The following is a 68401-nucleotide window of genomic DNA, read 5'->3' on the forward strand; positions in this document are numbered from 1 at the left end:
TGGGTGGGGCACCCTCCTGGTGCAGCCTTCCAGCAGTGCCATGTGCCAGGGACAGGTTCCTGTGTGCCAGGGACAGGTTCCTGTGTGCCAGGGACAGGTTCCTGTGTGTCCCTGTGTTCCAGGGACAGGTTCCTGAGTGTCCCTGTGTGCCAGGGACAGGTTCCTGTGTGTCCCTGCATTCCAGGGACAGGTTCCTGAGTGTCCCTGTGTGCCAGGGACAGGTTCCTGTGTGTCCCTGTGTGTCCCTGTGTGTCCCTGTGTGCCAGGGACAGGTTCCTGTGTGTCCCTGTGTTCCAGGGACAGGTTCCTGAGTGTCCCTGTGTGCCAGGGACAGGTTCCTGTGTGTCCCTGCATTCCAGGGACAGGTTCCTGAGTGTCCCTGTGTGCCAGGGACAGGTTCCTGTGTGTCCCTGTGTGTCCCTGTGTGTCCCTGTGTGCCAGGGACAGGTTCCTGTGTGTCCCTGTGTTCCAGGGACAGGTTCCTGTGTGTCCCTGTGTTCCAGGGACAGGTTCCTGAGTGTCCCGGTGTGTCCCTGTGTTCCAGGGACAGGTTCCTGAGTGTCCCTGCATTCCAGGGACAGGTTCCTGTGTGTCCCTGTGTTCCAGGGACAGGTTCCTGTGTGTCCCTGAGTGCTCTGGTGTGACACCTCCCCTCTGCTGCTGTGCTGGCAGTGTCCCTTTTCACCACCTGGGTTTCTCTGCTCTGTCACTGCTCCAGTTCTGGGGGTGTCTCTGGGGGTTCAGGGAGGTGGTGTGGTCCTGTCTGGCCTTGCAGAAAACGGGGCAGGGTAATCCTGCTGTGGGGACCAGCCTGGAGGTGGGAAGGGACCTTCACACGAGCTTTAGAGCCATGGGGGTGGCTGGGCAGGCAGAGCTGCTCTCCAGGCCTGAGCTCTCCGTGGGGTGATCCCAAGGCTCAGAGCTCCAAAGAGATGGTGGGAAATGGGCTCTCAGAGAGAGGGGCAGCCTCTGAGGGGGGCTCTCAGTGATGTGACACATGGGCATGTGTCCCTGCCCCTGTTCCCAGCCCTGCCTGATGCTCTGTTGCCTTTTTCCCAAGCTGGAAATGAAACTCGAGATCATTTTAGTAAGGAGGTGATATAACAGCAGATCTTTATTTTCTCTATTCCATCATAAAGGCCTTTCAGAGGCAGTTCTGAAAAGTTGTCCACAAAAGCCCGACCCCACAGGGATGAGTACATATTTATAGGTTTTAGGAAATTAGCATAATTGATAAAAAGCACCAATTAGGAAGACAAGTGGTGATTCAACTTCCCCCCAGGTCAAACCCCTCCTCTGGAGCCCCCTGCCTTGGAACTAGCTGTGCTTTGTCCATGAAAATGTATCTCAAAGAGCTGGTTTTGGCCTTGGTTCCCAGGAAGAGCCAAGATAGCACAGGGGGCTTGGAACTCTGGAGTTTGTCTTTCTGCTTAGGGAAAGGCCATGGAAAAGTACTGGGAAAATGAGTTAGTAATACAATAGGCTACAGAGTTACAGATATGTGTGTGACAATACAGATAACACAGAAAAGAAATACAGATAACAGAAAATAAAAAAAAAAAAAAAGAGGAAAAACCACAGGGCATCAGCTCTACCCCCTCCCCAGGCCCAGGAGAAGCAGCAGCTGCAGGAGCAGCTCTGGGGGCCGAGGAGCTGCAGGGATGAGATGTGGGATGAGATGCAGCAAGGGCAGGAGGACACGGCCCGTGATGCCCAGGCCCAGCAGCTGGCACAGCTGGCACAGCTGGAGGGCACAGCTGCCTGGGCCAGGAGGAGCTTGGGCAGGATGCTGGGGGATGCTCCTGCTCTCGTGGGGCTCCACAGAGCTCTCCTGGGCTCGTGTGGAGGTCCCTGGGGGAGCCCTCGGGCAGGGCTCAGGCTGTGCCTCCCTTCGGCCTCCCCGCAGCGCTTGGGGGGCTGGGGCTGGAGAGGGAGGCAGCTGGGGAGGAGAGCCCTGGTCCAGCACACCTTTGGGCAGTCCCGGGGAAGGTAAAAGGGGGCTCTGACCCCTTCATCCCCCGGGGTGTGGGCAGGTCCTGCAACCTCCATGTGTCTCTGCCATCCCCTCTCTGAGGGGTCACGGTGTCCCCACAGAGCCATGGCTGTCCCACAGAGCTGTGTGTGTCCCCACAGAGCCATGGCTGTCCCACAGAGCTGTCTGTGTCCCCACAGAGCCATGGCTGTCCCACAGAGCTGTGTGTGTCCCCACAGAGCCATGGCTGTCCCACAGAGCTGTGTGTGTCCCCACAGAGCCATGGCTGCCCCACAGAGCTGTGTGTGTCCCCACAGAGCCATGGCTGTCCCCTCAGAGCTGTGGCTGTCCCCATGTGTGCTGTGGCTGTCCCCACAGAGCCATGGCTGTCCCCACAGAACTGTGGCTGTCCCAACAGAGCTGTGGCTGTCCCCACAGAGCTGCTCCAGCAGCAGAGACAGAGGATGCTTCTGGAGCCTTGTGCAGAAATATCCCCGCCTGGAGCAGGACTAGGAGGACCTGCAGGGTGAGGTGCCCTTCCACAGGGTGAGGGTCTGGCAGGGGAGCTGGAGCCTCCAGGCAGCCCCTTCCTGGGTGCCCTGTGCCCAGACACGGCAGGATGTGCCCAGCCCGTCCCTGTCCCTGTCCCTGTCCCTGTCCCTGTCCCTGTCCCTGTCCCTGTCCCTGTCCCCAGGCTCTCCTCCAGGCTGTGAAGGTGCCCCGGGTGTGCCCCCCGGCCCTGGGGCTGCAGTAGCACATCCTCAGCAGTGAGTGGGACCGGGGTGCCCTGCATGGACACCCCACCCTGGAGCAGTCCCCATCTGACCATTGTCCCCTCAAGGCGGCTGCAGGCCCCACAGGGAGGGAGCTGACCAGCTCGGGGGACACCAGCCACACCTTCCCTGTGCTGCTGCCCCTCCCTGCCCCCTGTGCCTGGGCAGCTCCACACCCCTGAGACCCCCACCCTGCCCTTCCCTCTGAGCCTGGCTGCCCCTGGGTCCCGTTCCGAGGGGTCTGAACCCTCTGAAGTTTGGGAAGGCTGGGAGGGTGGGGGTTCAGCACCTTTTGAGTTTTCTCTGGGTTTTTTGGCTGCCTTTTAACCCTTTGAAGCTAATAGAAGTCTTTGCATGTAACGCTGGCCTTGAGGCTATTTGCAGGGTGCTGGGAGGGAGTTCAAGGAGGGAGGGAGGTCTGAGGGGGCTCTTTAGCCCCCAGGGAAGGGGTGGTCAGCAGGCCTGGGACAGACTCATCTGCTTCCTGTCAAGAAAGGGAGGATTTATTTGAATGACCTGGCCTAGCTGGTGACATGCAGACTCCAGCTCCTCAGCCTGTTAGGGCTGGGAGTGTTGGCAGGAGTAATGTCAGCAGCTGGAACAGCAGCATTTCTAGAAAGGTTTGGTGCAGTTAATCACAGCTGGGCTTCTCTTGAGCAGGAGTAGAGAATTGTACACCCCTCCCTGAACCACCTGTGCAGTTCCAGTTAGACACTGTGCCCCAGCATCCTCTCTCAAGGCATTCCTCTGAGGAATTGCAATATCTCCCGGAGCCAAGCCTCTCCCTTTCCTCACAAACAGGAGGTATTTCAGGAGCAGATGAAATAATCCCATGAAAATGCTGTGTCCTGGTCTGGAGTTCTAATGGCTTTGGGAACCTTAGGACTGGGAGCTACATGAAGGTGGCAGGATGAAGTGTCATGAGAGTCAGGGCTCAGAGGGACTTGAATTTAAACTCAAGAACCCAGCTGTTTTCCACTCTGTGACTGAGGTGAGATTTGATGGTGGGAAGATGGACCAGCAATAGCCAATCCTGCCCTCTGGGAAGCCATTTCACCTTGTCCAGTCCCTGCAGGCCCTGGTCCAAAGTCCCTCTCCAGCTCTCCTGGAGCCCCTATAGACCCTGAGAGGGGCTCTGAGCTCTCCCTGGAGCCTTTCTCCTCCAGGCCTAAAGGAGTTTGCTTACACCAGGTCGTGGTGGCTGGGAGGGATTCCATTTTCCCACTCAAGGTGGGTTTGGGTTTTCCAGTGCCCAGCATTGCATCCCAGAGCCCACAGACCAAGAGACCACCAGGCTCACTCAGAGCTTGGCTTGGATTTACTGAGCAGGGTTTGAGGGCAGCTCTCTCATGGACTGTATTTATGGTCCTGCTTGCAGTGGGCAGCTGGTGCATAAATTATGATACTGTTTAAATTGCTGTTAATCCACCCCTCTGAGGATCATGGGAAATAAATCACAAAACATCTTCCCCCCGCCTCTCCCTTCTCCACAGGCTCAACTTCTGTCCCAAATTCTCCACCTCCTCCCCCACAGCTGTGCATGGGTTGTGCTCAGTCCATCACCCCTTGTCCCTGCTGCACCTTCCTCCTCCTCCTCCTCCTCTTCCCCTGCTCTAGCCCGGGGTCCCTCCCATGGCCCAGCCTCCAGGCACCTCCATCAGCACCTCCTGAGGTTCTGCCAGAGCTGCTCCAGCCCCAGGGCCTGCCCTGCACAGCCTCTGCACAGGCTCAGGGCTCCCCCAGGGCACATCCCCTGCTCTGCTCAGGCTCCTCCAGGGCTGCAGCTCCACCTCTGCTCCCCATGCAGCTCCCTGGGCTGCAGGGGCACAGCCTGTCTTGCCATGGCCTCCCAGGGAACCTCTGCTCTCTTTTCACACAGGCACAGGAGCCTCATGGGAAACTATGGTGATTAAAGGTAATTAATGTAGAAAACCTTAAGAAAGGGTGTATCCATCAAGGATCACTGGAAAAAAGCCCAAGAACAAGGATGGGGTTGGACTTGAGCTTTAAGGTCCTTTTCAGCCTAAGCCATTCCATGATTCTGGCAAAGCCTGGTGCTGCCCCACAATTCTCAAGGGTGAAGCAGGACTCTGCCAGAGCCCAGGAACAGCCCCAGCTCTCTGTAGGTCATCGGGGCCCTGCGTTCATCAAATCCACATCAATCCAATTTACTGGGGAAAGTGTTTTGATGAACTGTGTCAAAAGCCTCACAGAAGTCGGGCAGGTGCCATCAACAGCTCACCCTTTATCTGCTGATGGAGTCACCCCACCAGGGAAGGCCACGAGACCAGCAAGGGATGGCTTTGCCCTCCATGAGGCTGTGCTGGCTGTCCCTGATCACTCCCATGCCTGGGAATTATCAGCACTGTAAAACCTCCCAGGACACATCTGTGCCAGCTCTGCAGCTCCTGCCCAGGGGAGGCAGAGGGACAGGGGCTGAGCTCTGCTCTGGGACAGGGCCAGGAGCCCACCAAGGGCTGGAGCTGTGGCAGGGCTTGGCATGGAGCTCAGGGCAAGGTTCTTGGCCCGAGGGTGCTGGCACTGCCCAGGCTGCCCAGGGAATGGTCCCGGCCCCAAGGCTGCCAGAGCTCCAGGAGCGTTTGGACAGCGCTGCCAGGGCTGCTCAGGGTGGGGCTGTTGGGGTGGCTGTGCAGGGACAGGGGCTGCCCTGAGCATCCCTGGGGGTCCCTCCCAGCTCAGGATATTTCAGGATTCTGTGTTCCTGAGATTCCATTTAACACCTCTCCTTGGTTTTGCAAAGGTGCCCTCAGGGAGGCTGAGTGGCAACAGGGATCATCCCTGGGCTATTGGTCCTTGAAGCTGGATATCCTTGGAGCTGGTTATCCTTGAGGCTGGATATCCCTGGTTTTCCCTTTAAGGGTGGACGTGCTGCACTGAGGTGGGAATGCCCCCAGATACCCATCCCCTCCCAACTCCCCACAGGAGCCACAGTGAAGGGTGTGCTTTTTAATGTCAGTTATAATAAAATATTTTTACAGAGCCCAAAAAATTCAAAATAGTGCAAAACATCTCACTGTCATGCATCCATGGGAGCCGCCGCAGGGGGCGGGACAGACACACAGGCATCGGTGACACTGTGCTACAGGAGCAGAATTGGTCAGTTCAATCACATGCCAAACAGGACGCTCTGGGGAGGGGCACAGGGCCAGGGCACCACGGTCGGGCTGCAGGGCCGAGCCCCAGCCTGGCCGTGCAGGAGCAGCCGGTAGAAAAGGGTGTAAACATTGAACAGAAACGAGAGAGCAAAGTGAAACCCTCTGGTCCCAGGCAAACCCTCTAGACAAAGAGCATGGGGGCCATTTGGGGTACCCTGTTTTGGGATGGGAGGGGCTGAGAGAGCTGTATTGATTTGTGGGGTCATGAGGCCTCTGTCTGCCCCAGACTCGGGGCAAACTGGCCAGCTGGGGTGGCCACCCCAGCACCGCACACCCAGGCCTCCCAGGCACTCGCACGAGACATGCACACCACTTAGCACACAGAAATGGTGCTCACTGGGGAACTGGGGGCACAGAACTGGTGCTTACTGGGGGACTGGAGGGAGGGAGGGCTTCTCTGGGCCGGGGTGGGAAGGGTTTTCTTGCGCCAAGGAGATCCCATGGGCTGCATTGCTCAGGGATGCTGGTCCCCACCGGCCAGAGCAAAGAGGAACAAGTACCTCTACTCAGGCACCCTCAGCCCTGGCACCTTGTGGGGGGCAGTGGGGTAGCCCACGGTGGCAGCAAGGCAGGGAAGACAGGATATGGGCCGGGGGCTGCTCCCTGCTGCTCCCGACCCTGGTGATGCTGCTGCCAGCCAGGGAGGGGACCCTGTGCAGGGCCCGTGGGGGCTGCACCTGCCCACCCAACAGCCCCAATAGCCCTTCCGGGTACAGGACACAGCCTGTCCAGCTGCCCTGTATGTACAGCTATTTACATATGTACACGTATGTGCTCAGGGCTGGCAGCTGCCCTGCCCTCGGGACACACCGCCACGCTCAGGGATGGGGACAAGGGGCCATCACGCTGTGCCAGCCACTCAGCAACACCCGCACATGGCACCAGACACACACACACCCCGCAGCCCTTTCCTCGTGTCACTCGCTGAGGTGTGGGGCTGGGTGGGACGGTGGAGGTTCAGGGATGAACCACTGGGGCTCCTCCATCTCAGACAGGCTGGGGAAGGGCAGACTGCTCCCCTAAGCCAGGCTCAGCTCCAGCCCCTCCCTGCAGCCCCCCCAACACCAGCACCTTCCTGCGGGGTGTGACGGGGGCCTGGCTGTGCCCGGCATCGCTGGCAGCCAGCCATGGTGGCCGGGGAGGGAGGGGAGGGTCTGTCACTGCAGCCACAGCACCCCCTCCCCAGCGCCGGGCAGCGACTCCTCTGTGGCCACTCCTATGGCTTATACACGGCTGGAGGATTCTGTCAGGGGCCGGGCGCGGGGGGCGAGGGCGGGGGGCCACAGGACCCTAACTGCTGCCCTCCTCGGCTGAGCGCGTGTCCGACTTGAGCTTGACGAACTCCTTGGCCACCTCGTCGTTGTTGCGCTGCGAGAGGATGCGGAGCACGGTGAGGCCGGTGTCGTCCATGTGGATGCGGCGGCCCAGGGGCAGCCAGCAGGCGCCGCCGGGGCGCTGCAGGATGTCCCGCAGCTGCAGCACGGCGATGCCCACGGTGCGGTCCTCCCGGGCGAAGCAGTAATCCTTCACACACACCTGCAGCTCGTAGCACTCGGGGCCCGTCTCCGTCCCCAGAGTGCTGAGGGGGGACAAGGGACGGGCAGTGTTGGCAAAAGGGGTCACTCTTCACCCCTAGCCCGGCCACTAACAGCCCCTACGTGGCTGCTGTCCCCACCCCCACCCCTAGGAAAGCCTTTTCCTTTTTACTCCTGCTCCTCTCTCCCTGCTTTCACCAATGAGAAAATACCTAAAACACCTCATTGGGCATGAACAAACTCCCTGGCAGCCCCCTGGAGGTCCCCAGGTGCTGGGGACACTTCCCCCAGCCTGTCCCTACATCCCCAGCCCGTGGTGCCACTCACAACTGGAAGCTCTCGTTGTACTTGGGGGCCCAGCTGTTGTTCTTGGATTTAGTGGCAAATTTCCTCTTCTTGTCACTGAGGTGGGGCCCGATGATGTTGACCTCGATGAAGGGCCGGAAGATGCCCGAGGTCTGCCACTTGAGGTCATTGGCAGCCACCACTGCAAGGAGGGGACAGCTGAGGCTCAGGGAGCACTGTCACCTGCCAGACCCAGCACCCCGGGCAGCAGGACCCACCTTTGACGGTGACTTTGTGCTCGCCACTGCTGGGGTGGGTCAGCAGCTCCACATGGATGGACACCTCCCCCACGGGGTCATCCACGCCAGAGCCTGTGGCAGACAGAGGGACAAGATGAAGTGCCTGTTTTCCCAATGTTCCTGACATGCCCTGCCCAACACTAACCCCACTGAGGAGGCAGGTCACCCACCATGGGTGGGAAGGGGCATTAGGGTGTGTCCCAAACGGTTGTAGGCACAGCAGTGTGGGAGCAGCAGCTGTGATGGACATGGCAGGACACCCCCAGCAGCACGCTGCCTTTGCCATCCCACCCCTGTGGGCCTCCCCTTGCTAAAGCAGGGCTGAGGGGCCTGTCCAGGATGGGGCAGAGGACAGTGGCCCAGCTCCCCATGCTCACAGAGGGGTGACAGTGTCATGGTCTCTCCCTGGGCAGGAGGCACCCAGCCAGGGCAGCCACAGCCCTACCAGTGTCTCGAGGCTGACCCACCCCCTCGTACCCCTCCATCCCAGGGACCACACCAAGCCCAGGGGTCCCCGAGCCTGGGGACCAACAGGTCAGCCCACCCCACGCCTCCCGAGCTGTGCATGCACCCGTGGGTGAAGGACGGGGTGCAAGGCAGAGGGACAGGCTCTGTGGGTCTGATGGGGCGACAGAGATCCAGCAGGGCTCAGGGGGCAGCTCTCGGGCTGGGAAGAGCAGTGGAAGGAGGACATGTCCCCACGGGTCAGTGAGGGTGCCAGGCCGGGCCGGGGCTGGTGAAGGCACATCCCCCTCCATCCCCCTCCATCCCCCGGGCCCCGCCCCGCATGCTGAGCCGGGATGGAGGCGATGGCGGGTGGGGACGGGGGCTGGGCATGGAAGGCCAAGCGGGGGTGCAGCCCCCGCCCCAGCAGGGTGTGATGGAGGCCAAGCAGGGCCCGCGGGGGGCTCATTCCCTGCGCCCCAGGACAGGCAGACGGAGCGCGCCGGAGCAGGGCTAGTAATGGTCCTTAGGGCAGCAGGATGGGCAGGAGGGGCACAGGAGGTGGCATGGCCTCCCCTAGGGCCACGTGTCCCAGGGGGAGGTCACGGTGGGTGCAGCAGTGCTGGGGACAATGTGGGGTGCCCAGAGCGTGTGGGCAGACACCCCTGTTCCCACAGGGACAGCCCCCGACCCGCTCTGGGGGTGGTCAGTATGGCTGAGCACAGCTCCTTCAAACTCCCCCCAGAGCAGCCCTGGAGTGGCAGTTTGCCCATCCTGGGGGTCCCCAAGGCCGGCGATGCTGGGGGTCCCCAGGCCACCCCAGTGCTGGGACTGTTACTAGCCCAGGCCGGCGGCAGGCAGGTGCAGGGGCGGGCGAGTAGCACACGTACCCTTCTCAGGATAAACCTCTTCACTAAGGGTAAACCTAATCCCTTTCCCACCATGAACTAGTGGGAAGGAGAGAGAAAGAGACAGAGACACGGCACAGAGTACACAAAGAGAGGAGGAAGGAGATGAAGGAGGAAGGAGATGACAACGAAGAGAGGAGGGAGGAGATGCAAAAGAAGGGAGGAGGAAAGAGATGAAGAAGAGAAGGAGATGAGAAAGAGAGAAGGAAGGAGATGACGTGCATGGGGAACAGGAACAGTGAGGGAGGGGGGGAAACAAAGAGAAAGAGAGATCAGATCTCGCAGACAGACTGACGGCCAAGCACCCGGACAACACTGCAGCGACACAGGAGTGCCAGGCACCCCCAGCTCCCAGTGTGGGCTCCTGGGGACAGGGTACACCCAGGGGTGCTGGCACCCACCAGACCCAACCCCACGCCCCCGACATGGCTGGCACAGGAGGCACAGACAGGACAGACGTCCCTTGAAGGAGACTCACGGACAGCAAACGCACGTCCCACTCCCCCAGGACGCAGACAAGCCTGGCTGGGGCACCCTGCGGTGGCCCGTGACCACCACCGAGCAGCTCAGGGCCCTCCTCCAGCAGCCAAGGGACAGAATAAAGGGCAGCATTTAGAGCTGAGGGCTGATCCTGCCCTGGAAAGTGCCCAGCATCCTGCACTGCACCCCAGATCAGGGGCTTGGGCATCCAGCATGCCCAGGACAGGCCCTGGCACAGCATCCGGACCCTGTCAGTGCTGGGTGCCTGGGGCCATCCAGAGGGGACAAACACTGTGACACCTGGCCAGAGGTGACCTTCCCCCCTCCCACAGGCCCCATTTCCATGCCAGTCCAGCAATGCCCTGGCACTGGGGACCCACTGCTCTTGCTGGTGGGGAACTGGGGAGTGCCAGGCTGCTGCTGCTGGGCACCATGGCCCCTCTTCACCTGCAAAGCACGGGAAGAAAAAGCCCTTTCCTTCCCCACCCTTCTCTTCCCCACCGTGAGCCTGGCTGGGACCCCCAGCCCCCTGGGACAGAGCCAAGGTGGGTCCTGGCCGCGGGGCAGCCTGGGGAGGAGGGGGCACAGCAGGGCCAGGGCAGCGTGTCCTACCCTGCGACGACTGGGTCTGCACGAAGGTTTTGATGAGGAGATCTGTGGCCTGGGTGTACAGGGACAGGGCGTAGCGCAGCGACTGCAGGTCAGGGCTCTTCTCCAGGAACGTTTTCTTCAGCCCCACGCCGCCAGCGTGGAAGTATTGCTGGAGGGGGAAAGGCCTCAGGATGCTCAGCAGGTCTGAGAGGGTCCCCCTAGTGCTCCCTGTGCCTGGGCCTCAGGGTCAGAGCCCTGCGGGCACCCCAAATGCCCCAGAGTGCCCTCACCTTGATGGTGTCCAGTGCCAGCTCCACCACAGCACACTGCTTCGGGGTCAGACTCTTGGCTTCCTCACGCACCATGTGGTCCTGGGGGACACAGATCCTGCTCTCAGCACAGCACCAGGACCTGCTGCCCCCAGCCCAGCCCAGCCAGCAAGGGGGCAGTGGTGGGGTCCTGGCAGCAGTGGCACTGGCACTCACCCTGGAACAGAGAGCAACCCAGCCCCCCAGCCCTCACCTTCAGTTCGGTGACCCCCAGCCCAGCCCCCCAGCCCTCACCTTCAGCTTGGAAAGCTGCCCCAGCTCCTTGGCCGCGTTGAAAATCATCTGTGTGCCCTGCAGAGAGCAAAGAAACAGGGACAGCCCCAGTGAGCAGCCAGGCTGGGGTGGCATGGCCAGGCTGGGCACGTCATGCCAGAAGCTTGCTGCAGTTCCAGGGGCTCCTCCAGGCTCCAGGGGACAGCAGGAAGGTGACACAGGTACCAGGCTGGCAGCCCCAAGCTCTCAGCACAGCTGGGGAGGCTGCAGGCTTGGGGACCCCAGGGCAGGACGCCACCCTGGCGTCATCCTTGGCTCTGCTCAGCACAAGCAGCTCGGCCCAAGAGTCCCATGCTGCTTCCTGTGCTCCAAGCACCTGCTCCTGCACCCAGCAGGGCCTGGCACAGCAGGGCACTGACCACTCGGACGTCGGACACGGTGGGAGCAGAGAGCGAGGGACAGCGGGCACGGGAGGACGTGGCTGTACCCCACAGCCACACGGAGCCCTGCCCAGCCCCAGCAGCCCCAGGGGCGTTCCCAGCCCCTTCCTCCAGGTGGGAGGCCCGGGCTGCCTCTGCCTGACCCCACCACGGCAGGCTCCTGGGGCCCATGGGCACAGCAGCCCCCTGCACGGGCAGATCCTGCTCACGGCCCTGGGCTGGCACCTCTGACTGGGCTGAGCACAAACTCTCCTCCTCAGCTCCTCCAGTGCAAGTGCAACTGGATAAACTGGGGCCCAGAGACTCCACTACCTTCCCTCTCCCAGCACCAGCAATTCCAGCCCCTCCCAACACAGGAACCTCAGCATCTCTCCCATTAACCAGCAGGAGTCTGGCCCCTCTGTGCCCACATTTGGTATGCCCCCATTAACCCTTTGTGCCCACCCCTCTGCCCACCCAGTTCTGTCCCATTAATTCCACCCTCACTGTTCCCATCTCCCCCAGTAAGTGGACAGGCTGGGAGCTGGGGACACTGGTGTCCCCGAAACAGAGCATGACAGGACACTGTACTGAGCTGCAAGTCCCCAACCCAGAGCACAAGGGACGAGGGACAGCAGGGAGGGAAGGGGAGAGAGCAGTGCCAAGTGGGGAGCAGAAGAGCCATGTCCTTACTTCAGTGTGACTGGGCAGCTTCACCCTGCTCTGGAAGAGAACAGCAAGGGACAGTTACTGGTGGCCCCAGCAGCATTCAGCCGCGGCTCCAGGCCCCCCACATCCCCTGGCCATGAGGGCTCTGGCCCTGTACTCTCTTCTGGCTCTGCCCAGCTCTCTGCTGGTGCTGCTGGTTGGGCACCAGCTCACAGCTGCAAAGGCTCAGCCCCGTGCCCACGTTGGTGAAGCTGAGATGAGTGTGCCAGGTCTCTCCTGAGGACGGGCAGGTTTGCTCCCCACCCCATTTGGGGCTGGGAGAGCAGAGGGAATCAGCTCACCCAGCACACTCAGCAAACTGGGCAGGAGCCAGTGTCCCCCAGGAGAGGAGGGGGAGCCGCAGGCATTGCCCAGATGGATGCTGGCATGGCTCTTCCCAAGAACCAGGAATTGGGGAGCAGGCTGGGGTCACTGCTGGGCCCCCACCCTGTGCTAGGAGCACCCAGACAGGACAAGAGCCCAGGTGCTGGAGAAAGCCCTTGGAGCAGGGCTGGGGCTCAGCAAGGAAGGGGGAGCAGGCTCAGAGATCCAGGGGATCCCAGCAGCCCCGGGGCCCTCACTGTGCCCAGCAAGGCCCAGGACAGGGGGTCTCCTCTTCCTGAGCCCCCCACAGTGGGATGGGGTTGTGTGGAGGGTCTCCCATGCACAGGGAGCTGGTGCTGAGGGCTGTGGGGTACTGTTCCCCACAGGGATGGGTGACACCCCACATCTGCCCCGAGGGAACTGAACACCACAGACACCCCTCTCCCTACCCCAGGGACACACAGAACTGGGGCTGTCCCCAGCACACAGCACAGCACACCTCACCACAACACCACACAGGCAACAGCACATCCAGACAGCACGACAGAGGAAGCACGGACAAGCCTGGACCTCCACAGAGGCGGGTGTGAGACCACGAGTGTGGCCCCGGGGCAGTGACACACATGGAGCCCACAGCTATTTACCTTCTCTGTCCCCTTGCCATGTTTTCTCAAGAGCGTGCCCTGTAGAAGCAATGTCAGAGGTTGAGTGTGGGGTGGGGGGACAGCATGGGACAGGACACAGGGGCACAGGTGGCAGAGACATCACGAGCTCCTGAAGGACAGCCAGTGGGGGACTGGTCCCCACCGGGGTACTCAGTGAGGGCCTGGTATCATCAGGGTGCTGGATCCCCACTGGAAAGCAGGATGTTGCACTGCTGGAGAACTTGTCCTCACACTGGGAAACTGCTGGGATGCTGAATCTGTGAGGGATGATCCTTGCTGGAATACAGGATCCAGCTGTGTGTGGGCAGCCTCTGGTGCCCCCACACATCCTGCTTCAGCTCTGGCAGGTGCTCCCAGCACTGGGGAGGGAATAGCTGGGATTTGGCTTTGGCACGCAGAGCTCTGGTTTGTGCACGGCTGGGCCCAGTGAGAGCCCCACACTGGCCAGTTCCAGCCCCACACTAGCCCAGTGTCAGCCCCACACTGGCCAGTTCCAGCCCCACACTGGTCCAGTGTCAGCCCCACACTAGCCCAGTGCCAGCCCCACACTGGCCAGTGACAGCTCCACACGGTCCAGTGTCACCCCACACTAGCCCAGTGCCAGCCCCACACTGGCCCAGTATCAGCCCCACACTGGCCCAGTGTCAGCCCCACACTGGCCAGTTCCAGCCCCACACTGGCCCAGTGACAGCCCCACACTGGCCCAGTATCAGCCCCACACTGGCCAGTCCCAGCCCCACACTGGCCCAGTATCAGCCCCACACTGGCCAGTCCCAGCCCCACACTGGCCCAGTGACAGCCCCACACTGATCCAGGCAAGAGGAACTGTGTGAAATGAGCCACAGTGCCATGGGGGGGATGAACTCGGCTCTCAGCACGGACTGTTGGAGTCAGGAGAGGGGAACATGGAGTCAGCTGGCTGGGAAGCCTCAGAAGGAACAAGCAGCACAGGTATGGCCACATAGGAGGGGTTCTGGCCCTGGCACAGGGTGATGGGTGAACAAGAGGTGCTTGTACCACGCAGAGCTGACACTGTTCTGTCCCCCAGAGCCTCAGCAAAGCTGGGACATGGGGCTCCCACGAGGTCCCCATGAGGTCCTCATGAGATCTGAGGGGACACTCAGCCCTGGGCTGCCCCCAAGGCTTCCCCAGATGCTGCTGCTGGACACAAAAAGTGTTGGGGGACAGCAGAGGGGTATTTGTCCCTGCAGGGATTGGCACCAGCACCCAGCAGCTGGCTCCCGCTGCTCTTCCTGCACAGGTGCCTGGGTCACAACAGGGGTGGGGACAGGACTGGGGGGGAATTGCCCTTCCCTTGCCCCCAGGGTCATAAACCCACAGCCACAGACTGGTCAGAAGAGAACAGAAGGAAACTGCTCAGTCAAAGCCATGCAAGGACCCAGCAGCAATGCCGAGAAGGGAGCCGGCAGTCCAGGTTCCCAGGGCCATATCCCGACCCGGGAAGGAGCCTCACAACTTGTGCCACGAGCACCCGGGCCAGGGACCGCCGCGTCCCCGAGAGACTCCTCCTCCTCCTGGCAGGGAAAACCTCTGCCCCCATCACAGCCATACCCCAGGCAGGGCCTCGAGGGGAAACTGAGGCACGAGGGAAAGGACGAGCAGCCCTGATTGCAGGCACACACCGCTCCCGCTCGTGCCTCCCGCGGTATTCCTCCCCTCAGCACGGAGCCCAGGTCTGGCAGTCCCCGATGACATGGCACTGCCATCACCGTCCCCGACCACCCCGTCACTCCCCCGTGTGAGTCATATCCCGGCACTGCCAATCTGTCCAAGGCCTCTCCACCCACCACATCCCGGAGGGGCTGGCTGTGCCGGCCAGGAGCCAGGGCCAGGCAGGGGCGGGGACCAGGAGCTGCACCAGGTCAGGAGCCGAAGGAGGGTGTGGGCAGGGCACGGGCAGCCACACAAGACAAGAACCGGCGAGGCCAGGACCGACACAGAGCGGACAGACAGACAGACAGACAGGGAGCTGCCGTACTTACAATCATCTGCCATTGAGAGGCGAGAGGAGCAATTGGAGAGAACAACCGTGACGTGAGTGTCGGCCCCCGCCTCCTCCATCCTCCCCTGGCTGCCCCCCACCCCCAGCCGGGCCACGGCTGTCCCCCTGCCACAGCACTCAGTGTCACTGCCCTGCCACTGCACCGCGGGCCTCCACAGCCCCCGGGGAGCCCCCTCCTCACCTGCCCAGGCCCTCCTGACTGTGGGGGGGGGGGCTTTGCCCCAGGGGGGCTCAGTTCCAGGGACCCCAGTCAACACTTGGCTCTGACATGGACCCCCAAACCACCAGCCTGTCCCTGTGGGCTGGCACCCAGGGACACCTGGGCAGGATGGGACCTGTCCCAGCACAGCTTTCTCCGGGGACTTTCTGCCCTCAGGAAAATCACCCAACAGAGCCACGTGTCCATGCCCACCCTGTGCCCTAGCACAGACCCCACTGTCTCCACAGCCTGGCTGGAAAGAGACTGGAATGGACACTGGGATGGGGACTGGGACTCAGTGGCACCAGCATCCCTGTGAGATTTGGCCACCCTTGGCCAAGCCCAGTCAGAAGCAATGTGGGGCTGACCTGAGCCAGGCTCAGGGCTGTGACACACTGACAGTGAGGTGGCACCACTGAGGGCTGACATGTCACCACTGTGCTGTCCCTCACAGACACAGCACAGGAGCTCCACAGTCCCAGAAAGGTGACATGAAGGCTGACAGCTCCAGGAACTCCAAGGAAGAGCCTGAGCCCATCTTTGTAACAGTGACAAAAGCCACCAACGAGTGACATGTGTGTGGCTGCTGGAGAGCACTCAGTGTCACCCTTTCCTGTGTGACTTTGAAGGAACCACCTCAGGAAGCTTCAGGTGCAGGGTGGGCAGACAAAGAGCAATGTGATATGGAGCCTCAGAGAGGGACCATTCCCTGGGTTTGCTCTGCTTTCCTAAATCCCCCAGGAGCAAGGAACAGCTCAGCCCTGCTGGGGAACATGTCCCCCCATCCTCATGAAACCCCCAGCCCTTCAGCAAGGTGAACAGGCAGCATCTCCCCACACTCCAGGAGCGCCTGGATTCACCTCCTGGCACAGGGAGCATGCCCACAGCCAGTGTGGATCAGTGTGGCATGGGATGCTGTCCCAGCTCTGAGGGAAGGATGGGTAAGAAAGGGCCAGTGTCCCCTCTTCATGCCACAATGGAGGTGGCAGGAAGGTCCTTTGCCAAAGCCAACCAAGAAGGTTCTGGAGCAAGGATGACCTATCTCTCTTCCATCTTTTCCCTGGCCAGGACACAGGTTTGGAAATGTCAGTGAAGACCCCACCCTCTCACACACCACTGAGGGCACCTGGCCAGCCATGTCCCACACTGGCCCCACTCAGCCACCTGTGTCTCAGGGTCCCTGGTCCCTCTGCCCATCGCTCACCGTCTGGTCTGTGAGTGGGGGTAGGACGATGGTCTTCTCCATGGTGTTCATCACCAGCTTCCAGAGCTCCTTCAGCACCCGCTTCAGCACCGTCTTCTCGCAGATCTTGGCAAAGAGCGTCAGGCTGCGGGAGGAGACCCCACGTGTCACCCCTCCTGTGTCACCCTGACTCTGCAGGTCCCCCGCACTGCCTGACGAGGCCAGGAGAGGCAGGGTGGGGGTTCCAGCTGCCCCCACACTCACTTGCTGTCCAGCAGGTCCATGATGGGCTGCAGGACGTTGTCGGCGTCCTGCGCAACGCTGCTGCAGGTGCTGGCGGGGACGTTGCCGGTGCCCTTCACCTGGCTCAGGATGTCACCCATCTGCTTCACACACTCCTCGATGTGTGGCTGGAAACTGGGGGCCACAACGTGCAGGCAGCTCAGCATATCCCCCCAGAGCTCTCCTTTGCCCACGGCCCTGCCCCCTCACCCAGCTGTACCTGGTGGCAAAGACTCGGCTCAGATCATCCAGGACGTTGTTCAGTTTCACCTGCAGTTCCTTGAGGATATCACTGGCTTCTGTATCCAGCTGCAGGAGGAAGAGGTTGTTGAAGTTGACAGGGTTCCTGAACGAGCCCTCAGGGAAGTTTCTGCATCCCAAATGCATCCCTGGGCAGGGTGAAGCCCTTCCCAGTCCAATACAGTGGGAGAGCAGGGTGCCATGGGGTGACCCCACACAGGAGTGAGGACCGGGTCTACTCCCAGCACTGGGGAACTGGGCATGGGGCTACCTCAGGGGGGAAGGGAATGGTCTAACCCCCACAGGGCTCCCTCCTGGAACCCCTCCATACTCACATCCTTCCCACCCATGGCTTCAAACATCTTCTCAAGCTGGACACGGAGCTGCTGGATGTTGTTCATCAGGATGCAGGGCTGGAGGGGTGGGATGGAGAGGGGGGTCAGCACCAATAAACATGTCTGGGACAGCTGCTCACAGCCCCAGGACCCTCCCACCTTGCACTGGGGGACATGAGGACAGGGATGGCAGGGAAGCCACCCTGACAGTGTGTCAGGAACTGCCATCAGGAAGGGACTGACCCATCCTGGGGCTGAGGTGACATGTGGGGACAGCAAAAGGGAGATACATCACCACTTTCTCCTTCTCCTTGGAGCAGTAGGAGGCAAAATCCTTGGAGATGATCTCAGCATACTGGAGCAGCACATTGCTGATGGTCTGCAGCCAAACAGGGCACCAAGGAAGACACCCAGACAGCAGCAAGAAAGGGTAAGGACAGAGAGAAGGAAACCATGAGTGAGTCCAACAGCAGTGAAACAACCTCCTATCTGGATACATACAGGGAGCCCCAGACCCTCTGGCCTCATGGACCACAGAATCATGGAATCATTAAGGTTGGAAAAGCCCTAAAAATTCAACTCCAGCCATCACCTCAGCACCACCACCATGTTCACCACTAAACCATCCTCAAGTGCCAGATCCACATGTTTTTTAAGCACTTTCAGGGATGGTGACTTCACCGCTGCCCTGGGCAGCCTGTGCCAGGGCTGGACAAACCTTTCAATGAATAAATTTTACCAACATCCAACCAAATCTCCCCTGGCACAACTTAAGGCCATTTCCTCTCATCCTGTCCCTGTTCCCTGGGAGCAGAGCTCAACTTCCCCCCCAGCTGCCCCCTCCTGTCAGGAGTCGTGCAGAGCCAGAAGGGACCCCCTGAACCTCTTTTTCTCCAGGCCTCCCCACTCCCTCAGCTGCTCCTGGTGCTCCAGACCTTTCCCCAGTTCTGTTCCCTTCTCTGGACACGCTCCAGCCCCTCAATGTCCTTCTTGTAATGAGGGACCCCAAACTGACCCCAGGATTTGAGGTGAGACCTCAGCAGTGCCCAGCACAGGGGGACACTCACTGCCCTGGTTCTACTGGCCACACCATTGCTAGTACAGACTAGTACTAGGTGCCATTGGCCTCCTTGCCCACTTGGGCACAGCTGGCTCATGTTCATGCACCAGGAGCCACATGAGCACAGCCACTGGAAGCCAGATCCAGCACAACTGGTCTCCATGGGCTGCTCCAGCACAGCTGTGAAGGCAACAGCCACCAAGCCTGCATTTAACTCCCTCCTGTATTGCAGCAAGCCAGTTTTAATTAATCTATATTAATTAAGCAAATAACTCATCTCTTATAATGAATTAATTAATATCCTGTGCTAGCAGAGCTGGGAGTGTCCCAGGGTGGGTTGGTAGCATATTGGCTGCCCACAGCTGGGTGGAGGGGGCACAGGGAGCCCAGGGGCCCCAGCCAGGGCTGGCACTGGGGTCCCAGGAGTGGTGCTGACCCCTGCCCTGGCAGGTGCCCACCTTGGCAAACCGCCGCATGTAGTGCCCCACAATCTGGGGGTCGGGGCACTCCAGCTTCTTGATGATCTCAAAGCTCTGGTTGAGCTGGGAGAAGACATCCACCACGGAGCAGGAGAAGAGCGCGTGCTCCGAGGTCTGCTGGAACTGTAGGGGTGAGATGAGGTGTCAGCAGGATGTGTGGGGGGGATTTTGGCCCCAGTCAGGACATACTGGGACACCACAGTCAGGGCATCAAGGGACAAGCCCCTCTCCTCCGAGACTGCGCCCCCAGTCCTGTTCATACCCCATCCTTCTTGTCCCGCTCCAGCGCTCCGTGCAGGAAATCCCGTGACACCTCTTCATTCTCATCCAGCCACTGGATGACAAAGGGCTCGAACCAGCTGCAAGAGAGACCCACTGTGGTGAGGCCAGCAGCCCTCGTGGTGGCAGTCCCCTGCCCGGCCCCAGGGCTGCACTCACGCGGGGTACTCGGGCACGCGGCTCTTGAAGGAGGGCAGCTCGGTCACGTACTCGTTGTACAGCCACTTCACCTTGAAGTGCAGGTTCATGTAGTCTGCGCTCTTGCACAGGCGGTGCTTCTCGTGCTCTGCACGGGGAAAGGGCCTGGGGCTCACTCCGAGTCCCACATCTGGGGCTGCTCCCCAGGGGCAGCTCCAGGGAAAAAAGATGGAAGTGCTTCTGGAGGGGGTGTTGATGAGGAGATGAAATGGGTTTGCCCAGGGAACAGGGGAGGTGTGAGCTGAGGACAGCTCCTGCCTGGTTCACCCCTCTCTGGCTCAGGGTGGCAGGTGGGACTCACCCTCCATCGCGTACTTCATGTCCTGAGCAAAGAGGTTCCACATCACCTCAGCACTGATCTTCCCCACGTTCAGTTCCTGGGGGAACCTGGGGTGAGAGGAGAGTGTGAATCACAGAATCATTTAGGGTGAAAAAGACCTCCAAGGTCATTGAATCCAACCTGTGAATGATGCCCTCCTTGCCACCCAGCCCAAAGCACTGAGTGCCAGATCCAGGCCTTCTTTGGACACTTCCAGGGATAGGGACTCCAAACCTCCCTGGGCAGCCCCATCCAATGCCTGACCACCCTCCCCATGAATTCTGCCTGATGTTCAACCTGAGCCTCCCCTGGCACAGCTTGAGGCTATGAACACAGGGTGAATCAGCCCTCCACGTGGATACACATCCCTCACACACCTCCCAGCAACCTCAGCTTTCCCATCTGTAGAATGGATGTTAAAACCACTTCCAAAGGCCTCAAGATCCTACTGCCTCCACGTGGGCACCCTCTGTGGGCACAGCAGTGTCCCCTTCCCTACTCCACCTACTCACTGGTTCAGGCAGGGTGTGTAGGAGTTCTTGTCTTCCTCAATAATGGAGACAATCAGGGTGATGAGCTTCGACCAGAAATCCAGGTTTTTGATGCTGGGGCCCTGCTCCTCGGGGGGCACCTCACCTTTCTTAGTCTGGAGGGGCAGGGACACAGTGGAAAATTTGGTCACACCAGTGCAGGGCTCAAGTTTTTGTCAGGGCTAACAAGGGAGCGGGAGGGAATACCCTGGAGGCCCCATGCAATCCCCTCTTGTCTGTCCTGATCTCAACCCCACAGCTCAAACTCCAAGGCCTGGGGATCGTTCTGCACAGGACTAAGCACTCTGGAGAGGGAGCAGGAGCACAAGGAAAAGGAGGAGAGCATGGGGTGGGGAGGTCAGTGCCCAGCACCCCCCTGCCCACGCACCGGGTCTGTCTGGTACTCGCGGCTGTAGAGCTCATGGCAGTTGTTGAAGATGTACTCGTAGGTGGAGTTGAGGCAGGCCTTCACACAGTCCTTCACCACCTGGCTGGCTCGTGGGGGGCTCTGCAGCTCCTGGACCTGGTGTGCAGGGAGGGGGTGGTGTTTGGAGCACCCCCAGACACCCACCCAGGAGCACCACAGGCCAGCACAACCCCAACCCACAGAGAAGCAGGGCCAAAGGCAGTCAGACCCCCTGAGGGACAGGGTGAGCAGGGCCCCAGCAGTACCTTCATCCGAAAGAAGGTGATGCTGGTCAGCAAATCCACTGTGGACTTCAGGTCCTGCAGCCGTTCGGGGCTGCTGGCAGGGAAGTTGTTCTGGAAAGGAAAGAGGGGAGTAGCCCTCAAAACTCACAAGGGCAAGTGAGGGTGAGGGAGCAGCCACGGGCTGCTTCAGGTGGGGACACTGAGGCAGGGCAGGCACCTTACCCGGTACATGGAGAGGTCGATGCGCAGGGAGTTGTGCAGCTGGTCCAGGAGCTTGACAAAGCGATCTTTCTGTGGAGAAACGCCCCGGGGGCAGGTGAACAGGGGAAAGGCGGCAGGACCGACCCCGCCCATGTCTGTCTTTGCTCTCAGCTCATCCCTTTCCTTCCTTCCTTCCTTCCTTCCTTCCTTCCTTCCTTCCTTCCTTCCTTCCTTCCTTCCTGCCTGCCTGCCTGCCTGCCTGCCTGCCTGCCTTTCTTCTGAGCCCTGAATGGGCAGGACGTGCCTGCAGAGAAGAGCATCTCCTTGTTGGTGGCTGGGGCTCACTCAAAGCCCTCAGCAGCTCCTGGGGCACATGTGGCCATGCCAGGTGCTGTTCAGGATGGAGAGGTGACACCACGTGTCCCTTGTGTGTCAGCTGGGAGGCTGACAAGCTGCTCTGTCTGCCCTGCCCACTGGAACCCCTCTGAGCCTGGGCTCAGGACAAGAGTTGGGAGAGGGGCTGCAGGAACAGTAGCCCCTTGACTGGGGCTTTCCAAGAGGTCAAGAAAAAGGGCAGGGAAAGGATGTGCAGTGGCTGCCCATCTTGAGGCTGGCCCCAGGAGTTGGACATTTCCATGACTCCTCACTCACCCCACTGGGCTGCATCAAGGGACATGGGCAGGGAACACCCCGTGTGTGGGGTCTCCACTGGGGCTGAGGGGCTGTAGTTCAGCTCAGCCCAGCTCCCCCCAGGGAGCACAGGGCAGAAGGATGCAAATCCCATCTTGGGTTGTGGATTGGATCAGGGGTCAGAGCTGATGGAAAAGCAGCTCATCATAGAATCCCAGACTGGTTTGGGTTGGAAGGTACATTAAGGACCACCTTGTTCCACTCCCTGCCATGGGCAAGGACACCTTCCACTATCCCAGGATGCACCAAGCCCTGTCCAATTTAGTCCTGAACACTTCCAGGGATGAGACAGACACAGATGTTCTCAGGTCAACCTAAGTCCTCACTCCCTCACAGGGAAGAATTTCTTTCCAATATTGACCCCACAATGTTGCTGGGGAGCATTTCCCTATGTGTTCCTGCTGGTGGAGAGGCTTTGGACAGCCATGTGGGCCTGCCACGAGAGCCCTGGTTCCCCCCTCAGCACTGGCTGTACGGGTCAGGGCTGACCCGCAGGGCTCTGGAGAGTCCGGAGCAGCGTCCGAGTCCTGGGATAAGAGCACGGGGGTGGAGGGGCAGCGAGTCCATGGCTCGGCCATGGCCACAGCCTGTGCTGGCCACCGCAAACCTTCGGCGCTGGCGGGGATGGCCCAGCCGGGCCCTGGGCCGGGCCGTGCGTCCCCAACACCCAAGGAGCAGCACTCTAACACTGGACACGACGGGTACTCAGCGTTAAAGCGACACGGCCGGGCACTTTAGCACCCAGCCTTAGGCTCTCTAAAAAAGAGAAAGAGACAAGTTTTTAAAATCCTCCATGTTAGAGAAAAGGCGGGTTTTTGGTTTCCTCCTCCTCGTGATCCGGAGGCACAGCTCGCTCGGCTCTAGCTACCCCCTGCAACAGGAACGTGGAGGTGAGCCAAAGCTGCCCGGAGCTGTGCTCGGCCCTGGCTGTGTCCCTGGCTACCCAGCACCTTGCTGCACCCGGGGCTGGGCACTGACCCTGGCTCGACCCATGCACACCCAGAGCGACCATTTCCTGCTTCTGGGATGGCACGGGTGGGGAGCCGAGGTGAGGGCTCAGCCCCTCCTCGCCCACATCCCCGAGGGGCACCCAGCCCTGCCACAAACTCGCCTCACTTGGCAGTCAGTGGTGCTGGCACAACCGGCTGAGTTTGCGGCAGGCTGGGGTCCCCCAAAGCACACGAGGCTGTGCAAGACCCCCCATGAAGTGCAGGGGTGGGTCATGGCCCCATGCTTCTGATTTTGCCACCAAGGTGGCTGGCCCTCTGTCCTGGCACGCTGCCACCCAGTTTGCTCAGGCTCCCATAATAAATAGAGGAGCAAATTTAGCCCTTCTCCTGGGAAGGTGGTGGCTCTTTTCCTTCCTGAAATACAGGGATGACTTTTGGGGCAAGCAGGGGCTGACCCCACTGCTGCCTGTCTGCAGTTTGGAGTGGGGTGTTTTGCACAGCTCGTTTTGCTTCCCGAGCCCCCCACCCCCTCCCACAGAAAGGAGAGAAAAAGAAAAGAGCGTTTACGTACCATGGGACTTACCCCGAAATTGGAGGCGGCAAAGCGGTCGGAGGCGTTGGCGTTGCTGGAGGCGGTGGTGTGCGCGTAGTAGGCGTTGATGTTGGCCAGCAGGGTGCTCATCACCGCCGGCACGCCGGGGCACATGTACTTGGAGGAGAGGCAGGCAAAATGCCTACGGACACAAGTGGCAGCTGAGGGTTTAGGGCCACGGGAGGGGATGCAGGGTTTGGGTGTAAAAGTCTTTGAATCCCGGAGCATCCCAAATTGGACGGGACCCTCAGGGATGCTCAGGGCAGCCCCTGTCCCTGCACAGCCACCCCAACAGCCCCACCCTGAGCAGCCCTGGCAGCGCTGTCCAAACGCTCCTGGAGCTCTGGCAGCCTTGGGGCCGGGACCATTCCCTGGGCAGCCTGGGCAGTGCCAGCACCCTCGGGGGCAAGAGCCTTGCCCTGAGCTCCATGCCAAGCCCTGCCACAGCTCCAGCCCTTCGTGGGCTCCTGGCCCTGTCCCAGAGCAGAGCTCAGCCCCTGCCCCTCTGCCTGCCCTGGGCAGGAGCTGCAGCCCCCAGGAGCCTCCCCTCAGTCTCCTGTGCTCCAGCTGAACGAGCCAAGGGCCCTCAGCCGCTCCTCAGAGCCTTCCCCAGCTCCGTGTCCCTCCTTTGGACACTCTCCAACAGTTTTAGATCCTTTTAATCTTGTGGTGTCCAAACTTGACATGGGGCTTGATATGAGGCTGTGCCAGAGCAGGTTGGGAAGGGGAAGGATGGGTGCACATGTTTGGGGCCAGTCTGCATCCATGGCAGAGAGATGAGTGCCAATGGCAGCAGGAGAGGAAGATGGGGACAGTAACCCTCCACCTGGGGGGTGGGTGCAGCCCCTCTGAGCCAAATGGGGGCAGGAGACTCACGTCATGGCCTGGTAGATGGACTCCACCCCATAGCGCATGGCAAACTCATCCACGATCTCCTGTGCTGTCTCATCAAAGTACACCTTCCACGCATCATCCCCCTTGGCGTCGGGGATCTTCACCACCCCGTTGTTTTGCAAATCCGTCACAAAGTGAAACAGGTTCTGGAGGTAGAAATGAGTCCCGTCAGCTCCCCGGGGCAGGTAGTGGCAGAGTGGCACTGCTGGGGAGGGGGCCGTGCCCCCTGTGCCTTTCTGGGCTGCTCACCTCATGCAGGCAGGTGTACTGAACGTGGTAGGGAGCCACCTTCTCCTCACCCTTGATCTCCACGCTGATGTGCAGCCGGATGGCTCCTGACACTGCAGACTTGTCTGTGCGCTTGTCTGTGGGTGCAGGGAGAGGAACAAGGTGTGAGGCATTCCTGGGGCACCCCTGCTCACTGCCAGCCCCAAAGAGGGGCACAGTGCTCTGGCACAGGGCCAGGGTTGAGGGGACACCCAGCACCTGACTGGCATGCAGCCAGGCTGGGGTGGGATTTGGCCACATTTCCAGCTGCTAGAGACATGGCCTTTCTGTGCCTCAGTTTCCCTTCTGCAGGAGGCTGGTGTTCTACAACCTCCTGGGTAGAGGGTTCTCAAAATGACCACTGGGAAAACATTTTATCCTGATGGCTTTTGATATTAAATGTTTGTGAGAGCAGACCCTGCTGCAATAGCCTTCAGCCCATGGCGGGCAGCACTTCCCCCTTGGACTCCAGGGCAGGGGGTCCCAGGCAGAGCAGGATGTGGCACCCCCTGAGCCCAGGGCGGGGGTCCCAGGCTGTGCTGCTTACCGAGGTTGTACCAGACATCCATCTCCCCGCTCAGGGTGCGGACCTCGATGATGGTCTGGCCCAGGAAGTCATCGGATTCCCTCTTGAAGCGCTGCTTGACGCGGGACTTGATGTCATCATCCTCGTCCCACACTCGGACCTTGATGCGGTCAGAGGAGTTATGGCACTCGCTGGGGAGGTGACAAAGGGCAAGCCCCAGCATGAGCAGTGAAACCTTTCCAGCTACCCCCCATCACTGCTGCCCTAAACAAAAGGGACTAGCACAAAGCAGGAACTGGGGAAGAGAGCAGATGAGGGGGCACCAATCCCCTCCCAGCGGGCTCTGTGCCACAGCCAGGCAGCCCCAGCACAGCCTGGATCAGCCCCTAGAGTCACCCTCATGGCAGGAAACAGAACCCAAGGGACCCCAGCACCTCAATGGGGGCAGGATGAGGCCCAGCTGGCTCCCCCCACCCTACTGGGACATGGCAAGAGCCAGCACAGACTGGCTTGTACAACCATGAGTGGCCAGGGAGGGGAATGGGGAGACAGGGGGTGAACTTACAAATGGAAATTCTCCTCCCAGATTGGGTTGAGATTGCCGTAGATAGTCTTAGTCCTTTTTTTTGTCTTTCCAACCTGGACAGTGACATAAGGGTCACTGGAACCTGTCTTATCCTTTGCTTGCAGGCCCTGGGCACAGACCACTGCAGCACAGCACAGCATGGCAGAGAGAACAGACAGAGATAAGTCAGTGCTGCAGCCACACTAAGATCCCCAAAACAGGTGCCTGTGTCCCCCCAGGGGCTGAAGCTGCCTGGCAGAATGACGGGTTGGACAATGGGGACATTCCCATGGTCCCCAAGGCTGAAGGTGACAAGCTGCCTACCAGTGATGCTGATCTTGGCTGACCATTTGGAGGTGCCATCCAGGACACTCTGCTTGACCGCCTTCATCTGCTGCGTGTGTGTGGTCTTGTTGACCCCAAACACCTCCTGGATCAGCTCAAATATCTCCGGTTTGTTGCGCTCCCGGATCTTCATGCGGTCCTTGAGCACCATGATGATGTTCTGGGTCCGGTCCTCTGCTCCATGCTTGGAGCTCTTCTCTGCTGCTCCTGGGAGAGGACAGGCATGGGTGAGATGGGCTGGGGGGCTGGTGGTACCCTGAGAGAGACATGAGTCCTGCAGGTTGGCATGGTGGATCTTGGGGACAGAGACAGGAGGAAATGGCCTCAAGTTGCACCAGGGAAGGTTTATGTTGGCTATCAGAGGAAACTTCTTCCCCAGAAGTGTTGCCCAGCCCTGGGACAGTCTGTCCAGGCAGTGGCGGAGTCACCCCTGGAAGTGTGCAAAAAACATGTGGCTGTGGCACTTGAGTTTACTGTTTAGTGGTGACCACAAGGGTGCTGAGTTGATGGTTGGACCTGTTAATCTTAAAGGTCTTTTCCAGCCTTAACAATTCCACAATACTATGATTCCATGCATGAATTCATCCAAACCTGCAGAGATCTATCCCCTGCCCAGGATGAGTCTGCTCTGCACACCACTTCTGCCATGCCCAGGTCAGGAGTGGAGCTCTCTGGGGCTGCTCCCTCCTCCCTCTGCAAGGTGAGAAGGGACAAGGCCGTGGGCCCCAGGTCCTTACTCTGCAGGCAGTCAGCGTTGAGCAGGTCCTGGCACTTCTCGTGGCACTTGACGCCGCACTCGGCACAGCGCATGCCCTGGCGGGCAATGCCCCACAGCAGCCCCTCACACTCGTAGCAGTACGTGGGGGTGGTGGCCGTCCACACCTCGAAGTTGTGGGGCGTTGTGCAGGAGATGGGGTACACTAAGGCTTGCAGGGTCTTCTTGTAAACATGGTTTTTCTGTGCAGGGACAGGGGAGAGAGGGGGAGAAACGCTGAAGCAGGGCAGAGGATGCACTTGGGGACGTTGATTTAATGGTGGTGGTGCTGGGTTGACAGCTGGACTTGATGATCTCATAGGCCCTTTCCAACCCTAATGATCCCATGATTCTACCCCCAGGTGCTGCCATGAGCATCCCAGATGCAGGTGGGGCACAGACTCTGCACCTCACTGCTGGCCTGGCCCCCCAGGCTGTTTCCCCCTCCCACCCATCCCCAACCCAGCCCACCCCAGCACCTACCAGCTCCTCATTGTTCAAGGTGCTCGAGGCCAGCGCAGATGTGATTCCTGCTTTCCTGGACTGGACCAGGGACTGTGGGAAAAAAAGCAAGTTCCCAGACCCAGCAGACCATGAGAGCTCCCTCCTACACCCCAGTGGCTGTGAAACACCCAGGACAGACCCCAGTCCCAGACAGGGAAGGATCCTGGCTGCATGAGGGCAGTGGGGACAGCCCAGCCCCCACTGCTGTCAGCACTGCTGTGCAGTGGGACTGGAACCAGTGCAGCAGCCTACGACATTCCCAGTTCAGCTCCAGTGGGGCAGAGCCTCTCACATATCTGAGACCCCTGGGGAGATAGGGTGGGGGACACTTACCATGGCCTGTGGGCAGCCAGGGCCAGCGAGGAGGGAATAAAAAGCCATTAGTGCAAACACTTCCCAGGAGAGCCCCTTCCCTGCCAGAACCAGTGGGAACTGGGGAAACACCCCCTCATCCAGCACTGAGCAGTCTGTGGTGGGGGGCACTGTGTCCCCAAGCCACAGCACTGGGTGCAGCCTGCAAATCCCAGCAGGGAAAGGCAGCAGACCCCCAAACCCCACACATTGCCCACCCCATCACCCCCCCACCCCCAAAACACCAACACAGCACAGTGCAGAAGCATCAGCAGCTGCCCAAGAGGGCTGGGGTGGGGGCACCAAGTTGGGGACAGCAATGGGACAGGGGGATGTGGGGAGGCAGATTGGGAACAGGAAGGTGGCACCCCAGGGAGGGCACACAGTGGAGATGACAAGGTGTAAAGAGAGGGGGAAGGACGGGAAGGGCACCTAATTCTGGGGGACAAGGGTGTCTTGTTTCCAAAATTGCTGTCTCTTGTCATCAGAAGCAGGAGGGGACCAGCAGAGTGACCCTGTGCAATCGAGCCCAGGGACTGGAGGGGACCCCATCATGGGGGGTCTGTACATCGGGGGTCTCCAGCCCCACACACTGGGACAGTGGGGACAGGAGCACAGGGTCTGGGCAACTTGGAAAAGCCATTGCCAGCCCTCCCCTGGTACGGGGTCTGTCTGTCCAGCACCAGTGTGTTCCAAGCTGCAGGAACAGCTTGGCATGGCAGCTGGGACAGGAAGGGACCAGGGACACAGCACCAGTAAAAAGAAAATGGGAAACCAGATACAGCCCTGGGAAACCTTAGGCTGATGCTTGGGGTAGGGACCAGAGCTCCGTTAAAGAGAAGCACCCTCGGGTAGGGAGAGCCCAGCTCCCCACTGCAAGGAGGGCCAGGAGCCCCCAGGCAGTGTGGGACACCCCCGCCCCCCTTTGGCAGGGCTGGGGGCACTGAGGGCTGGCTGGCAGCCCCGAGGGCGCTGTCTCTTTAACCCCTCGCACCGCGCTCACCAGATCGCTGACTAGAGGGAGAGATTTGCGTCCAGGCTTAATGTCGGGCATGCTGTTAATGCAGCGCAGAAACCTTACAGCCGCCCCCCTGCCGCAGGGAAGGCCCAGCCAGGCCACAGGAAAGAAAACAGAGAACACAAGCCATGTTAGAGGCAGCTGGGGAGCGGGGCACGGGCGGCGCAGTCCGGTGGGGCAGCAGGAGCAAAGCTGGCAGCTGTGGGGGGTGCCTGGGGAGGAACCTCACCAAATCGCTAACTAGGGGGATGGGTTTTCGCTTGCGAATGTCCGGCATGCTGTCTATAATGATCAGCCCACCACCAGGCCTGCAAGAGAGAGGAGAGTCAGCGGGCAAGGGGAAACTGAGGCAGGAAGGGGGCCCCTGTTGTTGCCCCATAGTCACTCAGCACTTCAGAGAACCACAGAATGGTTTGGGTTGGAAGGGACCTTGAAGCCCATCTTGTTCCACGCCCTGCTAAGGGCAGGGACACCTTCCACTAGATCAGATTGCCAACCTGACCTTGGATACTTCCAGGGATGGGGCAGCCACAGCTGCTCTGAACAACTTGTGCCAGGGCTTCACCACCCTCACAGGAAAGGATTTCTGCTCAATATCTAGGACTTGGTGAATATGATTGCAAAGCAACCTCCGTGTGGCCAGGGACCCACCCATGGGATCCCCATCCCCACCACCACTCCAGCCAGGGTAGGGATCACTGGACTAAAAACTAAGGGAAAAAGGACTTTGGAAAAAACTGTGATTTTTCCCCATGTGAAGCTTAACAGTGAAACCCAGGAGAAAAACTGTCTATTTGGCTTAGTCAGTTTTGGCTTTGCAGTGTGAGGCTGGAGAGCTGGGGTTCCCTCTGGCACCCTAAAGAGGAGCACTGAGCAGGTGAGCCTCAAGTTTTGCTGCAAGGGAACCCAAGGCAGGAATGGAACTTCACAGCCCTGCTGGAAAGAAATCCCTGGAGTGATCTGAGGGTTCTCAGGACACCTACCAGGTTCTGCCCAGGTCCATGGCAGGGCTGTCTGCAAGGGCAAGACAGGACTGACACCTCCAGGCCATCGAGGTGAGAGGTTCAGGATTCCCCATGACACCACTCCAGGAGGGAAGCAGGAGTTGCCACCCCTCCTCATCCCCATCTCAACTCACCTCCTCGCTCTCCCCCTCAGCAGCAGCTCTTGGGGTCACAGAGCAATGTCATGTCTGCTGGCTCTTCCAAAAGCACTGACCAGCCCCAAAATTCAGCTCCAAAAGACTGGCCTCCCTGAATGCCCACAGCTTGGCAACCCTTCTCCACACAAGCCCATTAATGCTGAGCTCATTAATCACATCCTAATGAGGAGGGGGGCTGAGATCCCAGGGGGCAGACTGTCTCCAGCTTCCCCTTGTACTCACCCGCCTTTGAACCACAGGGATTTTTCTCCATCACCTTCCCCGCGGGCCTGGAAAACAAGGGACAGTGTCAGGGCCCAGCAAGAGCCACCAGCGTGGGGACAGCCCCCCCAGGGCAGTGAATGCTCACAGCACTGGGGGAGCATGGAAGGATGAGCAGGGTGGGCAGAGAAAAGTGTGCTCCAAAACCAAGGGGGCTCTTCCCAGCAAAGAGCCAGCACTGGGAATAATTCTCTTCAGGAGGCTGACCTGGGTGAGCAAGTGGGTGGGCTTCAGCAAAGGGGATGAGGCTGGCAAAGCAGGGGGCATGGCTACACTGTGTGAAAATTCAGGGCTTGGGGGAGTGAAGAAGCACCACAAAAGCTCAGCAGGTCCTCAGGGACCCACAGCAGTTGGAAAGAAGAGCAGGGAAAAGCCAGAGCACATGGAAGAGGGTGTGTGTGCAGGGATCATCCAGCAGTGCCACCTACCCCTGCAGACAGGGGATAATTTTGGAGAAGAAGGGCAGAGAGAGACCATCACCCTTCCTTCATAGGCAATCCCTGAGCATACACACACACACAGGGAAGGCACACACAGGGCTGGGAGGTTCCAGGGGGACATGCTTACCTGCAGGCAGGCTACACCCCTTCCCTGCAGGAAGGGGAGACGCGGGTGCAAGGGCCATGGTGGTGGACAACTGAAAAGAGAAGCGGTGGGGAGGGGGATCGAGACCCCGGGGAGCGAATCCAGAGCCAAAACAAAAAGAAAAGATGGAGGATGGAGTCTAAAAACAAAACAAAATATTGTCAACTCAACAGAGGGGAGAGGGCGGGGGGTCTCGCACCAGCACATGCATGCAGCACACACGGGGGATCCTCAGCACTCCCAGCCCCTCTGGGGCATCCCACTTGGTGGGAATGGGGTTGTGGGCACCACTGGTGGCACCACCAAGTCCGTGGATGTCCCTGGAAGCTGCCCAGGTGTGGAAAGGGGCTGTGCCCCCAGCCCAGAGCCGTGGCAGTGGTCAGGGGGTGCTCACCTCCTGCAGCTGCATGCAGACCTTGTTGAAGGCTCTCAGCCAGTTGGCTTTGGCTCGTGCTTTGGGGTCCTGCACCTCCTCTTCTGCTGGCTCCCTGCAAGCACACACATCCCCTGTCACCTGCCAGCACAGCACCATGGAGTGGGGAGCAGCCCCCACACCCCCAGCAGGTCTGAGGCTGCAATTTGGGGATCCTGGTGTGCCTTGAGAAGTGTGGCCATGGCAAAACTGCCTCTTGGTACCAGGAAGGACTGAAAAGGCAGCAGGTCCCACTGCAAAGGGCAGCCACAATCAAGGCAGAGCACTGGGGAGAAGCCAGAAGCTTCCCCAACCTCAGGAGACCCTGCCCTGGGCACCCACGTGACACAGAGGGGACAGTTGGTGACACAAGATGTGAATTAAGCATCCTTTGTCCCCATCTCCCCAGCACAATGTCCTCTGGCCACTTCCCACCACAGCTTCCTGGGTAAGGAGCACCCAACACCCCAGTGGTTCCAGCCCAGGGGAAAGTGTCTGCCTGGACATGCTGGGTGTTGTGGGGATCTCTCTCCTCTCCTACAAAATCAAGACATGGAGGAAAAGCAAAGAAATCTTCCAAACATACCAGTCCCCTGGAGAGCCTGGTGTGATGTGACACTGGAGAGAGGAACCCAGAACTGCTCTGGGAAGAGGCCATAGGGATGAACCTGCTCAGACCTGGGGGCTCTGTCTGTGCTCACCTGGGTCCTCAGCATTAACCTGTGGTTCCCAGCAGTAATCCACAGTCTCCAGTGCTACTCTGGGGTCCCAAAAGCTAATTTGGGGTCATCAGTACTAATTTGAGGCCCTCAGCACTAATCTGGGATCCCAACACAGTCTGGGGTTCTCAGCACAATGCATGGTCCCCAGCACTAACCCACAGTCTCCAAATCCTAGCACAGGACCCCTAAGTCCCCTGCCCAGTGGATACTGCAGGCAGACATGACCTGAGGCCCTCGGGTGCCTGCTAGGTTTTGGGCCTAAACGTCCAGGTTTTTTTAAAACTTCATTATGCATTGGTTTAAATTTGAGATTCTCCATTCCTGGTGTGTAATTTAAACTAAATAAAAGGCTGAAAAAGCCCATCACAGCAGTTCACCTCTGCACAGAGGAGTGACACTCTCTGAAAATGGAAATGATCAATAATGATATTTGAATAATCGGTCTCCAAGACATGAATTATTCACATGCTGCACCAGGAACCTGACCACCAATTAATTTGCTTGTACACCACAGGAGGCCATGGATGAGCTTCTACCAGGCCTAGGGAGAGGACTGACTTCTGCAAAGGAAATCTCTTCCTCTGACCAAGCTCCACCCAGGGTGCTAAGAGCCTGCACCAGAGGAGAGGAATCACAGCCCTGAGATCCCATTCCTCCAGCCCCATGTTTGTCTCAGTTTATAAACCTGCAGCCCTGTAGCCCCAGCAGGTTCTTGAACACCGTGAGCCATGCTTGGGGGTGGTGGCTGGGCCCAGGCAGTGTGCCCAGGGTGCTGGCTCTTGCCTGGGTGGCACAAGGTGGGCTTCCCCAACCTCAATGGCTCAGGCACCTGGAAAAGCTCCAGACACAGCAGAAGGTCCCTGGTCCTGCGCCAAGCACAGCACTATCCCTGAGCCACCTCCAGAGCATCCTCAGTGCCTTCAGGCACAGTGCCATCCCAGGGACACCACAGGTCAGCTTCCCCTCCTACCTCTCAGCCGGTTTTGCGGGCTCAGTCTCCAGGGCTGCCTCTTGCAGGGGAGCTTCCTCCTCTGCCCGCTGGGCCTGGAGGGCCTCAGGGGCTTCCTGGGGAGCAGAGGTGTCCTTCTCCTCCTTCCTTTCCTCTTTCCTCTCCTCTTTCCTCTCCTCCTTCCTTTCCTGCTGCTGAGGTTTCTGCTGTGGGACCAGCTGGGGTTGTTGCTGCTGCTGTTGCTGCTGCTGTTGCTGCTGCTGCTGTGGGACCTGTTGCTGCTGCTGCTGCTGTGGCAGGGGTTTCTGTGGTGGTGGGTATGTTTCATGCTCAGGGGGTTCATAGGTGTCCTGCTCCCGCAGTTCCTCCTCCTCCTCCTCTTCCAACTCCTCTTCCTTGGGGTAGCCTTCCTCAGTCTCGCTGTAGTCCTCAATGAACTCTTCCTCCTCCTCCTCCAGGTAGAGATCATCATCATCCTCCTCCTCCCAGCGCGGCGAGTCCTTGCGGTAGCTGACGGAGCTGTGGCAGGAGTGGTAGGAGTCCCCGTCCCTCTCGTCCAGCTCCGAGTCCCTCAGGCTCTCGTTCTCGAAGTCCTCGCTCAGCTGGGAGCTGCCCTGGCTCAGCTCGGCCGACGAGGCGTAGCGGCTGCTCCCTGTGGGGCTGAGGGGCGAGGGGACACAAGCACAGGGCTCCCGTGGGTCCGTGTCACCCCAGGCAGAGCCCCGGGGCCCTGCACCGGGGGCGGGAGGATGTGCAGCTCCCATCGGGAGCACTGGGCTCCTCATCCTGGGAGCCGAAGGCACAGAACCAGGAAACTCCATCGGCTGGAACCAGCCCCCGGGCAGGGGCACTCTGAGCTCCCTGCCTGTGCCTGGGCTGACAGTGGGGATGGGGCTGACAGTGTCTGTCTCCTAGGTTCACCCCAGCCAGGGGTGGGGGCAGCAGCACCCCCAGCCAGATCCTGCCTCCTGCTGCTGCCAGACACCCCATCCTGCCCCTGACACACAGATCTGTCACCCGTGCTCTGTGCAGCTCTCCCAGGCACCCTCACCCCAAGACACCCCCTCAACCCCCTCACTCCTCTTGACACCATCCCCACCTGGGGAGCTCCTTTCTGCTCTTGCTGCCAGGCCAGACTCCTTCCCACACCCCATCTGCCCCCCAGCCCTTCTAGCCCTCTCCTCTCACAGCTGCCTGCACTGGGAGGCCCACAGGGGCCCTGTGCCCCAGGAGGCTGCCAGGGACAGGACAGCCCCACGGCTCTGTGGGGACAGGCTGACAGAAGCAGACATGCAGACAGGACAGGGACATGCCGAGGAAGAGGCCGACACCACGTCTCCAGCACTGGCAGCCAGGGCTCAGGGGGTGTGTGAGGGGACAAAGGTGAGGGGCTGGGCTGGGCAGAGCCCAGAGTGGCTGAGCCAGGCTGTGGGAAGCCAGGGGACACCGCAGGGAAGAGAGTGCTGGGGGATGGCTCAGGCTGGTCCCAGCTGGGAGGGGTACTGGCATCATCCAGGTACCTTGGGAAGGAGCACTTGGGGTACAGGGATGCAGGAGATACAGCTCACACCTGGAAACCCCACACCTCCCCATCCTGATCCTGGCCAGAGCTGGGAGAGGTGCTCTTGGCACATCGTAGGACCTCAAATCACTGCATGAAGCTTTTGCCCAGACAGGCACACCCTGGCAGGTGACCAGGAACAGGGGGTGGCATTTGAGTCCCCAAGGGCCCAGTCTCACACCCGCTGACACAACAAGGAACAGGCAGCAGTGCTGCCAGACAGTCTCAGTGGCAGCAAGCGGGACCAGGATGCCAGGATGTCACCTCATGAACTGGGTGCAGCAGCAAGAGGGGCTGGGGGGACACCTGGAGCATCCCAAAGCTGTCCCTGTACCAGGCTGATTTGGGGCGGGGAGGGTGGCACAAGGCCGCCCTTGCCAGGACTGGTGTTGGCCTCACCATGGCTGCAAGGACCGACCACAGCACTCTGCGACGGCACACGGCACACGGCACAGGTAGTGACCCACCTATCCGATAGGTCTAGGGACCGCCTGCTCTCAAGGGAAGGCTGGCGGCTGGTCCGCCTGCTCGACTCAGAACCGGACTCAGCGTCGCTGCGTCCGTTTGCGGCAGAGTCTACGCTACCATAGCGTCTGCCAGGGGAGGAGAGGAACATGGTCAGAGAGGTCCCGCCGCCACCCGCCACCCCCTGCTGCCGTGGGGACGCTGGCAGGGAGGCTCTGTCCACCTGGATGGGGCTGGCACTCAGGGCTGGGCTCTGCCACGTCTGTGTCCCCAGCCACCCCACGCTCCACTGCCCAGCTCCCAGCAGGGACAGCCAGGGGTGGGGGGCCCCAAACCCAGTGAGGACAGAGGAGGGCAGTGACCCAAAAGAGTTTGAAAACTTCCCAGTGAGAAGGAAAGGCTTGGATGGGGCCAGCACCACCCTGCTCTTCCTCACCTCATCCTTCCCTCTGTCACCCACCGCACTGGGAGCGCCATCCCTGGCGTCACCCTGGGGACCTGCTGGCCTCTGTCACCTGCAGGGGAGGTTGAGAGAGCCGGGCCCAGGGTGAGTTGGCTGTGGCCACTCTACCTGATGGGAGCCTGGTCCGAGTAGTCCATCTCGTAGCTCTGCATGGAGTCCGTGTAGGAGTCGCGGGAGCTCTGCTGCTGGTGCCTCATGGGGTACTGGTGCACAGAGGCGTTGGGCTGGGACGTGGTGTAGTAGGGTGGGGGGATGCTGTTGCTGGTCTCACTGCGGTAGTCACTGTCCCGGTCATCCACGGTACTGTCGGGGTCATCGTCTGCAAGAGGCCACAGTGAGCGGGGCAGGGGATGGCTCAAATCTGCCCCAACCTGCACAGAGCCTTTAGTGCCACCACTGTGTCCCCACCGCTGTGGGACCGTGCTGGGAGGTGGGCCCAGGGCAGGATGAGGGGCGAGCTGACATGTTATCAGCACAGGAACGGTTTGGGGGATGAGGGGAGGATGGAGGGGGAATTTGGGACATACAGAAGGAGGAAGATGATGGGGGCAGGGACCCGGGACCCTCCCTCTGCCCCACCAATGTTCCACCACAGAGGCAAAGCCCGAGCTGCTCATTGCCACTGGGACACCCCAAGGGCACAGAGCCCCGTGGTGCCATATCCCCACCAGCCCATGGGGACAGCCCTGCCCAGGACAGGGCACTTGGTGACACTGTCCTCACCCAGTACAGAGTCATGGCACAAGGCCACAGGCTAGACCCAAGCTCCAGGTCCTCTGAGCCCTGGGCCAGGCAAAGACGGATGTGCTGGGGACCCCCAGGCTGGGAAGAGAGGAGTGGGCAGGATACTTACTCTGCTGTTCTCCCCAGCCAAAATAATTCCAGTTGCCTACAAAGAAAGGGGCAAAGACAATAAATATGGAGGCAGCTGGTTGGGAGGAACCAGCATCTCCCCAGAGGGAACACTGGGTAGGGGACACTGCCCTGGGGACAGCAGCCAGGATGGGGCACACTGGCACTGGGCCACTGCCTGGGCCTGAACATGCTGACACCAAGCTGGACTGGAGACAGTGCTGGTGTGGGCATGGTGTCACTAACCCAGGTTGGGGACAGTGCTATGGCCAGGCATGGTGGCACTGACAGGGGACAGGGCCTGAGGGTGGGTACAGGGGCATGCCCCTGCAGTGGTTACAGAAGAGGGAACTGAGGCATGCATTGGAACAAACTGAGCTGCCACCCCAAATACCTCTGCAGGGCCCCCATCCAGCAGCCCCCAACACCAGCCTGCTGCCCCTTGCCCCAGAGGAACTGTCCTCATCAGCCCCACTGCTCCTATTGCTCCCCTCCACCCACAGGAAGGCTCAGCCACTGTGAAGCTGGGAAACAGCAGAGAAACACTGGCAAACACAGGAAGGACAACAGGAATGGGGATGGGGACCAGGTATGGGGTGCAGTTGAATCCCACTTGGGTTGGGGTCCAATGTCTCAAAGCAGATGTGGAGCCCACCCCTTAAAATTCCTCGGTGTGGGAAAGGAGGGTGTGGGGGTCCCACAGTGGGGCAGGGACAGGGCAGCACTTACAGCACTGGGAGCCATGCACAGGCAGAGGCTTTTCCTGCTCCTCCTGGAAGGCATACTGAGGAGAAAGGGACTGGTGAGAGCTTCTGCTGGCAGCACTGCCCCTGCCCCCTCACCCCAGGCCTGGCAGCACTCACATCATCCTGGTCCCGCATCGCGTTAAGCTGCTCCAGTTTCTTGGCCCAGTACCTGGCCTCCTCTTCAGGGATATCTGTGAGGGCAAAGACCCCAGCTGGTGCACAGACCTCCCCAAAACAGCCCTCAAGCTTTTGGGGCCACAGGACCAGACCCTCAGGCTCAGCTCCAAAGCTCATGAGCATCCCTGGAGCTGAGGGCAAGGAAGGACACCGGCTGAGCCCGGGGCACGGGGCACCCACCCAGCGGCAGCTCGAAGCGCGTGTCGAGGAGGATGCGGTGGAAAGTCGGATCCTTGGTGCCCGAAATCTCGTTGTCGGTCATGATGACCTGGGAGTCGAGTGTGAGCCATTCCCCAGGGCCCTCCTGTCAGGTAGAAATGGGGTGAGGAGAGCTCCCAGACCCCCCTTTCGTTTCCCCACAACCCCAGTACACAGGGTGTGGCCCCAGGCAGGATGGGGAAGGCTCTGCCTGGCCCAAAGGACAGCTGGGGGTGGCACATGTCCCTTGGGGGACAGCAGGGAGATGCCTGTGCCTGCCTCCCTACCTCATTGGACTGCCTGATGGTCCGGAGGGGGATCCACACCGTGCCCACCATGGTGTCCCAGATGAGCCCCTTGTTCCACACCTCCACAGTCAGGCCCAAGTCCAGCCGATTGATCTCACTGGGGACAGGAAAGGTATCAGGTTACTCCCACGAAGTTAACCCCCCTCAGGTCTCAGCGTCCTCCTGGGACCATCCCAGCTTCTACCTGTCCCCTCAGGCTCAGGTGAGCCCCTCAGATGTGGGGTCAGGGCAGTGGGGGACTCCCTGTGTTATTTACAGGGGCAGGGGGGAGCAGCAGGGATGGGGAGCTCAGGGGACCCCTGGACACTCACAACATGAAGTCCTGCTCCCAGGAGGGCAAGTTGCCCCGCACTGCAATGGTCGTGCTCTTGACATTTTGCACCTTCAGGGTCACGTAGGTGTTAAACTTCTCTGTGGGAACAAGCAGAGGGTGAAGTGACCCCCAGTGTGTCTCCACTCCTCGACACTGTCCCCTGCCACCCCCACACACACTTCCCTCAGCACCCCAGTCCCAGGGGGGATCCTACATCTGCCAGGGCTGGTAGGATGTGAGCCCCCTGCTCTGTCCAGGGCACCCCCATTTGTGTGCATGTCCCCAGCTTGCCAAATGATGCCTCCAGAGCTAAGGGTCCCCTCACCCCCCTTCCCCAGCCCCTCCTCTGATCCTGCCACACCCAACCAGCCCAAGATCCCCCCACCCTCTCCCCTCAGGTGAGGTCTCACTTACCTTGGGGCCCATCATACTTGGCCTTTTTAACTGTGGGGACAAAGGGAGGGAAAAAATCAGGCTGAGACCCTGGGGAAAGGCTGGGGATCCCCACCAGGGTGTCAGGGGGGCAGAAGGACCTCAGTCCTGGTTGACCCCCAAGCCTCCCCAGCTGCCAGGTGGGAAAAGTGCTGGGATCCCCCACGCCAAGTGAGGGTGCGGGATCAGATATGAGTTGGAGGTGGGTATCAGAGGGGAGAAAATGCTCCCCCAAAAAACCCGCTCCTCTGGGACAGCTTGCAACCCCAAATGACCAGCCTGCCTCTGCTGAGGGGGTGTTACCTCCCCCTCACCCCACACTTTTGATTTGGGATCTATTTGGAGAAACAGATGATGTTACCATCCATTTCCAGAGGAAAACCTGTGGTCTGGGGGACGCTGCTCCCTACTCGAGTCCCATCTGGGTGGCACCAGCTCAGCAGGACCAGGGTTAAGGCTCTCCCCAACCACTGACCCACATTTCCCACAGGAAACCGTGTGGGTCGGTAGCCTGTAACCCTCCCTGATCCAAAACAGCCCCAGGGGTGGGTTGCTCCCCAAAATCCTATACAGCCCCAAAACACCCCCACTGCATCCCAGCCCTGTCTGCCCCATGGGGGCACTGTGGGGCTGGTCCCCATCCTGCCATTGGGAGGTGCAGGGAGCCCTCCGATCCTGCTCAGCCCCATGGGAAAACCCCCCCGATTCTGGCTGACACCCCCCAGCTCTACCCCGTTGGGTGGGGGTCGGTCCCCAGCTTTTGGCTGCAGTGGGGGGCAAAGGGAGCCGGGTACCGGCGCTGCCAGTGCCGGGGGGCGGCGGGGCCCAGAGGTGTCCTCGGGGCTGTCGGGAGGGGACCGGGCGGGGAGGGAATGACACAGCACCCGGAGAACGCTTAAGTGACGCGGGTGCCAGCGGGTGCAGGACCAACGTGACCGAGCAGGGATGAAAATAGCCCTGGCGACATCAAAGGTAATTTGATTTCGGAGACGTGCCACTCGCCAGCCGCTTATCACCCGCCACCAGCGCCGGAGGGGACGCGGGGCTGCCGCCAGCGCCACGTGCCTGGCAGGGCTGGGAGGAGGCACGTGGCACCAGAAACCTCGGGGAAACTGAGGCAAGGGAAAGCATCACCTCGGAGAACAACTGGGGAGCCTCTAAGTCGGCTGCCTGCCCCGTGCCACCGAAAGGGTGACACGCTGGGTGGCTTTTTGCCAGAAGGAAGGTCACCAGCGACGTCACTGGCAGCCATGTTCCCAGGGAATCACAGGGCTCCAGAGGTGGGGAATTCACACTTGGGGGGGTGGCACAAAGCTCTGGGATCCCAAAGATCCTCGAGTGACACCAAGCTGGGAGCCTGGAGGCTGTCTGGGGATAGCTGGCACCACTGTGTGTAATGATTATGTAAATTAAATAGAATGTATTTATACATTACATTATACATATTATAAATTGATATTATTCTATTCCAATAGAGTATTTGGAGCCAGAACCTGCCTGTAGCTGACAGGGATCCCCCTTCCCCCGGGCCCAGGAGCACCCACTACTCTTCACCAGCTGCTGCTTCCAAAAAGGAACGGGAGAGCAGAGGAAGGAAAAGCTCCAAAAATACCCGAGCTGACAGGAACAAACAATTACCCAGGGAACACGTGGCTTTCCTGGCTGTCATCTCCTGCCAGGGAGAAATCCTGCTGTCACCATCTGCAGGATGTGCTGCCTTCCCACCCATCAAAGGGTCCCCAAAGCTGGCACAGGAGTGGCAAGTCCTGGGGTGCCACTCTGGGGCTAAATTCAACCTGAGTCCCCAGGCAAGGAGCTGAGGACAGTGTGACATTCATGTGACATCAGCAAGCTGGGGTCTTCCCAGGCTGGGGTGATCTGGCTCCTCTCAGGGGGTGTTGACCAGTTGGGGAAATTGAGGGAGGAGGCAGCAGGCAGAGATTGGACTGGGAATGGCATGAAAACTGGGCTGGGCTCTTGGCATGCCCCAACAGGCCTGACTGTCTGTCCAGACATCGCTCTGTACATCCATCCTGCTGCCCGTCCATTTACCAGTCTCTCCACCCACCCATCCCTCCAGCCATCCACCCATCCATCTGCCATCCATCTTGCTGTCCATCCATCCTCCCACCCCTCCAGCCATCCACCCACCCCTCTGTCCATTTTCCTGGCTCTCCACTCACCCATCCTTCTGTCTGTCCATCCATTCACCTGTCTGTCCACCCACTGCCACCACCCACCATTTCTCCATCTCCTGTGTGTCCATCCCTCTGTCCATCCCTTTACCTGTCTCTCTGTCCACTCCCCTCTCTGTTCACCCACCCACGCCTCTGCCTGTCCACCCCACTCTCTGTCCACTCACTCATCCCTATGTCCATCCCCCCATACATCTGTCTGTCCATCCCTATGTCCTTCATCCAACCCTCAGTCCAACCCTCCATGCACCCTCCACCCATCCATCCTTCCATCCGTCCACCCACCTGTCTGTCCTTCCATCCACCCTCTGTCCTTCCTCTCCCCCTGTCCCTCCACCCCTCTGTCAGTCCACCCACCCACCCTCAGCCTCTGTGATCACGTCTCCCATCCCCTTCATCCATCTGTCCCTCCGTCTCTCCATCTGTCTCTCCAGATGCCCGTCCGCCCGCCTGTCCATCTGTCCGTCTGCCTCCCGCCACTCCAGACACCCCCTCCTGTCCCCACTCACCCCACACTCCCAGGTCACTCCAGTGCCTGTCATGCAGGGACACCCCCTGGCATGAAGCCCCCCGGGAGGGGCAGGCAGAGCCGGGGGAGGCTTTGGGGTGGCACCCCCGCCCCCGGGACCCCAAAATAGCACGAGAAGCGTGACCGGCGAGTGGTGACGTGGTGATGGGGCACTGGGGGAAGCCCCAACCCACTCGGAGCTGTTTCTCAGCAGCCACCCCCGGCGTCACCGAGGGTGTCACCACATGTGACAGTCCTTTCAGTGGCAGTGAAGAGGCACCCCCCTGCCAGAGGAGAGTACCCGAAATCTGGGGCTGGCTGGGGGGGCACCCGGGGGCACGCCAGCTGTGGCACTGCCACCAGAGAGGGGGCTGTGACAGTGCCTCAAGGACAAGGACATGTCAGGGGGTGGAAGGGGGCACAGCCCCCATCCTGATGAACTCAGGCAGCACCGGGAGAGCCCCATTTCCTCCAGATTTCACCTGGGGTGGGGGAATCCCAGACACTCCGTGCCCCACCTTGTCCCAGCTGTCACTCTGCCACCTCCATCCCAGGACCCCAAGACACACGAGCGCTACCCCATCCCCACCAGGATGTCATAGGGCCTCGAGAAGGGGGTAAAGGAACCCCCTCCCGAATTCTGTCCCCATTACTGAGCATTCAGTCCAGACTGACCAGCAAGGCTGAGGCCAAGCCTGCAGGGCTCATTTGTGCACTGAGCTGGGCAGGGCTCAGTGTGCTGGGTGCAGAGATCCCCTACCTGTGCAGTCCCCCAGTTCATCCCAGTATGGGGTGACCAGCACCAGATCCCCTAACTGGGCACAGGGACCCCCACCCTGACCCCCCCTGCTGCCCTGACTCCCACCAGCATCCCCATGCCCAGGTCGGGCAACACCTGCAGGGGCAGAGGGGGCTGCAGGAGGTGGGGCTGGGGCTCGGGCTGTAATCTGAGGGGGCATTTAGGGGTTTACAGAGGGAAGTGGGGAGAATGTGGGATTTGGGGTGCAGGGGGTCTGTTCAGGGGAGTGAGAATGTAGAGATACATAGATGGGGATGGATGATGTTTGCGAGTGGAGGGATTTTAGGGGTCGGGGATAGATGTGGGGTGCTGGGGGCACAGATGGGGTGTTTTCGATGAGGGATGGTTGGGAATGCAGAGGGCTGCATCTGCAGGATGGGGGTGCCTGAGGATAGGCGTGAGGGGTGGGGCCCTGGCAGGGATGAGTAGGGGGGTGTATGGGGAGAGATGCGGTGGTGGGGGGGTGTACGGGCAGGGGTGTCTCGGGGGTGAGCACATGGAGGTCTGAGCTTGAGGGGGGCGTGGGAAGAGCCGTGAAGGGGGCAGGATGGGAAGAACGGGGCTCCGAAGGGGCGGCAAGCTGGAGAGGCTGGGGTGGGCGGCGAGGGGCGAGCCCCCTCCCCAAGGCGGGGGGGGCCACGGAGGGAGCCCGGGGGGGTTTATAGGGGAGCCCCCTCCCTCCCCGGCAGTGGGAAGTTATGGGGGCAGCCCCCGCCCCACGGCGCTGGGAGGTTATGAGGGAAGCCCGGGAGGTGTTCCGGGGGGAGCCCCCTTCCCACGGCGGGAGGGGAGCCAGGAGGGTTCCGGGGGGAGTCCCGTCCTCCCCTGCCGTCCCCACGGGGCGGCGGGAGGTACGGAGGGAGCCCCGTCCCTCCCGGTGGGGTTTTGGGGTCAGGACCAGCGTTCGGGGGTATCCCGGGGGGTTCCGGGGGATCCCGGGGGGTTCCGGGGATCCCTGTGCGGGCAGGGCGCGCCCACACCCCCGCCCCTCCCCCACCCCCACTCCCGGCTCCCGCGCCGCGCGCGCGCCCCCGCCGGTTCATTCATAAATCCACGCGCCGGGCGCTCGTGAATGGAGCCGTTCCCACGACCCCCCCCCTCACCGCTCCCTGCCGCCCGCACTCCCCTCAGCCCCGCCGGCCCCGCAGCCCCGCGCTCGCCCCTCTCCGCCCCGGGCACAGGGGCCGCGGGACGCGCCCCCCGCCCGGCCCGCGCCCCGCGCCCCGGTACCTCCGACGCAGAGCAGCGACATGGCGGCGGTGTGGGCGCCGGGGGGCGCGGGGGGCGCGGGGGGCCCTGGCCGCCGCCCGGCTCTAGCGCGCCGCCATCTTCCCTCAGCACCGCGGACAGCGCCTGACGTCACCGCCGCCCCCGCCCGCGCGGCGCCGCCCCCGAGCCCCGCCCGGCGCCGGGGCCCAGACGGGTCTGGGGTCCCGGGGGGGCGGAGCGCTCGGCACGGCTCGGCTCGGCACGGCTCGGCTCGGCACGGCTCGGCTCGGCACGGCACGGATCTGCTCGGCACGGCTCGGCACGGCACGGCTCGGCACGGCTCGGCACGGCACGGCACGGCTCGGCACGGCTCGGCACGGCTCTGCTCGGCACGGCACGGCTCGGCTCGGCACGGCACGGCTCGGCACGGCTCGGCACGGCACGGCTCGGCACGGCTCGGCACGGCACGGCTCGGCTCAGCTCGGCTCAGCTCGGCTCAGCTCGGCACGGCACGGCACGGCTCGGCTCGGCTCGGCACGGCTCGGCTCGGCTCGGCTCGGCTCGGCACGGCATGGCACGGCTCGGCTCGGCTCGGCTCGGCACGGAGCGCAGAACGCACGGCACGGCGCGGCACGAAGCGCAGAACGCACGGCACAGCACAGCTCGGCACGGAACGCAGAAAGCACGGCTCGGCACGGCTCGGCACAGCCGCAGCGCCCCGCGGAACGGGCGGGGGTCCTGCCCGAGGGGGCGGTCGGTGCTGTCCGGGGGGCATGGCTGGCTCGTTCAGCCTCGGGGGCTGTGGTGCCCTCCTTTCCCCGGCAGGCTGGGTCTGCCTGGGCCGGGGGAGCTGTGTCCTGCCTGCACAGCTCAAACAGGGGCTGGCTTTGGGGTGCACAGTTTACCCAGGCATGCCCCCCCGGGATGGTCAGAGACGGGCCTGAGCAGGTGGGGCACACTGTCGTTGTCACTCCCCGTTGTTGTCCCCTCTCTCCTCTCAGCCACCAAATGTGACATCCCAAAAAATGCTCAGATCTGGGCAGCGATGCCAGCTCAGGGGCTGCAGAAGCTGCCACGGTCCCAGAGAGGCACCAGCACCCTCTCCAGGTGCCGGCCCCCATGGAAGGGGTCCCACATGAGCATAAGGCAGAGACCCCCACCTCCGTCACTGGGGACACAGGCTCAGACAGGCCTTCATCCCGTCCCTGTCTGCCTCCCCTTGCCGTGGGCCAGGTGATGGGCTCACTCTGCCATCCTGCTCATCCCGGTGGCACAAGCAAAGGTGTCACTATGTCACTGCCATGGGAGCAGCAGAAAGTGGCGTCAGGAACACCGGGGGAAAAGAGATGCCAAGGGAAACTGAGGCAGAGAACAGTAAAAGGTACACAAAGGTACCTGTGGGGCTGAGTGCCCCGGCCTGACCCTCACACTGGTCCCTCATCACTAATGAGTGCTCCCAAACGAGCAGCAGGGCCTGACCCTCCCGAGCAGCCCCAGGCCTGGGTGGGTCAGCCCCCTGACAGCGCAGTCCTGGAGGCCCTGGTGGCACAGGTGTGGCAGCTGGACACCCCTGTGTGCCCTCACACACCTGCACAGCCCCGTTACCCACGCAGAGCCCCGGGAGGTGACAGCCCAGGCAGGGTGACCCAGTCTGGGCAGCAGGCAGGCCCAGCTGTGAACAGCCCCGCTGCCATCTCCCTCCCTTCTCCAGGGATAAGGCCCTGGGGGTACTGCAGGGACGGGCCAGGAACTGGTACGGTGGGCAGCAGTGGGCACAGCCCTCCCTGCCAGGGAAACTGAGGCACACAGAGCTGGGCTTTGCACCAATGGCGAGCCAGAGGAGGCAGGATCACCCCGGGCAGTGCTGAGATGCCAAGGCAAGCCCCCAGGTGCTCGGCCTGGAGCAGCTGGCTCAGCCCCAGCCCCTTCCCCAGCACCTCCACTCTCCTGGCTCTCTGCTTCCCAACAGCCCTGCCCCAGGAACGGCAGAGTGGGCCCACGCCAGCGTGGGGGTCAGCACTGAGGCCACCTCCCTCCCTCCCACCCCTCACTCTGGGGGCCTCTCACCCCGTTCTGCCCCCAGGGCCTGTCACAGCACTTCCAGACCCCCATCAAGTCCCGGGTGATGGACCAGGAGGGTGTGGCACCCCCAGCTCTGGCACATGGCATTTCCACAGCGCTGCCCCCACAAACACCATCCTGCCAGGAGCCCCCCAGACAGCCCAGAGCCCTTCCCCACAGGCAGCGCTGTGCCAGAGGCTCTTCCCAGCCCACCAAGGCCTCTGTGTGTATTTCTGGTGCCGTCTCATGGCATCTCCTCCCTGCCTCTGCCAGCCCTGGGGCAGCAGAGCTGCCTCTAGCGGGACCTGTCTGCTCCACTCAGCGTCAGCACATCGGCGTGTGCTGGCACACGTGGGGCACACACACAGCACACACACATCACACATGCACACATCACACACACACAGTCACACGCATCACACACACTCACACACTCATGACACACACACATCACACACATGCGTGTCACACACACACACTCGTCACACACGTGCTCATGTCTCACACACACACACTCCTGTCACACACACACTCATGTCACACACTTCTGTCACACGCACATCACAAACACACTCCTGTTACACACACACTCCAGTCACACACCCACTCCCATCACATACACACTTGTGTCACACATACACACATCACACACACACTTGTGTCACACACGCACTCATCACACACACACTTGCCTGCTTGTGCGCACACACACACACACACACACACACACTCACATTATCACACACCTCTTTAAAGCCACCTTTTCCAAACCAAACAGCAATTCTGGAAGATTCCAAACGGGAAGATTTCCAATCTGTCTGACCACCCCCCAGCACCCACTGCTGCCCAGTGCCACCCTCCTGCCTTGGTACCAGCTCTGAGCTGCAACCATGGCTCAGCCTTGCATTTATTTTCTGCCCCAAGCCCTCGTTTGGATGAAAAAAAGTCTCATTGGAAACGAAAGTGTTCATGAGGATCTCCAGAGTTCATTTCTCAAGAAAAGGCCTGGCTTTGGATCAAAATTAAGGATTTTAAAAAATAGTGTTTAGGGAAAAAAAAGTAAATCAGGAAGTAATCTCCATGCCCTGAAATTAATTATTTCCAGGAGCTGAATTCCTGCAACCCGCCCCCCGTGATGCTTCCCTTCCCACACAGCCATCTCTCCCACCCCGAGATCCCCTGGCACTGTGTCTGTGGTGGTGCCCAAGCCCCCTGGGCCCCAGGCAGCAGCATGGCTCCATCCCCAAAGCTTCTTTCTGGATATCCCCAAATGTCATCAAATCTCCAGCTCAGCATAAACTCAGCTTCTCCCATAACTCCTGGGCCTTAAAAGCAAAAAAAAAAACCCCAAACCTCCTCAAAAACTTTATCAACCCTGCAGCAAAACCCTGGGGCTGGAAAGTCTGCAAGCAGCAGGCAGGAGGGCAGGGGGCACAGGGGGCATAGGGGGAGGCTGGGCACCCAGCAGGGACCAGTTTGTCCCAGTAGGCAGCACTGGGAAGGATCTGATTGTCCCTGAGAAGAACAAAGCCAGAGCTGGCTGTCCAGCCATGCATTGGGGGGGTCAGCCCACAACCCCCAAACTCCAAATCACAATTCCTAGGAGAAGGGATGCTAAATGGACATGGTGACACAAACAATTGAGAGCACTGAGCACGCACTGGGGTCAGGATTCCCTGTGGCAAAGCCCAAAACCCAGGATGGCTCATGCCTGGGTGCGGAGCAGGCTCAGAGGGAAGGGACAGATGTGAACCCCACAGGGATCTTTGGGGAGCCCCACAGGGCGCGTGGGAACAGTGGGGCCAGAAGGATGTCACCCTGAGGCACCTCTGACCTCCTCGGGGCAGGCCATGCTGGGACCAGGGTGACAGGGCCAGGAATCCCCAGGGACAGATCCTGCCCCCCACTGGGAGCAGAGATCAGCCCCCACAGCTCTGCTGGTGTCCGACCCCCCAGATCCTCAGGTGACACTCCCACACATCCCCTTTTCATCCCTGAGTTTCTACAGAGCTAGAGGGGAGGAGAAGGAGAAGGAGAAGGAGAAGGAGAAGGAGAAGGAGAAGGAGAAGGAGAAGGAGAAGGAGAAGGAGAAGGAGAAGGAGAAGGAGAAGGAGAAGGAGAAGGAGAAGGAGAAGGAGAAGGAGAAGGAGGGTGCCCCCGTCTGAGCACATGTGTGTTGGGGGACACAGGACAGCTCTGGAACGGGTGACATGGGAGCCCATCACCCACATGGGGACATGTTGGGGTCCCTGGAGCAGAGGCCGGCAGGCTGTAGGTGGCACCTGCAGCAGCCCCTTCCCTGGGCAGACAAAGCCAAAGCAACTCCCAAACCCTCCAAGACCCAGCACAGCCCTTTGCTGTCCCAGCCACCAGAGTCCCTCTGTCCTGCTGACATGGGTGCTGTCCCTCTGGCTGTCCAGCCGCCGGCACAGCCTCTGCCCGGCAGTGACCACCCACCAGCCCACCCAGAGCAGCCGACCCGCCTCCCCGGGGGCAGCCCAGGAACTCCCGGACTGGGATTATTCCTCGCCTCCATCCAGCTGCTTTTCCCAGGGCTGGGAGCTGCCCTGGGTGCTTTTTGAGGGGAAGAAGTACCTGTGATGGCACCGGGAGCAGGGCACCGTGCCAGCCGCCTCCCGGAGTAGCCGGTGGGGATGGAGGCGGCAGGCGGGGCGGCGGCCGGGGGCTCGGTGAGGTGGCAGCTCTGCTACGACGTGAGGGCCAGGACCTGGTGGATGGTGAGTGAGGGCGGCCGGGGCAGGGCTGCAGGGACCCCTCGGCTGTTTGATTTTGGAGGGGGAAGCTGATCGTGGGCTAAAGAGGGACTCGGGGCCAAGGACAGGAAGGTTGTGCCACGGCCCTGGCTGGGACCAAGGCAGGGAGGGAGGGTTGGGGTGGAAGCCCTGACCCACGTGAGCTCAGTGGTCATCTCGCTGCTCCAGGGGTTTGGATTTCTATTGTTTCACACTGATCCCAGCCTTGCCCTGGGTCCCAACCTGGCTGTCCTTGGCCCAGCTCACTCCTGGTGCTTTACTCACATGGTTTTGGAGGAATCTTTGCTGCTGGCAAGAAACAGCATCTCCCTGCTTGGCAGTGAAGGTTTCTGCTGACATGAGCCCCATCCCACCTCTCCCAGCCCTGTCCAACCCCTTCAGCTCCTGTCCTTGAGACAATGCCAGCAAGGGGGCCTGAGTGTCTGTCTGTCTGTTCATCCCCCAGCACCTGTGCTGGCCCAAGGCAGGGGCTGTGAATTGCCTTAAACTGGATTTAAGACTCCCTTGGGCACAAGCCTGGGCTGATTTTGGGAAGCAGAGGAACCTCTCTCCAGCTTCACAGCAAAATCTTCAGCAGGGGGAGGCAGTCCCCGAGCTCCCAAGAACCCATCACCCTTTGCAAGGGACCCCACAGATCTCCCAGGACAGGAGAACTGGGAAGCTGAACAGGCTGAGCAGATTCCTGCCAGGAAGCAAAAGCCACTGCCACTCAGGCTTGCAGGAACCCCAAAAACCCCAAGCCCTGGGGACACTGGGGCGTCCCTCTCCTCATGCAGGGATGGTGCCTGGCACCATGCTGCGGCTCAGGCACAGAGCACAGGGAGAGGAGATCAGATCCTGCCCCGCACGACCCTGCCGTGGGCAGCTGCAGTTCCCAGGGCAAGAGGCTGGGCCGGAATCAAAGGGCTGGAGGTGGGGGGCACTGGCAGCGCCCGTGCCCAGCGGGAGTGCGGTGCCCCTTCCCTCGGGAGCACCCACGCTGCCCCAGCACCCCACTGCCCTGCCTGACGCCGAACAGAGCCGGGGCTTCAGAGCAGGAAAATGCTCCTTTGAGGCGGCCCCCGCAGCCCGCGCTGGCGCAGGGACGCTGGGTCGCGCCAGGACACGGGGGCGGTGGGTGACGCTCGGCCGGCCGGAAGAGGGACTGGCAGGAGCCCAGGGCCTCGCTGGGGTGTCACGGTGACCCCACTGCTGCGTGCCCTGCGCTGCACCCACAAATGCTGGGTCCCACCCGGGCAGCTGGTGCCGTGGCACTCACAGAGTTTGTGAGGGTGCAGAAGGGGGGTGGGCACAAGCATAAACGGGAGCCTAAAGCCCAAATCAGAGCTGTCCTCAGAGCTCCCTAAGCTCACATTTCCCAACAAGGGGACAATCACATCAGCTGCCTGATCCACCTTCTGTGCCTGCACCCCTGGGAGAGGCTGGCAGCCCGCAGGACTGTGTGTCCTCATCCCGGGTGCAGCAGCAATTGGGGAAACACAGTTTTGCTGAATCAGGCCTCAGTGGAAGTGCTTTCACCAGAGACAACAGATGTGGCATGCTGCAGCCTCTCCCTGGCTCCCATTTTGGCATCTCTAGCTGGGAAAGTGTCCTGGGAAAGGCTGGAGCACCCCCGGAGCTGGTCCAGGTCAGCACATAGTCCCAGAACCAATTTCTGCTCACAGGTGTTCACCACTGCACCCACCCTGGCCTGCTGGGGGGCACCTGAGGCTGGGGTTTTCTCAGCATTTGGGGTCCCTCATACAGGTATTTTGTTTTACTCCATTGCAAACAATCAAATGAAGCTTTCTGGAAAGGACCCCGTGTCCAGGTTTTGCCTCAGCCCCTCCCAGCACGCCCAGCTCCCGGCACGCATCCATCCGCCAGGGCAGAGCGTGTGATAGATTGACCAAGGGAGAAAAAAATTAATCAGGCTGGAGGTAGCTATGAATTACGCGCCTAAAAATACCTCTGCGGCATCTCCTGCCGAGACGTCCCTGAGCAAAGCCCCAAGGAGCCTGAGTCTCTGCTGACACCCCATCGATCACCCCCTCCCCGCGGGGCAGGGCCAGCAGCGCGCTCCAGCGCTGGATTCACTGCCGAGCCCCGGCGGCCGCGCAGAGCCGCATCCAGCCCTGAGTCAGCAGCTACCGAGCGCAGGGCGAGGCGTCCATCCCTCTCAGGGAGCTGGGGAGAGGCAGGGAGCTGCTCTCCATCATCCTGCACTGAATGGCTCCGTCGGGACGGCTGTGGTGGCGTCCGCGGGTCGGGCACTCACGGCTGCAGGGGCAGCGAGGTGGCTGGTGCTGCCTGGGCTCGGTGGCCCCTCCGTGGCACGGTCCCTTCCAGGGACAAATAGCGCCAGGATGGTCAGTGGTGGGTAAAAGCAGGATCCTGCACCCCTCCAGCACAGCCTGTGCCCGGTGAGGTGGAGGTGGCTGCGGGGAAGGGCGTGGCGGGAGGGACATGCAAGTGCCATTGCAGCAACCCGTGCCACCGAGCCCTTCCCGGGCACCGTGCTTCTGCTGGCTTTGTCCCACTTTCCAGGGGAATGCTGCTCCCATTCCCCAGAGCCAAGGGCCCACCACCACCTCAGGCTCCAAAGCCGTGGGGCCCAGCCCGCCGGCACCCCCCAGACAGGGCACCAAGGTGTCCCCAAGGTACCGGTGGCTTCTCCAGGGCCGACCGAGCCGAGGCACTGCCCGGGCGGGGAAGGCCACGGGCGAAAGGCGCCGTGCGTGGGCACTAGATGGCAGCAGAAGAGCGCGCACGGGAACGGGGAACGGGCACGGGCACGGTAATGGCAACGGCAATAGGCACCGGCATCTGCACCGGCACGGCAACGGGCAGCGGCACCGGCACGGGCAGGGGCACGAGAACGGGCACCAGCACGGGAAAGGGGACGGGAACGGGCACCAGCACGGGAAAGGGGACGGGAACGGGCACCGGAACGGGAACGGGAACGGGGACGGGAACGGGAACGGGCATGGGAACGGTAATGGCAACGGCAATAGGCACCGGCATCTGCACCGGCACGGGCAGGGGCACGGGAACGGGCACTGGCACGGGAATGGGCACGGACCGTGGAACGGACACCGGCACCGGCCCCGGCACAGACACGTCACGGGCATACTCAGCCCCGGCACCGGGCGGCAGCGCGGGGCTCGGGGTGCCCCGCGGGGCATTGCGGGGACAGTTCGGGATGAGCCCAGGGTTCCTGCTGGCCATCCCCGCCGTGGGACGCTGTGCCGTGTCCGCGCGGAGAATTTGGGGCAGCTGAGGAGGGCAGTCGAGGTTTGTGGGCAGCCCTGGGCCGGGGGGCACACTGATGCCTCCTGCCCTGCGTGCCCCACTTTGTGAGGGGGCTCCCCACACTCCAACAAACTCACCTCCCAGGGGCTGCTCCAAAAGGCAGGGAAAAACCAAAAGGTTTTGCAGGAACACCCCAGCACCCAGGCAGAAACTGAGCTGAGGGAGAAAGGTGCTTTCCTGAGCAGAGGGGGGAAAACCACGCGTGCTTGTACACAGAGGTGTGAGGCGCCCACACACACGTCTGCACATGCACACCACGTGCAGAGGCACATGCGTGTGCTGGCCCCCTTGCACACAAACTCGAAAACACACGTGCATGCACACACTCCTGTGCACGCCCCCCCACACACGCACACACGGTGGACACGGGCACGCACACACACAGCCCCTTGCACACACACCAACCTGCTCTGGCACACCTGGGCCCGCACACAGCCGTGTGCCCTCCTGTGCACGTTTGCAGAGCTCACACACGCACACACATGCACGGCCCTGCCCAAGGTTTCTCGTTAAAAAGTACCCGGATAGGTAAATAGGGGGCAAGGCTGGGGGCCGCGGGCGGGGCCGGGGCAGTCGCGCTGGGGGGGCTCAGCCCAGCTGCTAATGACCCACGGCCGGTGCCAGCTCTCTAATCCGTGCAGAGGTTCAGGACAAACTGTACCAGCGATTATATAAACCGACTCGCCTCTATTTATTTAATTCCCTTTTATTTATTTATCGCTCAGCCAATTGAAGGCAGGGGAGTGTTGCATCCCCCAGCCCTCTCCCGCCCGGGCCACCCGCCAGCCGGCACCGAGGGCGGCTGTGTCCCCTGGAACCCCACGTGTCCCCCCGCCACAGAGCCCTGGGCTTCTGACATGCCGCGTGGCCTCTGCCACAGGGCTGCCGTGTCCCCTGGCACTCGGTGCTCCCTCAGGGCTGCTGGGGGTCCCACAGCCCACGTGTGCCCTGTCCCTGCCGCATGTGCACGCGTGTTCCTCAGCGTGTGCCTGGTGCTGTGTGCTGAGAGGAGAGCAGTGCATGTGTGTGCACACACACACCTGAACAGGCGTGCTAAAGCTACGTGTGCACACGCATCTGCACACGCACAGGCATGTGCGTGCACCCCCGTGGTCACACGTGCACCCCCATCCACATGTGCAAGTGCACAAACTCCCCCGTGTTTGCACACTAGCACCACGCGGGCGGCTGCTGCTCTGCCAGCTCCTGTCCCCCGACCCAGGAGGTGACATGAGGACACGAGGCCCCAGCCATGTCAACAGCCTGCCGGGGGCCAGCCTGAGAACTGGGGGGCGGGGAGGAGGAAGTGCCATGGGGAAGGCAAGGGACTCTCTCGGGGTCCCCCATGTTCCCCTGGCACACAGTGGCACACTGAGCTGGTGGGTTCCCACCCTGATCCCCTTCTCCTTTCACATGGGGGGCTCAGGAAGCAGCAGAAGGGAGCACTGGGGGGGTGCTGGACTGCACCCCACCTCATCCACCCCCCCCACAGCATTGCCCACCCTTGCCCTGCCGTTACATAAAGGCCCGATGACAGTAAATCAAGGGGCAAAACGTCTCCCTCGAATTAATAACTGACTTCCTGCGGTTGCAGATTCACCCTCGGTGCCTGTTTGTACCCCCCCTTCCCACCCCCCGCCTGGGTTAATGCTCCCAGGCGCCGTTTGCCATTAACCAGCTCCAGCACCACGCAGAGTGAGAGGCTGGGGCCCAGTAATCCCAGTCCAGCGCAGGCAGGGATGTGGTGGGAGCCCTGTCTCCACCCGTTCTGGTCCCAGTCTGGCAGGAGAGGAGGACGTGGGGTTCTGCCACCACTTGCCTGGTGCCCTTGGCACTCTATCAGCTCCTGTGCAGGGCCAGGGCTGGGGACACAGGGAATAATGGGGCATGGCCTAGGCTCCCTCCTGTCCTCAAACCGGGTACAGGGTGGCTCCACACCCTCCCCCCGTTCCTGCAGGCTGCCCAGAGGGGGTCTGGCAGAGCCTGGTGATCTCCCCATCACCAGCATCGCCATCCCTGGGTCTGTGTCCTTCCCCCAGCAGCCTCCCAGTGCTCCCTGCACTCCCATTCTGTAACTGGGAGCGGGCCCTGCTCGCTGGGAGCTGGGACTGGAGATGTGGCCAAGCCATTGTGCTGTGCCGCTGACTCGTGCGGGAAGAGCGGGTGCTCCCGGATGAACCCGGCTGGCGCAGCCGTTTCCTGGTGAATTTCTTCTATATTCAAAAAAAAAAAAAACCACCAAACAAAATTCTTCTTAAACTAGTTAAGGTTGCTAAGAGACAACAATGTGCTTTATATGGTGCCTTATTGACAAAGCCCAGCTCTTAATAAGCTCTGAAATGAACGGCGAGCAGCTTGGGAAGCCCACACGGCAGGGCCGGACGCCGCACGCAGCCGCCTCCTTCCTCCAGCAGAGCCCCGCTATCCTGCCTGGCACAGCCAGGGGAGGGCTGGGGCTGCTCCCCATTTTCCTTTTCCCCCATCAGCTCCCCCGGACCACCGCTGGGGTCCAGCCATGCCCCCTGGCACCGGCAGCATTTCGGAGCCGCCTGCTTGGCACAGGTACAGTGCCGAGAGCCGCCTCCACGCCCGTCTGCCAAACACCCACCAGCCTGGGCGCAGCCGGAGATGCTGCGGCTCCTCGGGAGGGGGAGCGGAGCCGGCTGGGTGCACGCTGCCCGTGGCAGGCACGGCGGGTGCCGGTGCCCGAGCCCGCTGCGGGGACGAGCCCGTCGCGGTGCGAGAGCGAAGCGCGACGTGCGGGGCGGGCGCGGTGCCGGCAGGGTCAGGCTGCGCTCCTTGGCACAGGTGCTGAGCGCGGGGCTGGGCCCGGCTCTGCCGCTGGCATGTGCGGGCAGGAGCGGGCAGGCCCCGGTGCCAGGCAGGGCTGGCAGCCAGCTGGCATGGCGGGGACGCTGCGGGCTCTGCGAGCAGCGGGCACCACCCTGGAGCTGGTGAGGGGCGATGCAGGGGGGGACAGGCCAAGGTCAGCCCTCGTGCCATTCACCTGCTGGGATGAGCCACCCACAGCGTGTCACCGAGCTGGTGTCCCCAGGGGAATGGCCCTAGGGGAATGATGCCAGCATGGGAGACGAGGAGTGGGCAGGAGGTGATGAAGGTGACAAGGAGCTGGTTAGGGGACAAAGCGAGAGGTTTTGGGCTGAGGCCAAGGGCACTCTCAGCACGCCATTGTCTTCTGTTGCCATCCCTCCTTTGCCACAGCTCCCAGAGCAGCTCAGCACCCTAATTTTCCCCTGCACAGATGATGTGGGTGCTGCACAGTATCCCCAGAGTGGGATGAACCGGGCCCCAAGCATCTCCATGGCTCCAGCTCCAGGTGCTGGCTCCGTGCCCAAAGCAGTGCCAAACCCAACCTTGGCCCCGCCACAGCCTCAGCCTCTGAGGAAAGGGGATGCTGCAGGCTCCTGGCTGCTCCCAAAACAGTCCCAGAGGAAAAACACGTGCAGGAGCACACGTGTGAGGAAGAGGAGGATTTGGGGGGGTGGATAGCACCCCGTTTGCCCTGGCCCCGGGCACTGGGGCGTCCGTCAGCACATGGATCCTGGGAATGTCGGTGGCTGAGTTGACTTTGGCTGGGGCCTGCTCCCGCCTCGCCCAGCCCACGGCAGCATTTCCCAGCGCCAGCCCCCACAGCCTGGAGGGGATCCAAAGCCCCACTCCCCCCGTGTCCCTGCCCCTGGCACCCCTGGGCATTGGGGGTGACAGGCAGGGCAGCAGGACGGGGGTACTAGCCCACAGCTCCTCCCCAGAGGGCTCGGCTCCCCTTTCCCGTGCGCCGGGGGCAGCTGGGGGCCGGGGCCGGATCCGTGCCCGCCTTGGCCACGTCCCCAGCTTTTCAGCTTAGTGCTCAAATCAGCTTGTGAGGTGCCGGCTGCTTAGCACCCAAATCCCCAGCCAGGGCTAAAAATAACCCCCCAGGCCCGGCGGGTGGCAGCTGGCACGGCTCAGCACTGCCTTGGCACCACCAGGGAGGGGCCCTGGAAATGCCACTGCTGGAGTGGGGCAGGGACAGGCGCCGGGAGGCAGGAGCTGGGCCCACCCCTCACCTGGGTGCCTTTGCCCACCACGGGCTCAAGGCTCCTGTCCCCAAGGGTCATAAGAGGTGTCAGAGGGGAAGGTGACCCAGCATGCCACCAGTTCCTCCCACTGGCACAACTGGGAGTGGTGCTGGGCATAGTAGCCTTGCAGGTGGGGCTTTTCCCTGCTGGCAGAGTCTCTGCAGTCATCCAGGAGGGAGTTTGGGGGGAAGCTTTAGTGTCCTCATGCTCCATCTGTGGCATGGGCACTGTTGTCACACCCCCAGCCTCCCCTGTCCCTGGCAGTGCCCCGGTGCCCAGGCAGCCTGTGATGGGTTTGTGCAGCCTCAGCCCCAGCCAGGGGAGGAACGTGCTGCTGCTGGGACCCCTCGGCTGGAGGGAGCAGGAGGCTGCGGCTGTCTGTCCCCTCTGCCACAGTGGCACCACCGCTGGAGGAGGAAAGCTGAGCTCAGGGAGCCTCGAGCGTGTCCCTGCAGCCAGAGTTGTCACCTGCCCTTGTGCTGGCCAGGGGCACTGCCGGCACCTCAGGGGGGACAGCGAGGGGAACAAAAGCCCCCGAGCTCCGCGGGCAGCCCCCGGCAGCCTGGGCCGTGCCGTGCCTGTCTGCAGCACGCTCGGAACATCGCCGGAGCCGTCACCGGTTTAAAAATAGCGTCTCAGCAGAGTGCAACCGCGTTCCCTAAAAGCCATGTGGTTCAAGTTAGAGGATTAATTGGAAATGCTTATTTTGATTTGCAAAGTGATTGGATTTTTCCAGGGCATTTTGAAAGGAAAAAAGTCTGAATTTAATTATCACTATTCCAAAAAGCACCATGGGACTGAGTGTTTGAGGTCGTCTCATGTTTGCTTCACACCCCGCTCCAAAATGCAGGCGGGCTGTGGGGACGTGGTGGGACGTGGTGGGGGTGTCCTGCTGTGTCCCACGGCCGCTGTCAGGCCAGTCCTGGCTGCTGGCCACTGCCAGCTCCCGGCCATTCCGGACACCAGGGACGAGAGTGACCAGCGGCCGGCCCCGGCACCCGGCAGGATGAGAGCTCAGGGGGAACTGTGTCAGCACAGGCCAGGCCTGCTTTGGGGAGGGTTTTCTTTCACCAAGTTGCTTTGTTTTTACCAAAATGGATTTTTAACAGTAATTGCCTTTTTCTTCTTTCTCAGGGAAAACATCATTTTCAATTACATTTCTCTGGGTTTCCATTGAAAAATGAAAAGCAAATGCTCTTTCTTGCTGGCAAAATGTGGAAAAATGTCTAGGAATATTTTTGTCCAAATGAAAACAGTTTCAGTTCTTTTTCGAGATCTCTTTTTTCCTGAAAAGAAACCACAGTTGCCTTCCCAGTTATTCTAGTCGGACTGGTTTCGAGACAGACTTCCCAGTTCCAGGGCTGGAGCTGGGTTTATGGTGCTGTGGGGCTGCTCTGGGGTGCCCGTGCTGCTGTGGCCCCTCCACGGCTGGTGGCAGGATGGGGCAGGAGCAGAGTGACACCTGCACCAGCACCTTGGCAGGTCTGGGATGCACCAGCCTGGAGAGACCCGTGCCCTGTGCAGGAGGCTGGGGCTGCAGGGGTCTGGGAATGTGACCTGAAACCCACATTTCTGAGACACTTTGGAGCCCAGGGATTGCACTGCACTCCCCACAGCCCTGCTCGCATCCCAGTGTCAGACACAGGTGCAGCATGGGGGTGTCTGGGGGGTGTTGGGGGTGTTTGGGGTGTCAGGGGTATCCAGAGACCAGGGCAGGGCTGGGATTCGGGATGAGGTTGGCACATGCTGGACACAGCAGAGCACCCAGAAGGGCCTGCTGGCAGCCAAAAACCCTCTGGATTCAGAAATGGTGCCTCCATTCCTCCAAAATACCCTTTATTTGGAGCCTCTTTCTGCCTTGAAGTTCCCCTGCAGGTCTGGGCCTCAGAGCTGGCTGGGATGCAGGGCACACACGGATGCAGGATGCCCCATGATGGAGGCTCCGGCTGCAGGAGCTGTTGGCTCCACACATCCCACAGTCCTGCCAGGCCGGAGGAAGGGGAATACAGAAATCAATGTTCAACATTATCGCTGGGCCGAGATTTGGCTGGGCTTCCTGGCCCGTGGCACTGCCTTCCCCCTCCTCCCGCTCTGGGAGCGCGGCCAGCGTGGCCGGGCAGGTGGGGAGTGCCAGCGTGGGTCCTGCTGCTCCGTGCTGCCAAGTGCCCTCCTGCACACCTGGGCTGGGCACCTTCCCCACCACCCCCGCTCAGCCAGGGATGCTCCTCGCACAGAGCCCTGTCCAAAGTGCCACGGGGGCAGGAGCAGGGTGTGAGACCCCCATCTCTGCCACGGCAACGGCCTTCACCCCAAAAGGCCCCAAAATGTAGATTTAAAAATATTCAGGATCCAGCAGGAAAATCCTCCCCCACGGGTCTGATTTGCCCCTGCAAAGAAGGAGCTGTGCCTCAGTTTCCCCACTTGGAACACAGAGGAACGTGGTGCTTCTCCTTCACCCATGGGAACGGGGCAGCAGGGATAGATCCACGAGGCAGCCCACGAGGGCTGAGATCCCCTTCCTCACCCCAAAACAGCTGAAGGGCGGGGCTGAGCCCCAAGGCAGCGCTCGGGTGCAGCAGCTGCGAGGCCTCAGCCCCAATCCTGCGGGAGAAGGCGCTGGCAGCCAGCAGAGGATGTTTGCTCCCGCTGTCACGTGCCGCCGCCACATATTTAGACACCGGAGCAATCCAGCCCCGGTGACAAACATGGTGCCACTTGGGTAAACACAGCCCCTCGGAGGCGATGCACCCGGGGCCACCGTAGGGAGAGATCCAAGAAACCAGGGAAAAGGCAGCAAATAAGGGGAAAAAAAAAAAAAAAAAAAAAAAAAAAAAAAAAAAAAAAGGGAAAAAAGCTGAGGCAAAAAATGGGGGGAAAGGTGAAAAGAAAAAGAGGGGGAAAGTTTAAAAAAAAAGGCAAAAAAAAAGGAAAATGAAAGGCAAAAAAGCAAAATGAAAGGCCAAAAGAAGGAAAAATAAAGGAGAAAAAACCAAACAAAATAAAAGGCAAAAAGAGCCAAGCAATTGTCTTTAAAAAAATATTTTCCTCCCGGCTCGCTGCAGAGCGGCTGGGCGAAACGCCGGGAGCCGAACGCCCTGTTTTCCTCGCTTCCTATTAAAAAAAAAAAAAAAAAAAAAAAAAAAAAAAAAAGGCAAGCAGCAAAGCACCACCCAGCAGCCCAAAGCAGGGATACAAAGTCCACTTGTGGCCTGCGCTGCACCCTCGGCCCGGGCGGCAGCTGGGTGCTGGCGCGGGGCGCCTGGCACACAATGGGGGCTGTTGTTGCCGGAGCGGGAGCTGGCGGCGGTTCAGGGCCGGGCAGAGCATGTGCCGGCGGCCAAGAGCTGGCGTGGCTGCTGTTAACTCTCCAGGCCCTGCTCTGAGCGCCCCGAGTGCGAAACGGGCGGGGAACAAATCCAAAGCCACCGAATTCCCTCGCCCTGGCACAGAGCGGGCAAGGTGAGGCGTCTGTCCTCACGCAGCTCGGCAATGCCACAGCCCCTGGCCCTGCCATCCTTGGGGTCTGTGAGCCAAGGCTGGAGCAGGACCATGACACAGCCCCTGCACCCTCTTCCCAGGGCTGTCCAAGGCCCCCCACCCTGCAGAGGGTTCCTGGCCCTGGCACTGACCCCACAGGGTCTCACAGCACCCACCACCCACTGGGCACCTGCCAGGGGACAGTGCCTGGCCTTGGGGCACTGTCACAGCCAGCAGCACCCGCATCCCCGAGTGCCACCACATCCCCCAGGGAGCCCCTGGCAGGTTAGAGCATCCCCAGCGCCTGCCCCCTGTGCCCAGGCTGGTGCATGCCAGGGCACCATGGTGCGGGTGCCACGCCAGCTCTGGGCACCCCTGCCACCAGCCTGGGGTGCTGCAGGGAGGGTGACCCTGCAAACCCCACGTTGAGACAGAACATCCCATCTCCTGGTGCAGCTCAATGCCCTGTGCTAAACGCTCGGGCCACGTGCCCCCTGAGGCTGAGGTCCTCGAGCCGCAGGTGGGGGCTGCTGTCCCCCCAGCAGTGCCTCACGCAGCCCCCCCAGCCACAAACTCCCTGCTCTGCCGAGCTGCCTGGTCCCGCTAATAAAAAAAATAATAAGGACATGGAAAATTCTATAATATCCCTTTCCAGCTTCTTGGATTTGGCTTTCGTTAATTCGAAGCAGACCCCAGGGGGGGCAGAAGGGGGGAATCAAATCAAACCAGAATCACGGCATGGAAAGCCAGTTTTCACAAAAAAAGACCCAAGCCAGCAACCCCAACATTTGAATGCAGCAGGAAAGGGAAGAAAGTTTAATATGTGCTTAAAAACAAACGAGCAGTGGTATCATTTTTAATTAGGAGCCTATTTTCAAAGCCCTTATTACTTACAGTACGCTCAGCATCCGAGTAATTTTCCTCTCTCGTAAAATCGTGTCAGGGAAGGGGGAAAGGGAGGGAAAATGAGGGAAAGCAAGGAGGGAAAATAAGGAGGGAAAGCAAGGAGGGAAAATAAGGAGGGAAAGCAAGGAGGGAAGGTGAGGAAAGAAAGCGAGGAGAGAAAGCGAGGAGGGAAGGTGAGGAGGGACAGCAAGGAGGGAAGGCGAGGAGGGAAAGCGAGGAGGGCAGGCGAGCCCTTTGTGCGGCCGAGAGCTCAGTGAGGCGAACGTCCATGCCAATTTGTCTGCAGTAATTGGTTTAGCTGCAGACAGAGGCTGGCAACAGAGTCTCGAGTTGCCAAACTTTTCCTGGGAAAGGGACCCTTCACCTAATACCACTTTTGGGTATTGCCCTGGTTTGTGTCGCTCCGGGACACGTCGCTGTGTGCCGCCACAATTGGAAGCTCCTTCTGGAAAACTAATATAATAATTCTTTGCCATTCCCCTCAAACTTTCTTCTTGCAAATTCCAGCCCAGTTTTCTCCTCTGGCAAACAAAATCCTCGGAGAAACCATTTCCTCCCACAGCAAAGGCCTCATCTAAGAGCTGCTGGAGGGTCCGAGGCCAGCTCTGGGCTCCAGGGCTGTGCTGGGAGTGTGAGCCCCACACCTGGCCCCGCTGTGGAGCTGCTGCAATGGGCCACGGTGGTTCTCCATGGCTGCTGCCGGGTGCTTGCCCTGGCATCGCCCTGGAGCGCCGGGCACACACCGTGGGAAGGGGGCTGGGAGGGGCTGAGCCCGAGGTGCTGGATCCGGCGCGGGAGCAGGTACCTCGTTACCTCCCCGCGCTTCTGTTTGCTTTGGCAACTGATTAAAATTCCCCCAGGATTCCTTCCCACTTCTGCTGGGGCTCCAAAGCACCACCAGCAGCTGCTTTTGCCCTCACCAGGGCCAGCTCTGGGGACTGAATCCCCCAGGGCACAGGGTGCCAGCTGGGTCCCCAAAACACTCGCGGTGCTCGCCGCACCCACTGCCCGCCACTTTCACTTTCAGCTCCCCAAAGCTTCCCCGCTCCTCTGCCCTCCCCTCCAGCAAAGCCATATTTGGGGGGATTTTTGTCCCCTCCCTCACCCCTGGCTGCTGCTCCCCTTGGCACACAAACATTTTGGGGAGCCCCCTGGCACTGGGGCGCTGCTGGGCTCGGTGTGGTGGTGCAGAGCCACATCCCTGTGCCCAGGGTGGCACCGGGGTGACACTGGCACCAGGGTGCTCCTGCTCCCTAAACTGAGCTGCAGGGGCCAAGGGGCTGCCATGGCAGCGTGACCGTGACATGGGGACAGCGGCAGGACCCAGCTATGTCTGCAAGAGGAGACAAAAACCAAACTGGGATTCACTCGCTCCAAACAAAGAGTCAGGGCCATATTCCTCCCCATTCCTCCCACTCCAGAAATTTCCCCAAATTCCCCAACACCAACACGACAAATCAGCCCTGGGAGAGTGGCCAGATTTGATTTATGTCTTTTTATGGACAAAAAAAAACCCAAAACCAAAACCAAAAAAAAAAAAAAAAAAAACAAGTGAGGAAACATTTCCTGGTTGCATTTGGGGTTTGGTTGTTGTTGGGAATTTTTTTTTAACAAGTGAAATTTCGGTGTTTGCAAGAATTCCTGGTGCCTCCATCCACATGTGGCTGCAGAAATCCTGGCCCATGCCCCCAGCACAGGGAGGGCAGCAGCACCATGGGCCCGTGGTGGTGTTTGAAGCTATTCAGCAAACCCCCCCAAAGCCCCTTTTGATGTAAAACCAAGTTTTAAGGTAATTTTGGGGAAGCTTTTCTCCGGTGAGGTCACAGTTCCCTGTGCCACACTGTGTGAGAGCAGGGAAAGGGCTACAGGAGCTCTTGGAGGGCTGGTTCCAGCAAATCCAGGAGGAAAAGGTGATGTTTGAGCCAATGGAAAAAATACAGAGTGGGGGGGAAAATTGGGGATTCTTTTTTTTTTTTTTTACATGTAACTTGCGGCCAAAAAACCAATAAAAAGCCACAGAAAAAATCCTAAAACCTCTTGAAATTCCTGCAGAATAATTCCCCGAAATCTGCTAGCAATTTTTAAACTGAAATCCCCTCCTTGTCAGCAACAATTTCACTAGTTAAAAACCTGCTTTAGAAAGAAAGAGAAAAGGGAAAAAAAAAAAATCTCTTTTCATTGCACGTTTTGGCTTTGAATCGAGCCAGGCCAGACCTCTGCCTGTTTGGGATCCAGGCCAAGAGCCATATGCAGGAATAAAGTAAATAAATTCTGGTCAAAACCAGAATATTCTCCTTAAAAGTTATTTTAAAAGCAAAGAAAGGCAGCAACAAAACTATCCCAACATAGATGATTTCCCTTTCTCTCCCTCTTTCCAGAGAGGGACGTGGCTCAGCCGTGCTGTTGCGCCCAGCAGAATGGGACCTTGGAAAAAACCCTGTAAAAATGTTAAAAATGAGCCCCAAAAAAGGGTTAATGAGGCTGGGGGATGTTTTCCCGTGGCGATGGGGGGGCACCCAGCCCTGTGCTGCTCCATGGGTATCTGCACCCCCTTGGCTGAGCCCAAAAGTTGGCATCGAGGTGTCTTAGCAGCACAAATCAACCATGAAATGCCCTTTAGAAATAAAATCCAGCTTGGGGGGGGGCCCCACAAATTTCCACTTGTTCCAAGCACTGGTTTTATAGACGGGGGGTCATGAGCACACAAACAGGCCGGGATAAAAACCCATGGAATGAACAAAGGGCCTGATCCAGCCACTCCCTGGGATCGGGGTAACTCAGCTTCCACCTCCAGGCTTTAATCCCTGCGAAAAACCACTTGGAGGAACAGAACTGCGCCCCAAATCCACCCCACTTTTTTGGTTTTATTTGAGGCAGCAGGGATGGCCTGCACAGGAAAATTAAATTGGGTTTGGATTCCACCCCCATCCCCAAAACACTGTTTACAGCAAGCCTGGGAACACAAAAAAAAATAGGATATTTGTATTTTTAGTGTTTTTCTGCCTGGGGGTTACACCAGGAGCTGGGGTTCAGGCTGAGGGGCTGCAGGGAGCAGGGGGAGTGGGGACAGTCACCGCAGGGTCTGGTGGCAGCTCTCCAGCCCCACGGGCAGCACGGCCCACGGCACCCCAAATCCTGCAGCACCCCTGGGTCAGGGGCCAGGATTTGGGGTGCCCTTTGCCCTGCCAGTGCCAGGGCAGGTGCCACTCTGCACTGAAATGATTTCCACCCTCGGCCAGGGCTGTTACGGTTGCTGCAGGATGAGTCCCCACTGCCAGAGGAGAAATGGGATCATTTCGGGGGACACACTGCAGGATGAATTTGGGGCCACACAAGGTGTGCCCCTGGGCCACTGGAAGCCCGCGGGGATGTCTCAAAACCAAGGCCAGCAGCCCTTCAGCCCCGGCTTTGAATCACCCAGGAAATACTTTTAACAGCATTACAAAAATAAATAACCACGGCAGTTGTTTATTTATAATAAATAAATACAAACAATTATTTATTATAAATAATAACTTCTTTATCATGAAGAAATAAATAACCCCTTCCCCATCACCCTGCACCCCCGGGCCTCGCAGAAGGGAAAATGAAATCCCAACCTTCTCTTTCTCTCCCTCTTCACCCACGCGGGCACTGCCAGCCTGGCACGGCCCCGCAATCTCCCACGGCCTGAGCCCAAATATCCACGTCCCCCCAAACCCGCCAGGCCAGGGGGGACGAGGAATCACTGGAGAAAAATAAAACCCTGGCAGGAGAGAGGGAGCTGCCAGCGGGCACCACGGCGGCCTTGGAAGCGGTTAAAAATTGGCAAATTCTTCCCAGGGTTTATTTTTGCGCCGTATCGCGCTCAGAGCCGGGCAGAAAATGCAAACTGTGCTCGGCGAGCGGAGTTACCGCCGAGTTTACATTCCTCGAGGCTTCTGGAGCTGGGACCAGGCGAGGGAACTGCTCATTTCAGCCTTTTTTTTTTTTTTTTTCAGCTTTAAAACAGGGAAGTGGCTTTTTTGGGGGGGAACAGATGGCGATTAAAAAAAAAAAACAAACCAAAAAACAACGTGAAAAAAGTTCGAGAGGTTTTAAATTTAAAGAATTTTTCTTTTCTTTTTTATAGGCAGCTGGAATAAAATTAGATCTCATTTCCATAAGGCCGATGGCCGTACTTGTGTTTGACAAATAACTCAGTAAATATATGCATATCTATATATGTATGCATATAATATAATATCCTGTGAATGTACAAATTAATGTCCAGTATCTTGGTATGCATGTGGTGGGTTTAGCAGGCAAAGGGGATATAGGGGATGGATAAAATAAACCTCCCGTGTATCCAAAATCCCTGCTAAATTAGAGCTGAGATTGTAAAAATTATCAGGCTCAGAGTACCCCCCTAAAAAAAAAAAAAAAAAAAAAAATATATATATATATATATATATATATATATATATATAAAAAAGAGGGGGAAAATAATGGAATAAAAACTAGTGAAATGACTGAGTACTTTGCTTTAATTTTATTTTTAAAATGTACAATAAATTATTTAGCATATTATTTATCACAGTGAAACCATTTGAGCTCAAGGCAGACGGAGATTATGTTCCTGTTTGTTCAGGACTACGGAGCGTGCCGAAAAATCCAGGCACACGATGCACGCTTCGGCCCTCAGCAAACTGAAAAAATATCTAATTTTTGTTGCCTTCCTATAGAAAAATATGGTTATTTGAAAGGATTAAGAGATTAAAGGATTACTCGATAACAAGGGTTAAAAATCCAGGTCCAGACACAAAAGGGGTCGATAGAAACGAGGGAATCGCTCCCCCCCCCCCCACAAGCCCTTCCCCACAGCCGCACCAAGCCCAGTGCCCGGGTCGCTGCCAACTTTTGAGCGGGACTGGGGAGGGGGCAAAGCCCCCGGTGCAAAGCAGCCCGTGGCCTTGAGAGACAGCGGGGGAATCGGGGCTGCTCCTGGGGAAGGGGCGAAGGGAGCAGAACACGGAGCGGGGGGGCGCCATGGCTGGGAGCCCTGGGGGAGGGGGGATGCTCGAGAGGGCTGGGGGCACAGCCGGGGGTGTCTGCCGCCAGGCCGGGGGCAGGGAGGGTGGGCAGGGCAGGTCTGCACCTAGGGGTGGCGGGGGGGTGACCAGCGGGGTGTCCGCCCCGGGGGACCGGAGTGACCGGGGGAGCGGTGTCCGTGGAACGGGGGGTGGCCGTGAGCCGGGTGAGGCCGAGTCTCCGCGGCGCGGAGCCGGGGCCGTGCCCGGGGAATGCCCGAGCTGGCGGCCGGGGCTGAGCGGGGCCGGGGGTGCCCGGGGGATGCCCGGGGCGGGGGCGGGCGGTGGGCCCAGCGCTGCCCGCGGCTCCTCCCCGCGCTGCGGTAGCTCCGCGCCGGGGCCGCGCCCCCCGCCTCCCCCGCGCCGGGCAGGGCCGGAGGGGCGGCCCCGCAGCCAGCCGGGCCCGGGGGGGCCGCGCCGCAGCCCCCGCCACCTACCCGCACCATCCGGGGGCCGCCGTCGCGCTGCCGGGCGAGCGGGGCCGGAGCCTTCCTCCTCCTCCTCCTTCTCTCCCTCCTCCTCCTCCTCCCTCCCCGCCCCCGCACCGGGAGCGTCCCCGCCGCAACGCCGCCGGTGCCCCGGGCGAGGGGAGGAGGCAGAGGAGGAGGAGGAGGCGGGGGCGGCGGCGATGGGGCCGGGGCGCTGCGGGCTGCGAGGAGGAGCCGTGCCCGGCCGGAGTGGGGCTGCGCCGGGGGGGCGCGGGGGGGATGCCCGCGCTGCTCTGCCGTAGGCGCCGCCCGCCCGCCCCGCTCCCGGGCTTTATTTTTATTTTTTAATTTTTTTTTTTTTTTTAATTTTTAGGGGGGAAAAATTTTTTTTTTTTGCTTGCCTTCCAAAAATACCCATCGCACCCCCACCCTCCCGCCATCCCCCGGCCCCGCCACCCCCGCAGCGCGTAAGGCCGGGCCGGGCGCGGGCTCCGCGCTCCCGCCGCCCCGCGCCCCCCGCCCCGCAGCCCGGCCCCCCGCCCGGAGCATGGCCCCCGGCAGCGCCGCGGAGCCGGAGCGAGGGTGACCGCCCGCGGGGGACACTGTGCTGTGCCGCTGGCCTCGGAGGACTTTTACTATAATTACCATCATTGTTATTATTATTATTATTATTATTGGGGTTTTAATTTTTTAATTCTTTGGCGGGGCAGCGGTTTTTTCCTCCTCCTTCGGCGCGGTGGAAAACACACGTTTTAGACCAAAATCCCAAAGCAGCCCATCCATCCTCTTTGCTTTGCGCTTCGCAGCAACTTGGAGCCCGTTAATTGCACTTGGCGATGGTAGGTCCCATGACACTTTCGTTTTCTCTTCTACTTCCCCCCTCTCCCCTTCACCCCCCCGTGTGCGTGTGTTTGCGGGTGCCCCCACGAGCAAAAGTTGCTGCCGGGGAGGGGGCGGCGGGGCGAGTTTAATACGGTGTCGGGGCGGGGGGAGCGGGCGGCGGGGGCGGGCGGGGGGAGCTCCGCCGTCTCTCCTCCCCCTGCCCACCCGCCCCCGGTACCGGGGGGCGGAGGCGGCGGCGGGAGCCGCCCGGCGGGGAGGTCGCGGCGCGGCGCGGGGGGAGCCTCCGCAGCCAGCGGAGGACTGGATGGAGCTGAAAATGGCCGCTAAAAAAGGGGCGGAGAGGCCGCCAGCCGCACCGACTTGAACTTGGAAGTGACGCCCGGGAGGGTCGCGCTCAAGTCCGCGCTGCGCGGAGCCGCCCTGCCCGTGCTGGGGTGGGCGACGGGAATCACCGCGCTCGGTGGGAGAATAAAAACATTTCCCCCGGCCCCGCTGTGCGGGGCTTCGCCCGCTTCTCCTCCCGCCAGGCCACGGGGGGAGCGCGGCCGCCCCGGGAGGATGCGGGGAGCGGGCCCGCCCGGCCAAGTTTGCGCGGAGCCGCCGCATCCCGCGGGGATGGGGATGTCCCTGCGGGGGGAGCGTGCGGGGCGAGCCCCAACCCCGGGCGGGGATGGGCCGCGGGGGTCGGCAGAAGTTGAGAGTGGAAATTTGTTGTGCGGGAAGAGGCGCTGCGGGGGCTCGACCCCGCAGAGGAAAAAGGGGGGGGGGGGGGGAAGGCCAAAAAAAGCGGTTTTCTTATTTTTTGGGGGGGGAAATAAGCAGCGCCGGAGCCGCAGCCCCACGCCAGGAGCAGCCGCGCTGCGGTCAGGTCCCTGAAGGGACGGGCGACCCCCGGTGCGGGAGCGGAACGGGGCGCGGCCCCCCCGGGCCGGGAGGTGCCCGGGGATCCCCTTTGTGTTCCGCCCGTGGCGCTCCCCGCGCGCTCTCTAATTAGCGTCATTAGCGCCCGCGATCGGCCGGGGCCGGGGGGTTGCGGAGCGAGAAATTGCGGTTTGGAGTTTGCGGCTCCGCTTTTTCCACCTCCCGCTCTCTTTGTGCGGGGGGGGTCGCGGGGCTCCCCGGGACGAGGGGGGGTTGCGGGGCTGCCCGTGGCTCGCTCTTCCCCCGTGGCACGGCGGTGCTGCCGGTGGTTGAATAAGGCGGGGGGTGGGATAAGCGTCGCCCCGGGATGAGCGGGATGCGGCGGGGCGGCCCCCCCGCACCGGGGCTGGGTGCGGGGAGCAGCACCGCTGCCCCCCCCCCGCGCCGGGGCCGCTGCTCAGAAGTTGCACATGAATCTGCAGGGTTTTTTCTCTCCCATCGCCGGATTGGCTCCGTTTAGTTAAAAAAAAAAAAATTAAAAAATAGAGCCCCCGAAACAAGCAAAGGGGGCGCGCTCCGCGCTGGCCGAGGGGGGATTCGCCGTCCGCGGGGGCCCCGTCCCTCCCCCGCCCCCCCTGCCCCGCAGCGCCTCGGCCCTGCGAGCCAAAGGGGGTTCCTACATCTTTAAATGGGATGTAATATTTTGGGATGGGCTTTTTTCATAACGTCACTTCATTCCTCGCTCTTTTTTTTTTTTGTCTTTTTTTTTTTTTTCATTTTCTCATTCTTTCTTTCCTCTCTCTCTCCGCTGCCTGGGTCTCGGATGGAGCCGCTTCCCTTCTAACTTCCCCGCCGCCCGTGCCTGCAGGCTGGGTGCGGACCCCCGACACCCCCGGGGCGAGGATGACCCTCCTGCCTCTTTAAACCGCCCCCCCAAAACCCCAAACAAACAACAACAACAAAAAGCGCTTTATTTTCCAAGTGGGGGGGGGGGAATTTTGCTTTTTATTTTTAATTTTTTTAAGGGTTGGTTTGTTTTGGTTTGGTTTCATTCTTTTTTTTTTTTTTTTTAGTTTTTTTGGCGGGGGGGTGGAAGTTGGAATCTTTTTATTTCCTCCTCGGCCCCCCCTCCCGCGGGGCCGCCCCCCCGTGCCCGGCTGCCCCCCCCCGGGCCCCGCAGAGCCGCTCCGGAGGAGAGAGAGAGAAAAAACGCCCGGACTGCTCCAGCCTCCGAAATGACTCAGTAACTTTTACGCCTCGAGTCTCAGCCCTGCAATTAGGCACTTTCCCAGCACGGCTCGGGATGTATTCGTCTCCTCTCTGCCTGACCCAGGTAACCGGGACCCCCCCCCGCGTCCCCCTCCCCCCAATTTGCTCCTTTCGCCGCAACAGACTTTAGCAGTTGCAATACAAAAAGAAAAAAAAAAAAAGAAAAAGAAAAAAAAAAGAAAGGAAAAAAAAAAAAAGAAAACCCAAGAAAATGCAACACCTCCCTCCCTAAAAATAATCATAACAGAGAAAGGCGGGTTGGGGCCGTGCAGGCTGCTCAGAGGAGCCGCGTTCCCCTCCTGTCCCCCTCCCTCGCCTTTTGCAGGGTTTTTTTCTGGTGTTTCTGGTGCTTTTTGGGTTTTTTCAGCCTTCACTTTCACTTGGGGCGTGGGGGGGTTGGAAGATTGCGTTGTGGTTTGGGTTTTATTTTTTGGTGGCTGCGCCCGGAGGTGGGTGGTGCGGGGAAGCCGCCGGCTCTGGGGGTGCGGGGG

The 68401-nt window shown here is 60.4% G+C and overlaps 2 protein-coding genes across 19 annotated transcripts in view; one reads left to right on the forward strand and one right to left on the reverse strand.

Annotated features, from left to right (window-relative positions):
- Positions 1-5697: 5697 nt before the first annotated feature.
- Positions 5698-43038, reverse strand: UNC13A (unc-13 homolog A). 13 transcript variants are annotated; one of them, XM_064396750.1, is made up of 44 exons: positions 42895-43038; positions 38145-38174; positions 37729-37828; positions 37397-37514; positions 37092-37215; positions 36852-36925; positions 36718-36772; positions 35990-36025; positions 35245-35455; positions 34676-34801; positions 32669-33307; positions 30959-31052; positions 29941-29987; positions 28786-28864; positions 27167-27238; positions 26667-26886; positions 25909-26136; positions 25585-25726; positions 25041-25210; positions 24476-24591; positions 24209-24372; positions 23324-23474; positions 21122-21190; positions 20921-21010; positions 20637-20771; positions 20231-20364; positions 19701-19786; positions 19361-19487; positions 19185-19281; positions 18902-19045; positions 17679-17762; positions 17384-17461; positions 17029-17117; positions 16791-16943; positions 16548-16671; positions 13101-13139; positions 12118-12147; positions 11027-11083; positions 10754-10834; positions 10485-10632; positions 9375-9431; positions 8020-8112; positions 7784-7943; positions 5698-7500 (listed from the first exon to the last, which is right to left on the reverse strand). In XM_064396750.1, the coding sequence occupies exons 1-44, from the start codon at positions 42914-42916 to the stop codon at positions 7212-7214; spliced, it is 5382 nt and encodes a 1793-aa protein (XP_064252820.1). In that variant the 5' UTR covers positions 42917-43038; the 3' UTR covers positions 5698-7211. The 13 variants fall into 13 exon arrangements, with proteins under 13 accessions (XP_064252820.1, XP_064252819.1, XP_064252827.1 ...); XM_064396749.1 differs by having other exon boundaries at positions 23312-23474; XM_064396757.1 differs by lacking the exon at positions 34676-34801 and having other exon boundaries at positions 23312-23474.
- A 22212-nt stretch (positions 43039-65250) lies between these two features.
- NFIC (nuclear factor I C) overlaps positions 65251-68401 on the forward strand; it is a 43704-nt gene continuing 40553 nt past the window's right edge. For 4 of the 6 annotated variants that reach the window (XM_064396775.1, XM_064396777.1, XM_064396779.1 and 1 more), the window contains exons 1-2: positions 65251-65776; positions 67715-67974. In XM_064396775.1, coding sequence (XP_064252845.1) covers positions 67945-67974 — 30 coding nt within the window. In that variant the 5' untranslated portion in view covers positions 65251-65776; positions 67715-67944. The remainder of the gene's footprint in view (positions 65777-67714; positions 67975-68401) is intronic. The other 2 variants (XM_064396776.1, XM_064396780.1) reach the window with 1 other exon arrangement.

The sequence above is a fragment of the Passer domesticus genome, chromosome 21, assembly GCF_036417665.1.
Source record: "Passer domesticus isolate bPasDom1 chromosome 21, bPasDom1.hap1, whole genome shotgun sequence".
In the NCBI taxonomy this organism is placed as follows: domain Eukaryota; kingdom Metazoa; phylum Chordata; class Aves; order Passeriformes; family Passeridae; genus Passer; species Passer domesticus.

What these genes read in the sequence shown, in the direction of transcription:
- UNC13A (XM_064396749.1), bottom strand. Translation starts at nt 42,916, where the DNA reads ATGTCGCTGCTCTGCGTCGGAG. An exon ending in TCCCTGTGGTTCAAAGGCGG is followed by an intron (nt 28,865 to 29,940) that starts GTGAGTACAAGG and finishes TCTCTCTTGCAG; the next exon opens with GCCTGGTGGTGGGCTGATCA. An exon ending in AGCGGGACAAGAAGGATGGG is followed by an intron (nt 19,046 to 19,184) that starts GTATGAACAGGA and finishes TCACCCCTACAG; the next exon opens with TTCCAGCAGACCTCGGAGCA.